We start from the raw sequence: 63,130 nt of genomic DNA, 5'->3' as shown, positions 1-63,130 counted from the left end.
AAAGAAACTTAAAGTTTCCCTACTTATCTCATGCTTTGCACATCTGTCAAATATAAGTCTTGTTCAATTTTAAATAATAAATAATTCCCAAACTGTCTGCCTTTGCTCTTGTGCTGTCTTTGCAGTTCCACCTGATAACACAGTGGCTATCATCTTTTAGCTCTTGCCACACCATTCTTCTTTAATTGAAGGAGCCATTTCTACCAACATTACTGGGTCTTTACACTTTCTTTCTCTTTTCTTTACATAAGTAACTACAGGAATTCAAATTTTAATACTTATTTTAATTTTCACAACCTTAGGTAACCTTTAGGGAACTACTAAACTAAGTCAATTACTCCTATCATATTTTTCATAGCACATGTTTAGAATTTGCCTTTCCTCTTATAAAATAACCCAAACTGTAATTTTAAAATTATTTCTGTGGTTGTTTGACATATATTTTTCTCCTGAATTTCTAAGTTCCATCAGGATAGACTGTGTTCATTATTGCTTATCATTCTATGACTTGACATATTGTAGACAAGCAATAATGCTACTTAAGAGCGTTATCAGAAAATAAATTATAAACATTCAATAACTTGAGTTTGAACAACTTGAGATCCTTTAGGGAAAAAACAAACTTAGCTCCCTATGCCTAAAAATTTACAAATGAATGAAATACTAAACATAAGTAATATATATATAAGGAAAGAAAACAGAAAATTTATTTGTAATCTTTGAGAAAGTTCAAGAAAAATATCAAATAAAGATAAACTTTAAAAATACCATATTTGGCCAGACAAAAAGAAAACAAGATATTTTTAATTTATATAATAGATGATATATAGTCACATATATTATGAGCACATACAGACCAATGAATAAAAGACAGCCATCCTTGGAAAATGGGCAAAAAGTGTGAATAGACATTTAACACACACAAATCCCTAAAACTGATTAAAATATGATAAAAATGCTAAATTCTCACTGGTAACTAGTGAATGCAATTTAAATAATAAACTGAAAATCACTAATTTTTACTATCATATTGACAAAATTAATGAGCTAATGTATCAGAAAAGAGACACATTAAGATTGGCAAATGTGTGTTTTAAGGGTTATGTAGAAAGGTTTGAGTATACAAATCTGCAAATTTTCTCTGTACATAAATTTCTCATACTAAATAATGAAGTAATGGCTCTGGGGAGTCAAAAAAAGTCCATAATAAGATTTTCAGATATCAATGACTGATGTCTTTCAAAAGAGAAATGTTTAAATATACATTGCATACCAGAGAATATTATAGTCATTAAAAACAATAATAAATAATGTCTATGCAATGGCATTGAAATTCATATATATATATATATATATATAAAGAAAAAGCCAATTATTAGCTCATTCTGTGTTAGTGAGATACACATGGTATGTTTATGGGGAAAATACCCTTTATTAATTAAAATATGAAAAAAACCTACATAATGTGTGTTTTAATACATAACATATATTATGATAATAATATCAACAATTTCTTCCTAGAATTGTTAATTAAGAGTCTTTCCCACTGTAGAGTTTTAAACAATATGTTTGCTATTATTTATTTCCAGGTGCCTCAGAAATGGAGCAGAAAAGATATGAAATACTACTCTGAAAAATAATGGGGACTAGCCATTGCAAAAGAGATGAGGGGTAGGGGGCAGAAGAGGGAGGAGGGTTGACTGCAAGAGAGGAGGAACCACGCCAGCTGGGGCCTTTGATTGGGAGTGTGGGAGCAGTGATGCAACAGCCCTCCCCTCTTCCACTCCTCTTCTTCATCTGATCAGTGGGGACTGAGCAGGGAGGAACCCAGGGCTGAGGTGTATCCCCTGAAGATCAAATCTGAAGCCACTGTGTTGCTGTAGGTTGAAAAGATGGAGAAATAATTGCTTCCGTTGAAGAGATGAGTATTATTTCCACTAAACCTAGAATTGTCTCCCATACAAATCGTCCTGATCAAGCAGTACACAAATGTCCTAAAGAAGTCATTAATTGATTTTCAGGTTTTTAGATGATCTGTAACTTAGTCTACAGGGAAATTCTATCTATATTAGGTCTTACACGTCTAGTTGACCTGCATTCTGACTGCGTATCTCAGTGTGATACCATGAACCCTGACAATTTCATTAACCTGACCTACCAGAAGTTGTATCCAGGTCATGTTACACAATCATAACAACTTGGATGCAAGCTAGGCTGTTCTTTCTCAGGACAGTACAAGGTATCTTTGTTGTGAATGAGACTTCTATTTTTCAGGTGATTTTGGAATTTTTTGTTTATGCAATCACACAATTTCTGTCAACTTGGATTTGTAGTCGCAGAATGTTCAACACAAGAAGAGAAGGAAATAGAATTAATGGAAGTAGGACCTGTGATAATTTGATCAACCCTTACAACCTGGGCTCTTGACTATCCTATATTTAATCCTCTGTCACATATCTAAACCCAATAGCCAAATCAGGAAGGCTGCAAGACTTCTCACATCTACATGCCCATCAGTTCACATAAATATTTCAGAATCACCAACAATTCACTAAATAACCCTCAGCCTTCTGCCAATTGCAAATACAACATCCAAAATATACCAACAGGAGCTCAAAAAAATTGAAATCAAACCAGAATTAGCACATAGAAACAATTCTTCAAAATTGCTTTCCTGTAGACCTCAAACCTCCAGAAGTTCCTCTTTGGTCAATAGCCAGACTTTAAATAGAAATCAGCACACTATCTACACCACTGCCAGCACCCCAAATATTGATATGGTGAGAAGTCCACTAATCAATCTAAGATCTATGGTTCAGCTAAAACCAACACAGGAGATGAACACATCATGTGGAATCAGCCCACCTTTTCCACACCCACAGACTCTGCAGCATCTGCTGTTGGCAGAAATATGTCTGGGCAAGTGAGCACAGATGCTAATTTTATTCTTTATCACCTTCTCACAAACTGAGCCATATGCACCATCTCTGTAATTTCTCCTCCAGTGCTGCTCATTCAACCCAAGACAAACTATGCTTTCAAAATTATAGTTTCTTCATTAAACCCCTTGCAGTTTCCCTAGGGATGGTGTTCCTACTTTTGAACTTACAAGTCTTGATCATTATGTATAAACAGTATTCATCACCTTATGGACCCTACTTTAGTAGACGTGGATGGAATAAGTGAAGTGTGGGAGTTGAGTATGGCATCTGCAGCTGCTGCTTACCCACAAGCTTTCTCAGAAGACCAGACTAGAACAACTTCAAACAGAACTTGAGATTCAAGAGACTTGGCTGAATAAACTAAGATCTAAGGCCAATGAAATGAAGAATAATACAACTTGAAGGCACCTGAAAAGATCAAATTCCATATCCCAAATACCTTCATTTGAAGAAATGTAGCAATTGAGAAGTTATAATAGGAAGCTCCAGACTGAGATGGGCTGCTTAAACACATTGATTGATGTTTTTCAAGTCTGAGGACCACAGAACTACCCATAACTTTTATGATAATATTGGATGTATAGATTTAGTGCCACCAAAATTCAGAGAGGTTCACAATTGAAACACCAAAAACTCAAGACATAAAGGATGAAGAGGGAGCCCAGTAGAATAGCACTACTAAATGCTTTTTGAGCCATCAGCTTTAATCCATTGGGAACAGTGTGAGGTTCCAAGGCATTTCTGAGCCAAAGGTCCCTATAACTTTTCTAAAACCAAAGCTAAAGTTCAAGAAAATATTCTGACATCAGGAGAAAAGTTTTACTAATACATAGGATCTTTTAGAAATTGAAAGTGTGACAATATGGTGTTTGTTGTGTTAATGTTAAATGTCAGCCCACAGAGCTTATATGTCAGTTTAATGTTATGGGCAGCTGAAAATCATAGCATGAAAGTTTAACTGTTGAAAGACTTGGTCATACATTGCCTACAGTATCCTGTTATGGATAATTCAGTAATCAGTGGTAATCCATTAATTCATGGATATTAATCTAATTTCTAATAAAAAGGTGATCAAATTTTTGACATAATCCACATCTACATAACCCCTAACCTTTCAGATTCCCCCTCACTTATGTACACATGGGTAAATTTTGTGTGCTGATAAGTATGAAAGCTTAGTCTTCTTTCTTTCTCCTTTCTAAAATACTTGTGAATATCTTTAAATCAATCTCATTTTCTCTGCTCAGGTCTTATTCGCTTTATTGCTCTAAAAAGTTTTGTATTTTATTCTCTCTTTAGTGTTTCTGTTGTCAAGAAATATGTTTACAGAAATAGCTAGATCTCAAACCTTTTCATTGTGCAATTCACACATGATTCAGACCATTATTTCAGCCAAATAGTACATAGCACCTCTGACCATGCTGACATTATAGGCTGAGCTACACATGCCCTGAAAGCCGCAGAGTCCACCACAGCCTTGGCAGTGCTGCTGTTTGCTGCACACACCCACTCGCACTCACAGTGGTTTTTCTATTCATTCTTCTCTTATATAGTTTTTGTATACATTCAATTTTATTGGTCATATTTCACTTATGTTTCCTGAGCATAGGAGTTATACCACCTCTTTTTTAATTGCTCATAGCTCCTGAGAGCCAACAAATATTTTATCTTTTTGTTGTTGTTGTTGTTACTTGACAGGCATATGAAAACATTAAGAAAGGCCTTGTGGGAGAGACAGTGCAGGTGCCAACAGAGGAAACCAAAAGAGAAGCAGGGCCTTGGCACCCAGCTCCCCAATCTTATTTACAGCTCAGGTCTCTCCAGTTCAGGAACAATCTCTGAACTTGGAGGCCCACCTGTTCCACCAAAAATGGCCCTGGTACCTCTAAGATCATTCCTCTCAAGGGGACAGATTTGTATTTTAAGCTGAGGTTAAGATTTCTGCGAAAATTTTAGCTCTTTTTATTATTTATTTAATTTTTTATGGTTGAAAGTATTACAGATGTCCTTTCTCCCCCCCATTGATTCCCTCCACCCAGCATCCACCCCCCACCCTCCCCCTCAAGTCTTCTCCACACTATTGTCTGTGTTCATAGGTCATGTATATATGCACCTAAGTTCTTTCATTAATCTCTTGCCATTTGTGAAATTCCAGAGTTTCAGTTTTTCTACGTATACTTTGTTTTTTTCCACAGAGTTTTTCAGGATATGTATAAAGATATGCATACTTAAAAATAATCATTGTCTTAATTTTTCTCTTGATATCAGTGTTATATATGAATAAAATAAATTATATAAAATAATATAAAATTAATCTGTACTTTTAAACCTGGATATGTATGAATATTTCTTCTTAGAAATACGTTTCTTAAAACAGAAAGTATATATCTACACCCCATCATCTTTTTGTGGAGGTGATTTGTGATTAAACTGAGAGAAGGGGTTGTTTTTTTTTTATTAAGTAAGTTAGTGAATTATAGCCATCTATGGAACAACTAAAACTTCTCTGCTAAACTATAAAAACTCAAAGAACAGAACATATATCAGCTATAATTTTATGGAAAAATTTTCTCTGAAAACTACAAACTTATTTCTTTAAACTTCAGGGCCACATTCTTATTTCCTACCTTTATTTTCCAAGTTGTGCATGATCTAGACCATTCGATTTTGGACAACTTCTACTTTGTTGGTCCAATTTTTCTGGTCTTTTGTTGGAGAAGTAGTAGTACTTAAAACATTTTATGAAGGGCTCACCCAGCATAAATTACATGATAAAATATCCAGATATAAGGAATATCATGAAAACAAACACGAAGAGAAGAAACTAGATACGGTTTGATGACCAGAAGCGCTCAGGTGTGTCATTTGATGTGATATATATAAATGAAATCCAGGAAGTGGAGATGTGTTGAGGTCGGAAGTAATTTAACATTGTATGTTTTCAGAAAAATCTTACATGATGATGAAGAGTAACTTCAGTAAATATTTATGTAAGAAAATTAATAGTGAAAGAGACTAAAACAAAGAATGCTCCTAGGAAAAAGCTTGTAGCTAGGCATTCTATTACGTAGCTAACAAAATTATCTATAAAAATAGGTTAGTGAAAATGAGAAAAAGGAGAACTGTTACATTTCTTTATACGTTAGTTTTGCTTCTTAACTTGCGAATTTTTGGTTTGTATCCAAATTTTATGTGTTTTAGGATATTTAAATCAGTTTGGAGTGTTGTGCCAGTTTTCTTGTTTCATGGTTGGTTTTTATGGGGGAATCTGCATCAGCTTAAATGTTTTGATTATACTTTTCCGGGTGCTTCCTATGATATTTTCAATTAGGTGAAAAAATCTTTTTGTGGACTAGGAACGGAGTTGGGTACTTTGTTAGATTCCTAGTCAAGAGTGTCCTCTTCTGTCAGGATATTGCAATGCAGCCTCTGAAATGGACTTGCGAGAGAGGCAGGGGGGTGTTTCGATGTCACTTGCCCGCCGCGCTGTGGCCCTCCCTGCCCCACGTGCACACACCGGCTTCCTTTTCCCTTCACCGCACAGGCCCAGGTGTGCCTCTTCCTTCTTTCTATTCTTTTCTCCCCACACTGTTGCCTTGCCCAGGCTGACTTTTAGAGCAAGAGTCCAAAATGCATTTTTTAATCTTTCTCTTGTACCCAACCCCTGATCTATTGCGACTCTTTTAAGGGTTTTTCCCAATGAAAAAGAGAAAATCTTTCTCTTTCTGTGGAAGTCCCCAGTTTCTCTAAAACCCCTAGAGCTTCCTAAAAGGTTAGTTAGGAACAACGACCCTAGGAATTGGTTGTTATTTTTCTATTTAAAGGTAATTTGCAATTTCAATATTTTCTGGCTCTTAGTCGTGCTAAATTTGTGTGAATTTTGTACTTATTTTTTCATGTCGTAGGTACCGTTTTTTAAGCTATTTTAGGAAAATTGGATTTAAATAACTGCCATTACCTCTCTCCCTACCGATATTCTTTAGATGGGCTCTCTACCCACTTTTGAAATTATGAAGAAAAACAGGAACTACCCCTGCCTTTTTTTCTTTATTCATGGCCTTCATGTCATGAAGTAACAGCAACAGCAAAAAGGTAGGACATTAGCAATGTTTTGCTTTTCAAAAACTTGGTTAACTTCAGTAAGTTATTTTAATTTCTTATACAGAAATTAGAGCCCTATTTTATTAATATTAATAAAGAATAATTATAGTTAAGAGGGCACTTAACAACAGAAAAGATGAAGAATTACAGTTATCTAAGAGAATGTGAAATTTTAGATCATTTAATGGATTATCAGAATGAAAACAGAATTTTACATGGATTAGCCAAGGCGTTCCCTGACTGCTTTATTTAAACACACAGCCTCTCCTTTGACATTGCAAATTACCCTTTATTTTTCTCATTAGCATTTATGATCATTCATTACATATATAGTTTACTCATGCACTCTCTCTCTTTTTTCCACTATAATACCACTCCATGTGGATAGTGACTGTCCCTAGTTTCATCCATTTATATATTTTCAGATCCTAGAAGAGCACCTGGCATAAAGGAGAGACTCAATAAGTATTTGTTGAAAAAAAGAAATTTTTAAAAATATGTTCTTGGAACAATATAATTATATCTTAAATTTATTTCAAGAATATGTACCATATATAGCTCAGATGAAAATATGGTGAGAAAAAAGATATAAAAAAGTATATTTGGTACAATCTGTTAGGATATCTCCAATTCTGAATTGTGTCTTTATAATATCTCCAATATTATACAGCTGCTATTAACATCTCATTAAAATGTCTGTAGAAAATAAATTATTAATATGACAAGCAACCTGATGCTGCTACTCTCCCATTTGCCCAGCGTTCAGTTTCTAGATCAAGAATGTATCTGCCTCACCCAAGATCATTACCCTTCCTGTGGGCCACCTGCGTGCATGCCCAGGTGATACAAGAGGTATAAGGATGCAGCCCACACCCCAATTTGAGATTATTCTGAAGGACTTTCCTAGCTCCAGAGATCCTTATGAAATTGGTTAAAGCTCATTAGTGAACTCATCACAGCTTATTCTGTCTAACACTGTTCTTCTCTCCCACAAAATGCTGATCCCAAGGGGACTTTTAATAAAAACAGCCTCTGTAACAAATAATATTTCCCTAGGAACCTGACTTGCCACATATTCAAAAAACAGTTTGAGACTTCTGGTATCAAGGTATATTTCTAGGTATAAAATCAACTAGAATGCCTGTCCTAACTCACCCTTAATACTGAGTTGTGTCCCTTCTATGTACTCCCCAGAGAATATGTTCTTTAATTATCACTGCAATTTTGTAAACTGCAGAAGCCTCGATCGTCTTCTGAATTCCTCATTATTTTGTATTGAGTATGGAATCATTAAATTTCTTTATTCATCATTTTCTATGGCTTCCTGTATAATGTTACCTGCCATTAAGTGGCATATTATACTTATGCTAGATGCTTCTTTGAATAGGAGTATGAGAAGATATACATGGTAGTGTGGTTCAGGGCAAGATATCTAGCTCTGCTACTGACAAGTTCTGTGATCTTGGAAAAGTTAACTTAATCCCTTCTCTTTTCTATAAAATATTGCACTATACCTTACAGTATTATCCTGAGAATCAAATTGATTAATACATGTAAATCACTTGTAACAGCACTTGACACTGAATTTTAAATATATGCTCACTACTATTTACTTTTTCTTAGCATTTCTAGGCTTCCTTGAGGAATATATTTGATTTTTGGCACCTTTTGTTTGTACAGAAAAAAATATAGTGCAATTTTAAGGGATATTTACTATATTATTGTCCACCAGCACACACCCTTTCTCCTGAGACCTTCTCACCCTCCGGTACATATGGCTATGGCTGAGGTGGCATAGTTTTTAGGGCTGATCTCTCTCTTAACATGGTATTATTTTTTTTCAAGGGAAATTAAGGGAGAAGAATCTCTCTCATTGATAAAAGCTATAAAATAGGAGGCCTGAGAGTGTTGTCCATGTTTTCTATTAAATGAAAGAAATCCCATGCTGAAAGGAAAAGGCAGAGAAAAGCAACAGAGAGTGCTGGTAGAGTTCAAGTTCTTAGCTCCAGTTTCCTCTATGGCTAAGCTGCATCATTACCTTTCATGGGGCTTGTTTATTCAAAGCTTCTTTCAATTATATGTAATAACCAAGTATATTTCCAAAAGTTTTCCCATTATGCCCAAGCTAGATTGAACCTTGTTTTGTCATTTGTAAGCAATAAATTCTACCTGACATATAGAATAGATAAAAGAAATGAAGAGAATAAAGAAAGAAAAGAGTATAGATAATTGAATGAAAAAATAAGAGAATAAGTAAGAGTGAAAGACATAAAAAGGGAGGTAGGTTAAAGATGTAAAGAAGGTAATGTGATATGCATAAATAGCATGTATTTCAATCACTGAAATTTCTACATTGTACCCTCATCATATATACTAAGAATAATTTTAAGTCATATAGTTTTTATAGTTTACAAGGAGCTTAAAATTTTCCTTCTCATCTAAAGCAATCACAAATACCTATTGAACACTTACTCTGCTCTACTCATTCTACCAAAAGCTTCAAACATCTGCTCCTTATTAATCTGCAAACAACTACGAGTTACAGCTATTATCATCCCAATCTTATGAATTTGGAAACTGAGACTGATGGATGTAGAATAACTTTCAGAATGTCAAATATATAGGAAGTATCATAAAAGATTTTTGAGCCCAGGCTTGGTCTCTTATCTCGTGCACCAGAAAAGTCTCTCTGCTGAGCCTGTGTCAATACACGAAATATCATCCTAAATGAAATTAATGCTCCCTAATGAAACATTCAAGCTGAAAAACACTAGGAAACAATTAGAAAAAATTCGATAAAGAAGACAGACTACAGGATGAGAATGGTAAAAGAAAGCCAAGAAAGACAAACTGTTGAAAGCAAAATAATACTGCATCCAAAGACGACAATGAAAATGATGATGATAATAATAATGTAAAACACTGAAGACAGTAAAATGCTGCTGATAGACTAAATGACACAAGCATTAACGTAAATTGAATACATAAATTAAAATTCTTGTCTAAAACAGAAACAGATGACTAATGAATGAATGAATGACAAATAGATCATTAGTGTCATAAACAAAAGCAGTCTCAGTAAAGGGAAAAAAGATGAGCTGAGTGACAATGTTCCGAGTAATGATGGAAAGAAACCAATGTCGATTCTTTGCTCAAGCACGTTTACCTTGAAGAGACACTGGTGAAAGGGGTGATTAGAGAGCACACGAGTTTAACGGGATGGGGAGAGGCGTATGGGCATGTTCATGACTCGAAGGCAAGGCGTTGGAAATGGAAGTGACTGGATGCACGCGAGGGGGCAGTCAGTGCACTGAAAACCAGGGCCCAAGCGGGGGCAAGGGGACTGAATCAGAGTCTATTCGAAAGTGGCCTCTGACAGGAAATATCTTTTCCACTAAGATGAAAAGCAAGGAATTAACGATGCAAGTGAAACTGACATATTTAAAATCTGCTAGGAAGACTCCTGCAAGCAACTTAAAAAATAAATTACTTCAAGAATTTGTTTTAATTAAGTTTGCATTTTGATTTTTTTGCTTTATGTTACCATTGATTTTTCTGTTTTATGTTTGCCATTCTTTGTCAGTGTTAAATTATTTATCAGTTATATTTCTCATTGCATTTGTTCTGAAGGTTTGTTTCCATGAAGTCACAATTCTAAATGAATAAATAAATTTTGAAATATAAAAAGGCCCCAAAATTATTCAGGACAAATGACATGTTTATTAAATTGTTATACAATTTTCACAAAATCAAAGAGGCTCTGACATTTTTGTTTTCTGGGCTACCACGATATTTTTGCTGCAACTGTATACCCTGTGTCCTTCTATCATAAACTCATTTAACTCTTTCTGCCATGAAAATAAAAGACTTATGAGTAACACGAAATAACAATAGACTAACGGCAGGAAAATCTTGAATCTGGAATGTTATTGAGATGCAAACCTCATAGCTTTCCTTTTACATTCTTCTGACTTATTCCGTGGACAGCCCTCTCACACATGCATGAAGAGGACCTGGTGCAGTTATCGGTACCAATGGTATTTGCATTTGCGTACACACATTTCCCCTGGAAATCCGGGCTTGGGTCTGGTAAACCCCTGAGAAATTTAGAAAATACGAGTCACTGGCCATGCTCACTGTATTCAAATTAAATAGCATTACTTAGGGACATACTATGTGGAATTTATTATACCAGCTGCTGTGGAGAACTCAAGGAAGTAAAGGCATTCACTCTGTTCAAAGAACTCATACATTTATAGGAGAGTCGAGATAGGAGTGTGAGTAATAGATAAACTTCACAAAGTATGATAATTGTTTATAAATAGGAAAATATACACCTGTATAAAGAGAAAGAGAATGTTCTGCCTGGAAAATTATGGCAATAGCGTGAAAAACAGAACATATGACCTGGTTATAAATGATGTTTAAGTACAAATGGGCACAACAGAAACCGCCCAACAATGCATGCACAGACACAGTTGAAGAAGAGATGTTTTACTTGTAAATACATTAGATTAGATGAAAAAGTCAGCCAAAATGATTACTCATAAAGTTTAGAATATTATATATAATATATGTGTTTATAACATATATATGTATATACACATATTTGGGAAAAAAAAGCCTCACTAAACATCAGAAAGATAACCTAAGAGAACAAAATTAAAATAATCAGTTATCAAAATTATCAAAACTTTGAAATATTAAATAAGATTGTCACAGGGCGATGAAACAGCTTGCTATATATATATATATATAAATTATATATATAGTCACTCCATATACTATATACATATATTCATAGTTGTCTACTGCAGTATTTCTGAATAACAATTTAGCACTATGTACTTGAAACCATAAGAAGGCCCCAGTTCTTTGAAGAATGGCAATTCTGTACTTCTGCCCAATAAAATACTAGAGATGTCCCAAAATTCATATGTAATAAGGTTCTTCCCTATGTTATATTCATTATCTAAAATAGTAATCAGTCGGAACGTCTAATATTTGAAGTATATTTATACAAATTATGAAACATCTGAATGACTTTATATTATATAAAATTGCTGGCGGTATAATATGAAATAACGAAAGCAAGGAATGAAAAGGTCGAAACCCTGTCCCCAACCCTCAGCCCCATCTTCTCCAGCTCTCCGAGCGAAAGCCCTCGTCAACAGCATAGGGAAGTGGTTTGCGTACTTACAGGCCGGGAGAAGCGGAGGAGCCATCCTCCCACCTCCAGCTATTGCCTGCTTTCTGGTAAGAGAGGCCAAGCCAAGTCTGATTCACTTCAAGTAACTTCATGATATTCTGCATTGACCCAAAATACACAAAAGTATTAACAGTAAAAGTGCATTAGAGATGAAATTATGGAACTTGTGTCAAGTGAGAATTAAACCATCATAAAAATAAAAAACAATGCAGTCTATGTATACCCCCTGATAAATGAAACACCAAAAAATATTTCAGTACTGCACTGTCTGTACGTTTCTCAAACTGGGAAGGAAATAAGAACAAGAAACAAAGTAACTGATGGAAAATATTATACTTCAGAGGACACTACACCAAACAATGAATTACTTTTCTTAACTCATTTTATCATTTATTCAACCCTGTGCCTATTCTTTGAGCTTGAGATATGTCATTGAATAAAAATGAGAAAAATCCCTGCTTTGGGGGAGGGCATGGGCCAGATAAAAATAAAGGAACATATGAACGATATGGTATGTATAAAGGTGACAAGTGCTGTAAAAAAATTATAGAGAGTATAAGAAAAGTACAGAGGAGAACATCTGGGGCAGGGGGGGACATGATTCACAGGCTACAATTTTAAATAGCACTGTAAGGTTAGGTCTCATTAAGAAAGTGAAGACTGAATAAATACTTGAAGGAGGTGAAGTAGTTAGCCATGGTTATATCTGAAAGAACAGTGCATGCAGAGGGAATGCAAATGCACACCAGGAAAGATTAGTAAAAAATTAAACAAGAAAGTGTCCTTTTCCCTGGTTTTTAGATCTGCAGCTGCGCCCTTCCTTTAGTGCCTGCTGTTTGTTCCTATTCTGGAAATAAAGAATGAAATATAATCTCACCATCAATCTGTTCCTTTCTGTGTTTAAAAACGTAGCATTCAAAAAGACACAAAGATCAGTACAGTTTAACCAAGAAACCATTTCCACGCTTTGGTGGTAGCAGTGGTCTCTGTGCTGCACCCAGCCAAGCGCAAGAGGTCCACACCGGCCCCCTAGGAAAGAAAATATCTGTCACTCAGGGCCCACAGAGGCTCACAAACAAGGCTTTACTGCTGCACAGCTTTTCCCTCTTAAACGGATGGGGCAGTTGTTAGGAATGCTCATCAGTGCTAAATTATGTCACTTCCACATTACCTTGTTTTGCATTTAGTTCTTCTAAGGCCTCAATGAGATCCTCACTCTGCATTTGGAGCCGCTCTAGGGTCTCTATGCAGGACAACAAGACTTGACATTAGATGAGACCACACATTACATCTGATTTTTTTTTTTACTATATCAAGAGTCACAATAATGATCATGATCAAGTGGCAAAATATGCAGATAATTTTAGTCTAGTTCCCTTCCCTACTGAATGAGTTTCACCTCTGGCTGAAATAATTGATTGCTTAGAAGCCAGCTTTTTAAAATGCATAACATAGTGCTTACAGGCAACAATACTGTACTATAAACCGAAAGTTGCTTAGAGATTAGATTTTAATAGTTCTCAACACAAAAAGAAAATGATAATTATGTAACAAGCTAAAGGTGTTAGCTAACCCTGCTGTAGGACTCATACTGCAGTATATAAATGTATCAAACACGTTATACTCTGCAAACTTACATATTATAAATCAATCTTATCTCAGTTAAAACGAGAAGAAACCAGCTCTTTCAACATGATCAGTCACTAAAGAACTCTCAAGTGGTTGATTCAATTGTTCAATATAGGTTTGATACATCACAAGAAAAAAAATAACATTTTAATGCAAGGCCTTTGCAAAATATTTATCATAAACATAGACTTATTTTATATTATAATTTAATTAACATAAAAGAAGCTTTCTGATTACTCCAATATTTTAAACTTCTTTCCTTAGGAGGCATTCAGAAACTATGAGAACATGATCGCTTTTCAGATACTTAACTTCTTCCATTTCCATGCTCCCTGAAATCTTGCACAAACCTCTACTATACACCTTGACAGTTTATTTTTGGTTTATATGTTTCCTCTAAGCCTCTGAAGGGCAAGGTTCATATTGTATTTATTTATTTATCCTCACGGGAGGATATTTTTCCATTGTTTTTAGACAGACTGGAAGGGAGGGAGGAAGAAAGAGATAGGAGAGAGAGAGAGAAATATTGATGTGAGAGAGACATATCAATTGGTTGCCTCTCAGATGAACCCCACCCAGGGAAATGAATCTGCATCCCAGGTACGTGCCCTTAATGGGTAATCGAACCCACAACCCTTTGATGTGTGGGCTGACGCTCTAACCGCTTAGCCACATCTGTCAGGGCTGTATTTCTTTTTGATCACCAGCCTAGTGGTAAGCATCTAGTGTGCACTGAAAAAATGTAATAAATAAATGAGTTAATGAGCTAATTAATAAATATAGGAAGCTATTTTTGGTAAATGTGAAATAGTTTCAGAAGATAGAATGAAGAATTAAAGAGACAAGGAGCCATTAAAACTACCATGTTGCTACCTTAGAGTCCCCTACTGCATAATGCAACGAACCATTTTAGGGCTGCAACAAGAAAAACAATCTAGCATTCTGTAAAGAGAGTTTGTTTTAGTTCTGATATTACCTTTATTTTGGTCAAGAACTTTTTGAACTTGAAGAAAGTTTTCTGATTTGTTTTGGAAAGACTCAATCCATTGGTTAAGGTTCTTCATCTTTCTTTCTGATGTCTGAACACTTTGAAAGTCTAAGAACAAGAATTCCAAATATGTATAAAGCATATACTCAGTTATGAAACAGTACTGTATTAGACCATGAAGTTTTACTTTTACAGTTTTCTCCTTAATAAATTCCTCCATGAATGTCTTAAAAAACTATAAAAGATATTTACCTAAGTAAATTTTAGTTTATCCACTATTATTTCTAAAGCCTACTCAATCTAAAACATCATCTTAATTTCTTATGTTTCAATATGTTTCTAATCAATAGAAAAATGGTTCAACTCCATTAAAAGAGATAAAAAACCAAAAAAATCTTATATCTTTTGGCATCATGTCTGGTTGATTTAATATGTAGAATTTTGCTTCCTAAGCAAAAATATAGAATTTTGAGTTTCAAACTAATGTTATCCAAAAGAAATTATTATTTTTAAATAACAGATGGCAAATGAGTTTAATAATAAAAACGTTCTATTGATCTAAGGTAGGCTGCTGGTGGCATGGACAGTTTGAACAACTTGTCAAAGGTTTCTGTTTTCAGAGTAACAATTGCAAATTCATTGATCTAAATTTTCTTAGTACGTTGTAATTTTCAAAATAACCCTAATAACTAATCATTACTATAAACGTCTCGCATAGTATTACAATAATATATCCTCTCTAGGAAAAAATGTGCATTTGAGAGCTCACAAGTTTAAATTCACTCATATAGAAAAAGTTGTGATAATTTCATGTCATTTTTCCTGTTCTCTGTTCAGCATGGCAATAATACATTTACCAAAAACGAGTATCTGAAAATAGTTTAAAGAAATAAAATTATCTGACAAATAGGCTGTCATTTCCTTTTCCCAGATTAACCAAACTTACGCTGATAACTGAAGAATCCACATAACATCAAGAGCAGCAGGCTGAAGATCCCCAGGATCACTGGAACTATTCCATATAGAGAAAAGGGAAAGGCAGAAGCTAAGAAACAGGGTGAGGGATAATCAGAGATAATATCAGCTTCTGTTATTTGAAAGATAAGCGTCATTATATTTCATTGTTTTAAAAATATCCTAAATTTTCTAAAGGATAAGGTCTAATGTGTGAATTACTATGAACTATCAGGCTGAATGAGAGAAAAAACACAAAAAACTATTTAAGAGGATCTGCAGAAAAGAATTAACATAGTGAACCTGACTCCGTCCCTCCACGGCCTGTTACTAGATGGCCTTGGCTGGCATCTGGAAACCAATTTCAGGAGCATTCCCACCACGATGAACGGGTAAGAGTGGCTCACTGTGCTTACACTGTTTCTGCAAACAATGCACTTTGTGCTGAACATCTGCTTCATTCTGGAAGTCTGGAACTTTGTTACATGCCAACCACAGGCTGTCTGTATAATCAGCCCCCAATCAAGGCCCTAAGCTCTGATTCCTTAGTGAGTTTCCCTGGTGGGCAACAGTTCACATGAATTGTCATACTTGTTGCTGGAGGGATTTACGTGGCCTGTAAATCTACTGGGAGAGGGTCCTTGGTAGCTTGAGCCTGGTCTTTCTCACACTTCGCTTCATGCACCTTTTCCCTTTGGTGGTTTTGCTTTTACCCTTTCACTGTCATAAATCTAAGCTGCAAGCACAACTGTATACCAAGTTCTATGAGTTCTTTTGGAGAATCATCAAACCCGAATGTGGTCTTGAGGACTCCCAGCAACAAACATTTTACATACAAGTATTATTAAATATCCTTAAACACCAGGCGTAAAATGTCAGTTCAGAGAACATTATTCTCATTAATATAATCAGATGGGGAAAATGCTTAATTATTTAAATCTATGTTATTGTTAAGATGGAATTCTTTATTAGAATTTTATGACTAGTAGTATATCCCCCTCAAAAAGAATTACTGTAAATCTTAGGTAATGTCTTCACTGAATGATATTTGGCTGTAGACCTAACAACATCTATAATTTATTCAGTTTCATAAAAATAAAATGCTACATCCCCACATCGTAGAAACTAAACTTTCAGATATCATTGTTAACAGTCTTTTTTTTTTTTGGTATATTTCCCTCTGAAATAAACATAAACTCCAGTGTAAAAAGGTATTTCCTTATATTTCTGAAGAATTGTACTTCTGAAATGAGGTGAAAAGCTGCCACCAAAGATGGTAGTTATATCCATAATTAATGTCTAAATCATTTTTTTAACTTTCTGAATAATATAACAGTGGTTATCAAAATGTCTGGAGACATTCTTGGTGTCATAATTAATGGGCAAGTGCTACTGACACCTAGTGGGTAGAAGCCTGCAATGGTACTAAACATCCTATAATCGCTGGAAAGTCCCCCACAGCAAAGAACTACCTAGCCCAAAACATTAGTAGTGCTAAATTGAGAAACTTTGTTCTACTAAATGATAAGTTTGATTATGATCAAAAGGAGGCGATTGTGTAGTAGAGTTCTACATTTTTTTGTCTTTTTACAATTTTGCTGAAATTTAAGCCTTAATCACATTTGTTTCTCAGTTTCACATGAGGAAACAAGTCTAAATTTGGACTAATATTTTCTTTTATCTTTAAATATGCTTCTTAAAATATGAAAATTTCAAAAATTTCTGTGAGAAAATGTTCTTGTTTTACTTCTACAAATGTTTTGAAAAAAATTTAAGCTCTATATTTTCTCTAAATTTTAAAATACTTAAATAGTAACAACTTAGAGAAAAGTAAAATCAGGGGAAGAGGTGCCTTAAGATGACACAGAGAGAACATAAATTAATCAAATCTAGTACATGTACTTTACCATTCCTGTTGCTGTGCTCAGGAATTGGGTTCCATTCATCCTCTGGGGGAGGAGGAGGGAGGGGAAGGGCAAGAGATGGTTCCAAGTCCACAATAGGGATTATCTCTGTCTGTTCTGTGATTTCTTTAACAAATAAAATATATTATTAATTTATAACCTTGTAAAGCAAATGAAATTAGACTAAGTGGATAAAAAAGCTGTGGTACATTTACACAGTGGAATACTATGCAGCTGTAAAAAGAAAAGATCTCTTACCCTTTGTGACAGCATAGATGGACCTGCAGAGTATTTTGCTAAGTGAAATAAGCCAGTCAGAGAGAGACAAGTATCACATGATCTCACCTATATGTAGAATCTAATTAACAAAATAAACTGACAAACACAATAGTTTCTAGAGGCATGGTTGCATGGAACACACTGACAGATCTCAGAGGGGAGAGGGTAGGGAGATGTAAAGAGATTAACCAAAGGGCATATAAGCATATATGTATAGCCCATGGACACAAACAGTAGTGTGAGGAAGGCCTGGGGTGGGGGTGGGGGAAGGGGTGAAGGAGGGCAAAGGTGGGGGTGATGGGGAACATCTGTAACACTGTCAACAACTTTTAAAAAGTGGGAAAAAAGTAAGTAAAATAAAATAAAATAGGACTCCTCTTGTGCTTGTAAAAAAATTAAGAGGTTATTACTATTTTTAAATTTCTGTAGAAGTATAAATATAGTAGTAATAAACTCAAAGACACTCAAATCACATTTCCACCCAAAAGCTTATCCAGCTTTCCTAAACTCCTTAAATTAATTGATTACACTTTGGATCTAGCCAAGAAATACATAATTATTTCTGTTAATTATATGTAAAAGTGTTCATTCAGGCATATCTGGGAAATACTAAAGAAAATACATGACATTTATGCCCCTGCTATCATCATAACCAGCAGTGACAATAGACAAAAGTAACTAAAATTTTATTTTAGTTATTTAAATAAATATTTTGTTAGTAAAATGACATGGGACATTTAGATTTAAAAAATACCTGGAGGTTGTTCAGAGTCTGAAGCATTTGACATTATGGAGCCGCTGGACGATTTCTTTGTCTGAATGGTGAAGGAGAGCCCGCAGAGTGTTGGTAGGTGAATGAAGAGGTATTTCTGCCACTAACTCCCTAGACTTGATGAGGCGTTCAGACCTGGCGTAAGGTGGGGCAGCTATGTATAGTTGTATGATACTAACTTACTTTGGTAAAAACCACAGAGGACATGTGAATCAACAACTTAATATATTTCCAATAGGTTTGCAAAAATAAAAGTTGTCCCTACCTAAATAGTGTACAACAAGTCTTCTTCTTGTTGTTGTTGTTAATCTTCACCTGAGGATATTTTTTTCCATTGACTTTTAGAGAAAGTGGAAGGGGGGGGGGGAGAAAGAGGCAGAGAGACAGAGATCCATTCGTTGCCTCCTGCGCTCTCCCTGACTGGGATCGGGGATCAAAGTTGCAACCCAGGTATGTGCCCTTGATGGGGATCAAACCCTCGACCCTTTGGTGTGTGTGGGGGGACTGATGCTCTAGCCATTGAGCAACACTAGTCCTGGCACGCCAAGACTTTTTAAAAATATATATATATGTTTATTGATTTCAGAGAGAGGAAGGGAGAGGGAGAGAGAGACAGAAATATCAATGATGAGAGAGTGATTGATCGGCTGCCTCCTGCACGCCCCCCTGCCTGGATGGAGCCTGCAACCGGGCACGTGCCCTGACCGGGAATCGAACCTCGATCTCCTGGATCCTAGGTCGATGCTCAACCGCTGAGCCACACCTGCCCGGCACATAACAAGCCTTTAAAATAGTGTCTGGTTTTCACAAGAAATACTCCGTCACTGAAAATAAATTTGGAAAAGCCACTGTCATTTTAAAAAATGATAAGTCAGTAGTCCAGAGTGAAAATTCTCATGAGAATTGAGAATGTAGTGAAGGAAGACATCGAGTATATGGACATTAAGAGCCTAGATAACCAGATGAATAAGAAGAGGAATAATGCCGGAATTAGCAGGCATCTGTTAATCAAAGGTGGATTTAAATGACATTCTATAAGAAATGACATTACAGGATAAAAATCCTGTAATAATATTTATATTTCCAGCTATCGACAGTTTGGCTTATGGTTTTTTGATAACACTACCCACCCATCCCTGACTATTTTCAGTAGAAAAACAAGTTCTATTCACAGAAATGAGAGTGGGAAGCCACCAACAACCTACCTTTTGTTATTTTTTGAGCTCACATTTAAAAAGTTGATTAACTGAGTGGGTAGAAATAGACATTGTACATAGACAAAAATAGATATAGGGCTCTTTCTCATTTGGGTCATAACCTCATATGAGAGGTCTGGTTGAAACCACACAAGATACCACAGATATAGACAGTCGTCATAAGTTTTCCATTCTCTTATGTCCAGTCCAGTTCAAATGTTTTCACAAGTAATTATAAAAATGTCCCACATTTTATCTTTTAATATATGGAATACAGGTTGGTTGCCTAAAAGGAATATCGTAACACTACTGTTCACTCAAAGATCTCAGTAAAGTTGGGAATAAATAAAGGAGGGGTTGAATCAAAAGTATATTACCCACTGATTTTTCTGCCTGTATTGTAAATAATTTTTACTTTGTTGATTTTCTAATTCCATAGTTAAAAATCTGATTACATTGAATTGGGTCAGGATTCATATAAGTGGGGGAAAGGAAACAGTATTAATCATTAAATTTTGAACATCTCTTATAATAAGCAGATATGAAAAAATATTATATGAAAGTATACAGTGTCCCATTCATGCCTGTATCCATTCTATTAGAATGAAATAATCCTACTCTACTGTGTAGCCTTGCGATATGATTAACCACCTCTCCACTTGGGTAGTTATATATCTATGCATTTTAAAGAAAAAAGCCTTTAAAGAATGAGCTAGAAGGAAGGTTCTATCTGTTTTGTTAATTAGAGAAAAAATGCATAGTAGTGGACCCTTATAACAACATATAGAAAAGAAAAATGAGAAGGAACAAGACCAAGAGAAAGAGAAGAGAGAAAACAACAAGAAAAAAATATGTGCAAATGTGTTTACTTAATTCATATGAGCATAGAAAATTATTCACACTGGCGATCATAGGCAAACAGGACTGCAGGGGAGAGGAAAAGTTTATTCATATTTGCTTCACCATTAGGCCTCATGTTATATACATCTATGTCTTACACTTATCAGTGTTTAAAGAAATTCTAATAGAAATAGGGAAGTAAAAGCAAAGAGAGTGATTCAGCATAATACATGTTGTGGGAAAATTTTACCATAGGGAATGCTAATACCAGTATTATATCAGAGTACCAGGTTATTAGAAATGATGTGTGTCCATAAATGAGGAAATGAGGGGTTGGTTAATCCCCATTAATATAATGAAATACCATACAGCCACTATAATCACCACACTGATATTTACTTTGTGACATAAACATGTGTTCATGGAGACAAATTGAAGAAAAAGCCTGCATCCCAATAAAAAGCTGCACAACAAAGGAAACCATCAACAAAATGAAAAACCAACCTATGAAATAAGAAAAAATACTTAAAGTTATATACCTGATGGAGGATTAATATCCAAAATATATTTTTAAAAAGTCATATAACTCAATAGCAAAAAAATGTCGGAAGAGCTGAATAGACATTTTTCCATAGAAGATGTACAAATGCCAGCAGGTACATGAAAAGGTCCTTAAAACTTAGTATCAGTTATCATCAAGGACACACAAATCAAAACCACAATAAGATATCACCTCACCCCTGGTAGAATGACTATTAATAAAAAGAAAAAAGATAACAAATGTTGGTGAGGATTTGCCGAGAAAGGAACCCTTTTGCATTGTTGTTGGGAATGTAAACTGGTGCAGCCACTATGGAAAATAGTATAGAGATTCCTCAAAACTAGAACTACCACATAATTCAACAATTCCACTTTGGGGTATATATCCAAAGGAAATGTTAGCAGGTTCTCCGATAGATATCTACAACTCTCATGTTCATTGCAGCATTATTCACACAAGCCAAAAAATGCAAACAACCTAAGTATTATTTATATATATATATCTATATATAATTTATATATATAGATATATATATAATGCAATATTATTCAGCCATTCGAAAGAAGAAAATCTTGCCATTTATGACAACACAGATGGATCGTGAGGGCAATAATGTTAAGTGTGAAATAAGCCAAAGAAAGACAAATTCTTCATGGTACCACTTAGGCAAAATCTTTTTTTAAGGAAGTGAAACTCATAGAAACAGAGAGTGGTAAGTTGATTACCATGAGTTGGGTCATGGGAGAAATACGGAGAGGTTGGTAAAAAGATACAAACTTTCAGCTATAAGTCTGAGGCTCTATTATATGCTTAACAGGGTGACTATAGTTGATAACATTGTGTTGTATAATGGGAATTTGCTAAGAGAGTAGAATTTAAATGTCCTCATTATCCCCCTTCCAAATATATGTGGTATGATAGAGGTGTTGACTGGTAGATGGGAAGTATCCTTTTACAATATCAAATCTTCACAATGTATACTTTAAATATCCTACAATTTTATTTGTCAAAGATACTTCAATAAAGCTGAAAAATAGAAATGTTTAACTTAAAGTCATACCAGGATAGAAAGGTAATGGAAGTGTATACTTTGAAATGTTGCCAGTAGATGCCACTGTGCAATGTATCATGGCTACGGCTTATTTTCCTTGTATTCTAATGTTTTTTTGAAATTTCTATAAGGAGTATGGTTTACAGTTGTAAGAATATAAAACAACAAATCTTATAATTGTTAAAATAGAGAACTAGAATATCATTTCTTCATCATCTTTCATTTTCATATCAGTATAGGCACTATTTGGCAATTCTCCTTCTGTTAATACATTTCCCCTTTTCATTTATAAATCATAGCTACATAACAAGTTTGTTCTTTTTCCCCATTTAACTTTTTAAAATTTAATATTTGGTACTTATAGTCATTTAAGAAGGTCAACTCTATGAACCCATTTGTTCAAATTATATACAGCCCTAAGTTCTACAGTAGAAATTCCTTCACTTCTGATTGAAAATCTAAGGCTTTCTTGACTGAACTAAATTGAAGAATACACAGCATAATTTTTAAAAGCACTGTATAGTTTCAAAAAACCTGTGTTGGAGTTCAGCACAACTGAAGTCAATAAACTTGGATTATCATCCAAGCTTTATAGTTTTGAAGATCTATTTTTGTACGTCAAATGCCATTTGCAAGTACTAAGTATGTGTTTTTATATTAAAAAAGGAGAAATTCTGATTTTGCTCTATGAGGAGCAATAGATATGTTAGATGAACATAATACAAATGACACTGTCTCTGAGGATGTTTCCCACATTTTTTTAAAACATTTTAACACTAATTTCAAACAATAAGATGTATACTTATTTAATTTTTGTTGGTTTCACTAGAACTTAAAAAGTATGGTTTATTAAACAAATTCTGCAAACAAATGTGCATCATTACTGTTATTCATAACACACTGGAGCTGTTTTTATCATGAGTTCCTTTCTCCCCCCCCCCACACAAACACACACACACACGTGCACACTCTCACACACACATAAACACATACACATGTGCCTAGAAATTTTGTCTGAAACAAATAATAGACTAAATTATCTCACTATTGTTTCCCCCTCATATTATATTCTTAGGGGATTTATATATATTTCTAAAATTATATAATTTATTAAATGGGATCCAGGTATTGTGAAATTCTGACTTTAAAAAAACCAAAACTGGGCCTGGCTGGGCGTGGCTCAGTGGTTGAGCATCAACCTAGGATCCAGGCGATCGGGGTTTGATTCCCTGTCAGGGCACATGCCTGGTTTGCGGACTAGGCAGCCGATCAATGACTCTCTCATCATTGATGTTTCTATCTCTCTCTCTCCCCCTCCTTTCCTCTCTCTGAAATTAATAAAGATATGTAAAAAAAAAAAAACAAAAACAAAACAAAACTGGGAGATTAAAGATGGTGACAGACTGAGTGGAAGCTACACTGACACTCTCCTGGGACCAAACTGGAATTACAACTAAAATATAGAAAAACCACCCCGAATAATTAACTGAAACTGAAGATGAGCTGGAGAGCACCCTCATAACCAAGGAGGAAAAGGAGAGACGACATAGAAACTTGTAGGAAGTGCAGAGGCGTGAGAGGGATGGCTGGGTTCCCACAGGCAGCAGCTAAAAATATGGAGGGATATCTCAGCTGTGGAGGGTTTACACTGAGGACTCTGGGACCTGAACCCCAAGCTGGGCTTCCCAGCCAAGAGCTTCAGAACTGAGAAAGGTGCCCATATAACATCTGACCATAAAAAGCAGCTGGGCTTCTGTCTGCCAGGGAGACATGGCTGGAAATGCATGCACCCTCTTAAAGAGCCAATGCACAAAGTTTGTGTGCAGCCATTCACCTTGGGCTCCAGCAGAACGAGGGCAGAGTGGACTGGAGCTGTGAGAAGAGAACCTAGGGTTGTGAGCTCTGGATATTGAGATCAGAAGGCACCCGTCTGGATTCCTGTGCAAAGTTACTCCCCCATACTGAAGAGGTCATCTTTCTTAGGCAGACAATTTGCTGCTTTTGCCTAGAGCAGGGGTGGGGGTGGGAGCAATTGCCCCATTCTGCTGGAAAACATCTCACCCTATCCAGAGGAGTTTCTACAGCCTGAAGCTTATTAAGAGATTGACAACTACTAGCTGCCCCACCCTGTGGAGTTTCTACGTCCTGAGGCTTATTAAAAGAATCAGATTAATCAGCATTCAGGCAGAGGCAGACCTCAGAGTGCTTTGAGTCTTTGCCTGTTTTGCTTCGGACCCAGGCCTTGGAAAAGCAGACTTTGGTGTGCATCTTGGTCCTGTCCAACCACACCTAGTACCAGCAGAGGAGACCTCAAGTTGCGGGTTGTTGATAGCTCCAAACAGGGTACTCAGGGCCAGTCACAAACTGCGTTGGACATTGGCCTGCACCAAAGACCCTCCAAAAAGACTGAGTGTCTCAGGAGATCTACCTAATACATAGAAACAAACCCAAACAGGCAGCCCAAACCCAAATGGGGAGACAAGAAAACAAACCCCAAATGACGACCAGGAGAAGTCTCCAGAAAAAGAGCTAAATGAAATGGAAATAAGCAATCTATCAAATATAGAGTTCAGAATACTGATTGTAAGGATGCTCAACAGCATGAAAAAAGATATGAAAACTATGAAAAATAACCAGTCAGAAATGAAGAATGACATAGCAGAAAATAAATATATTGGAAGGAATAAATAGCAGACTAGAGGAAGCTGAGGATTGGATCAGTGAATTAGAAGACAGGATAAAAAAAATCAATCAGAGATCCAAGAAGAAAAAAAACAATTAAAAAATAGGAATACAGTTTAAGTGAGCTGTGGGACAACATGAAACATAACAGTATTCACATTATAAGAGTGCCAGAAGAGGCTGAAAGTAAGCAAGGGTTAGAGAACCTGTTTGAAGAAATAATGGCTGAAAACTTCCCTAACCTCATGAAGGGAAAAGTCAGACAAGTTCAGGAGGGACAGAGAGTCCCAAGCAAGAAGAATCCAAAGAGGCCCACACCCAGACACATCATATTGAAAATGCCAAGAATTTAAGACAAAGAGAGAATCGTAAAGGCATCTAGAAAAAAGCAATCTGCTACCTACAAAGGAGCTCCCATAAGGCTGTCAGCTGACTTTTCATCAGAAGCTCTACAGATCAGTGAGGAATGGCGTGAAGTATTCAAGGTAATGCAAAACAAGGACCTGAAACCAAGACTACTCTATCCATCAAGGCTACCATTCAAGATAGACGGAGCAATAAAGAGCTTCCCAGAAAAAAAAAGGCTAAAAGGAGTTTATCACCACCAAACCAGCATTGCAAGAAATGTTAAAGGGACTGCTGTAGTTAGAAGTAGAAATAGAGAGAAAGAGAAACATAGGCGTAAAGAATTACAATGGCAATAGATAAGTAACTATCAATAATAACCTTAAATGTAAATGGATTAAATACTCTAATAAAAAGACAGGGTGGCTGAATGGATAGGAAAACATGACCTAAATATTTGCTGTCTACAAGAGACCCACCTCAAAACAAATGACTCACACAGGATGAGAGTGAAGGGATGGAAAAAAATTTTCCATGCAAATGGAAATGAAAAAAAAACAACTGGGGTAGCAATACTCATATAGGACAAAATAGACTTCAAAATGAAGACCATAATGAAGGACAAGAGAGGTCATTACATAATGCTAAAGGGATCAATCCAACAAGAGGGTATAGCCGTGATAAACATATATGCAACTAATATAGGAGTACCTAAATTTATAAAAAACTTCTAGAGGACTTTGAGAGATCGACAGCAAGACAGTCATACTAGGGAACTTTAATAACCCACTGACTTCACTGGATAGGTCTTCCAGACAAAAAATCAACAAGGAAACAATGACCCTAAATGACACACTAGATCAGATGGATTTAATTGACATTTACAGAACATTCTACCCCAAAGCTACAGAATGTACATTCTTCTCAAGTGCACATCAGTAGATGAGGGAATAAAAAAGCTGTGGGACATTTACACCATGGAATACTATGCAGCTGTAAAAAAAGAAGGATCATTTATCTTTTGGGACCACATGGAGGGAATTGGAGAGTATTATGCTGAGTGAAATAAGCCAGTCAGAGAATGACAAGTACCACATGATCTCACTCATATGTGGAATATAATAAACAAAATAAACTGATGAACAAAATAGATCCAGAGACATAGAAACATGGAACAGAATGAGGGATCTCAGAGGGAAGATGGGGGTGCAGGAGTGGGTCGGGAGAGATTAATCAAAGAACTTTATGTCTATAAGCATAACCCATAGACACAGACTTGTTATGGTGAAGGCCTGGGAGTGGGGTGGATGCAGGGTGGAGGGGATCAATTGGCAGTAAAAGGGGATGGACATTTGTAATACTTTCTACAATAAAGATAAATTTAAAAAAATAGTGGGAAGTTGCTCAAGAGATTAAATAAAAAAGTAGCCATATATATAAAAATTTTGAAAGCAGAGACTCAAAAAGATATTTGTACATCAATATCCAGAGCAACATTATTTTCAATAGCCAAATAATGGAAACAATTTAAGTATCCATCAACATTTCCACATTTTGTTTTTATGAATGAATAAACAAAATATAGTGTATACATATAGTAGAATATTATTCAGCCATAAAAAGAATGAAGTTTTGATACATGGTATGACATGGATAAATCTTGAAAATATGCTAAGTAAAATAAGCAAAAAAAAATTTGTTATACCATTCCAGTTATATAAGGTACCTGGAAATCAATAGAGACAGATAATATAGGCACATTCCTAGCAACAGAAAATAGTGGTTACCAGGGACTGGGAGGAAGGTGCCTGGGAATCATTATTTAATGAGTCAGAGTGTCTCTCTGGGATGATAAAAATGTTCTGTAAATGGTCAGTGGTGAGTTGTACAACATTGTTCACATACTTGAAGCCACTAAATTATACACTTAAAAATGGTTAAGTTGTTGAGGTTTATGTTATATAGTTTTCCGAAGTAAAATTTTTTTATAGAAACGGGCTCTTGATTCACACAACATGGATAAATCTTACATGCATTTTATGAAATGAAAGAACACATATTGCAAGATTTCATTCTTATGACACCCTGCAAAAAGCAAACCTATAGAGTCAGAGAACAAATATCGAATACCAATAGTTGTAATTTATTAGCTCAAATTATTAAAATATTAAATGGAGCAGAAAGTAAAATAAACTTGTATTTTCTAGTGTTTAGTGTATAAAGGAAGTTAGAAAATACAAATTGTTAATTTTTATAGACATAGAAATAGAATATAAAGAATATTTTGAAAAATATAATACAACCAATATTGTTTTTACAAACAAGTATACTTCATAGATGATAAATACTGTGTTCCCAATGCTAACATTTCCTTCACATTCTCCTCTATTCCATAAGTTGAATTCTGGGCCCTTTAAGATTGTTTTTTGCTGTTGGTGCTAACTTAAAGCTAACTGAGGGTTACATGAAATAACAGACTCTTCAATGTACTATAAGTTTTTGATGTTTTTGTGTTTATCTGCATGTGTTTATTTTTGAAATGAAGACAGGAAAAAAAGCCAACAAAAAGTTAGCAGTGCCTATTAAGTTGCATTATCACGTAATAATAAAAAATGTGATATTAATTTTTTATAAATTTCAAATTATTAGTGAAATATTTAGAATAATGAGGCAGCTATGTTTTATGATGAAAATAATTACTACAGTCTGACTGTAGTTTAAAAAGATGAATTGCTTTACAAAGGTACAACAGTGAAAAACTGATCAAGAAGTGGGTCAGAGGTTTGACTTCTTGATTAAGTGGAGAAAGTAGTAGTAAGAAGAAAGAAAAACATTTGATGGGCTTGCAAATGTGAGAAGTTAAGGTATAAGCAAATAATATCAAGGTCTAACATTCTTATCACAATGGTGGTGAGTGTTAAGCTTGCCAGGTGGCTGTTTTGGATGAAATCTACAGCAGCTGGAGAGAGCAGAACAAAACTGAGACATGCCTATTACACAGCCAAAAAGAACAAACAGCCAGAATCTAAACACATTCCTCTTTCACTGTCTACCTATGGTGACCCTTTGACTATACTCACTTTGTTAGATAATTTCTTTCTTCATTCTAGAACTCATGAAAAATCTTTGCAAATGTGCCACTCCCAAATGTTTTTTTTGAATAAATTAAGCCCACAATTGAAATGCAGTTTTTCATTGTGTTTTTATTATGACTGAATGGTGAAAACAGGTAAAACTATTTCAATCTTTTGCTTCTGAGCTAAGACCCATCTATTTCAACTGCATTGTCATTGTTCACCCATTAGGTCATGGGCAATGCTACATCAGGTGACTACAGAGGAAGCTAGCATGTTTCTGTTTTTTTGTAATTAGGGTAAAGACTAGAGGGGAACGGAACCAAAAATCATCAAATCCTGAAATTTTGCCTAAGGAGACCCTATTTATCCTGGAATAAATTTAAAAACACATTGTAAAAGATTATGTTATGGAAAAATGTTTCAAAGAATAAAGCAATTGAATATAGATGTATTTTAAAAGAACCAGGGATTGAAGGGCTCTCACTGCAATAAAAGTTAAGACCTTAAAACGTTATTATTCAAACTCTCCTTCAGATAAATGTGGGGAGACTATCAGTGTTCATGGATTTTTCACTTAGCTAATATTATAATAGTTTACAAGATGACTGTAAATTTCTCATTAAGTACAATTTCCAGTTAGAGCCCAAAACATTAGTGTCTGTTACAGAGATTATATTTAGAATCTCGCTATTTGGTGGTGGTCATCATAGTGGTGATAGTGGTCTTTTGTTTTTTTTTAAACGTGCTCTTTGTATTCTGCACAAAATAAACGTGGCTCTTTATTTTCCCCACTCATCTTTGTTAAAACACCACCTTTTTCCATGATAAAGGATACAGATACTGAAGCTTAAATATGAGCTGTATTCTCACATCTTCGTGTGTAGCTGACCACGACTGAAGGCTCTTGGGTCACAAAGGCAGATAACAGAGAGCCCAGAAGAATGGCCTTGGCTTCCAGCTCATGCACAGCTAGCGCAGGAGTTTACCTCTCCTATTTGGACCAGATTCCACTGCCAGCACTGACACAGGTATCACCAACTATATCTATAGCTGTGGCTCTCAGCACATCTGCTTATTAGTGTCACTTGGTTGCATATACAGAGCACAAGAAACAGATTGTTCTTTTTAAAATCTAGTACATTCAATCTTGCAGTCAAACGAGCTGACCATTTCAAGTTTAAAATGTACTTTGCAAGTGAATTACCTCCTATAAAGTCTTCTTGGTTTAACATAAAATATAACTGATGTTATGTTAGCAAATATATCAATATATCTATTAGATTAACTAAATGAATTAATAGAGCAAATGGTCAGTCATATCAGTGAGGCCAGGATATAAGAAATTAAGTAATTATTTAATGAATTATTAATTTTTCTTAGCTATATAGTAATATGTTTCTCTATTTCACATCTACCCATAGATTTTGCTTATTATGTCATATGTCCACATTCTAGTATATTCCAGACTTGGTAAAGGATTATTTAAAGGCATTATAAATGTATTTCTGTAGAATCATGTTTTCTTATGAAAATTTATTTTGTGGAAAATAATTAAATGTCATAAGTGAATATTATGGACAAACAGAGGCCTATATATTTTTAATCATATTATAAAAGATAACAGTGGAGCAAAATGCTGAGGAAATGTAAATATGCAAAGAGTGTTTAAGTTGATGGTACACTGGGAAACTAATGAGCATAAGTATTTTCAAATTTTTTTCTGTTATTAGAATTATATGCCATATAAATTTCTTTGTTTCATTATTTCAAATATTATGAATATAACACAAGTCACCCCATAGAAATACAACTTAACCAACTTGAGTCCTAATTGTATGGCATTCATTTTTAACACCATGTTGGAAGAGATAGAAACAATATTTAAGAGATTATGCAAAGCAAATTGTCTTTGAATCATTAAAAAAATGAAGAAAAATACAAAATATAAGGATAGAACATGAGGGAGAAATTTTATAATAACCCATATGTAACATGTCTTTACATAACAGAAACCTCAAAATTTTTCTGGGTATTTTTCTGTATAGGGACAACGTTTAAGTGTAGTGTAAATATTTTATAGATCATAACATTGTTCACATTTAAAAATTATATTAAATACCACATTTGGAGAAGTCCAGATATGGTAGGTAAAATGACAAGACCCAAGTATTTAAAGAGAGATGGTAACTGATCATTGTAAGAGTGGGAAAGAAATAATCCAAGGCAAAAATCTTCCATGGAAAAAAGTTGCAGAAGTAAAATCATTCTGCTGTGGTTAAATTGTATTAAATTCTGGTTTTAATTAAATACAAAGAACCTAGAAAAGATAGAATCTGAAACTTAGTTTTGGATTTTTTAAAAGAAAAAAAAACCTGTCAATTTGTGTCTTTTAGAATTGTATCTCAAATACCTTCAGAGATGAGTGAAAAAAATACAACATCTTTAAATTTGAAACAGCTTCCTTCTAAGAAGCAGATGTGAAAAGAAAGTGAATATTTTTTACCAATCCCTGTTGGATTTTGATATTATTTTCTGTTCCTTGTTATATAATTTCTCTAACGGTTTTCATTATAATTTAGCACATGACAGATTATGTCTAACTCATTTTCAATATTTTCTCATTTGAATGGTTTACTTGATGGATTTTACCCAGTAAGAAGAAAACAATTACATTGATCTTTTTTATTTGGAAAAAAATCCTTATTCTGTTAGCTCTCTTCACACATATAGTCTACATGCTTTGTGAGAATTAGTGTGGATATGAAGCAGTAACCACAGCTCTGCTTTGATCTACAGAGATTAAAGAGCAGGTAATTTACTCAGAAGTGGAAATATCTACTTCAAATCCCAATCAGACAAAGAGAACAAGAACTACATCATCTAAAGGAAAAGGTAAAGTTTATGTAGAAGGACCTAGTTTACGTGCACTCCAATGGCTTAGCTGATGTGTACTTAAGGCAAAAACCACTGCTCCTAATAACTGAGTCAGTGAGCCCAGTTTCATGAGGTTTTTAAAACCATGTTTTATAATCTGACCTCTTTCAGAAAAAGCAGTGTTCAAAATTAAATATCCATGTTTAATATATTCCAGAGAATTGATGTAGTTTGGGTGCTGTATACACACGCCCATAAATGAACAAGTCAAGCAGGAAAACTATTTCTTTTCCACTCGTTTGGGAGTAACTGTGAATCCCCTGATGTCACTCTCACTCCACAAAATTCCAGGACACAGTATCTGATGAACATGAATTGATTCATGTTTGTGACCATAATTTCTCCGGTGCAGTAGCTGTGGTTCATCCTAATGTTGAACAGTAGTAAGGAGGGCTCCAAGGAGAAGATTGTTATCCGTGTGCAAGCATATGGTATTTCCCAAGTAATAAAGATCTTCTGATTATGGATCAATAAATTAACTTATACAGATATATTTTAGAAGTTTATTTACATTTTTAATACCAAGGACATTTATCTAATATAGCAATTTGTATTAATAAGTCATTGAGATGAGTCAGGGGATTATTTTTGTAAAGTTAGAATAAGAAACTTCCCCAAGAGAAACACAGAAACAGAGTAGGGAGCAGAACCCAGGCATCTAAATCTCAGTCCATTGTTGTTTCAAATTGGACAGTAACCCTTTAAATTTATAATTTCAAGTTTGAAGACATTCAAGAGTTAGTTGAAGACATTCATGTTTGAATTTATGGAAAGTCTTCCTCTAAACTCTGCTCTTTAATTCAGTCTTTTCTTTGCTGAGCTACTCAATCTCTTTTTCTCTCTGGGCAGCGTCTTCAGTTCCATTTACCTGGCGTCTCACTGTGGTGATTCTTGGAATCTTGTGTTTCTTTCTCCTTTTTGCAACGAGAATTGTGGGACTCATGGGTAAGTTAAACAAACCCTGGGGCCTGAACCAAATATCTCCTCCCTTAGGAGTTACCGGTTTTACTTGTATGTCTTCCCCACTTGTTCCACAGCTATGATCTCCATGTCTACCCAGGAAACCCTTCCACCTCCACCACTAGGGAATCACTTGGCCATTTCTAAGTTCATTAAAAGCTTCTGAGCTCTCCTTTATTTTAAAGCCTAGATCGTATTCCGGATGTTGCCAGGAGCTATATGGAGTTTCTGTTGATGGTTGATCGTGCTGTGTGCACATTAATGTTCTCTCTCCTCTCTGACACCCTCTTTGAATAATCTGTCAAGTCCCTTAGTCCTACCTTCAGATCTTCATTCTGCAGCTCAAGTTACTTCAATTGTTTATTCTTATAAACATCTAATACAACCCAACAAGATTTTTCTCCTCTACTATTAAAATTGCCTCCTAATTTACCTGAATATCAACAGGCTTCAAATTCCTATTGAAACTGACAAATAATCTTCTCCAAATATATCTCTGATCATGTCATCAAAATGCCGAGAAATCATTAAGTTTTTCATTCGTAGCTGAATTATATTAAAACTCTGCTACTTACATTTGCTTTCATAATCTTAATCTTATTTCAACTAAATAATTTTATGTTTTATTCTTTATGTGCAAATGAGCTTCAAATAACTGTAGATCATTGGCTGTTTCCCACCTGATCTCTAAGTTTCTCTGTCCCAGCACATTTGTTTATGCTGTTCCCTTCATAGGGAAAGCCTTCCCCCTGTAGCCTATCTCTGCCTATGGAAATCAGACCCATTCCTCAAGACCCATTCTATGAAATATGAATGACTTTTCTAAATCTTCCACGATGTATTTTCTAATTCCCTAACCAGATGTTAGTTCTCTCTTCCTAAAACCCATTAGTCACCTTTTATTATTGTCACCTTGCAATTCCCACGTCCCCCAGATTAGGGGATCTAAACCTCAGCAGTATTGACCTTTTGGTGGGGTAATTCCTTGTTAGGGCTGCTGTTTTGTGCATTCTAAGATAGTTAACAGCATCCCTGTCCTCTACTCAACTAGGTGAAAGTAGTTACATCCAAAATGTCTCCAGATAGTGCCAATGCCCCCTGGAGGGTAAAATCAAGCCCATTTGCAAACCACAGCTCTAGGTCATTTCCTTTCATGTTACACAGGGTGGGTGATTCAAAGTAAGCAACTGATAAGTCTTGCACTAAAGGAAGCTACAGTTGGTTGCTGTCAGTTGAGGGTATGCAGTTGTTTGTGTATATTGTTAAAGAGCACCCTCCTGTTTAATGACCTTGGCTCTAAGCTTCCTCGTTTGCAAAACAAACCCTTTGAAGTATGTGTGTGTGTGTGTGTGTGTGTGTGTGTGTGTGTGTGTGTGTACACCCTTAAAAGAAGTTTCAAAGATTTTAAATGTGGTGTGTTTTTTTTTTCATAATGGTTGTTTTTATAATGGCTGTTTTGCTGAGATGATCATGCTACAAATCTGGAAGGGACACTACTCTATGGGTATTTTTAATATATGCTTTAGAAGTTAATACCTATTTTTTTCATGATATATTTTTTGTTTGTCTTTCCAGTCTTATCTCCCTAACATCCGTTATATGCAACCTATCTTCTGGTTGTACTGATTAACTTTGAATTACCATATTAGTCATGTTTTCTCCATGTCTTTTTTTTCCTTAAATTTATCTTTATTGTTGAAAATAGTACAGATGCCCCCTTTTTTTCCAGTTGACCCCTTCCACCCTGCACCCACTCCATGTACCAGGCTTTCACCACACTATTGTCTGTGTCCGCAGGTCATGCAAATATGCATGTAAATTCTTTGATTAATCTCTTCCTACCCACATCCCCACCTTCCCTCTGAGATTCGTGAGTTTGTTCCATGCTTCTGTGTCACCAATCTACTTTGTTCATCAATTTATTATGTTCTTTAGATTCCACATATAAGTGAGATCATGTGATATTTGTTTTTCTCTGCCTGGCTTATTTTGCTTAACATAATATTCTCCAGGTCCTTCCATACTGTCTCAAAGGGCACAAGATCCTTCTTCTTTACAGCTGTGTAGTATTCCAAGGTGTGAATGTCCCACAGCTTTTTTATCCACTCATCTACTGATGGGCACTTGGGCTGTTTCCAGATCTTAGCTATTGTAAATTGTGCTGCTTTGAACATAGGGGTGCATATATTCTTTCTGATTAGTGTTTCAGGATTCTTAGGATATATTCCTAGAAGTGGGATCACTGGGTCAAAAGGCAGTTCCATTTATAATTAATTAATTAATTAATTTCTCCATTGCTTTTGGGGGGAGAGAGAGAGAGAGAGAGAGAGAGAGAGAGGAACACTGATGTGTGAGAGACACATCAATTAGTTGCTTCTTGACCAGGGCCAGGGATCGAGCCTGCAACTGATGTATGTGCCATTGGCCAAAATGGAACCCGGGATCCTTCAGTTTGCAGGCCACTGCTCTAGCCACTGAGCCATATAGGCTAGGGCCCATTTTCAATGTTTTGAGGAATCTCCATACTGTTCTCCATAGTGGCTGCTCCAGTCTGCATCCCCACCAGCAGTGTACTAGGGTTCCCTTTTCTCCACACCCTCGCCAGCACGTCACTTGTTGATTTGTTGATGGAGCCATTCTGACAGGTGTGAAGTGATACTTCACTGTGGTTTCAATTTGCATCTCTCTGATGATTAGCGAAGTGGAGCATTTTTTCATATGCCTTTTGGCCATCTGTATATCTTTTTTGGAGTAGTGCCTTTTCAAGTCCTTTGCCCATTTTTTAATTGAATCCTTTATTTCTTTGGTGTTGACTTGTGTAAGTTCTTTAGAAATTTTGCATATTAACCCCTCATCAGATGTATCATTGGCAAATATGTCCTCCCATACCATGGGGTTCCTTTGTACTTTGAGGATGAATTCCTTTGCTGTGCAGAAGCTTTTTAATTTGATGTAGTCCCAGTTCCATCCCTGCCAAACCGTTGCTGGTCTCCATTTCTTTACTTTGGAAAACTGGTTGCAGCAACCTTGAATATATGGTTGATCTTTTTCACTTTCCTACCTCTTTTTCTTCCATTGACAAAATACCTTCTTAAGATGGGCACTAATATGTGAAGTCTTGCTGATGTGTCACACTATTCTAGAGCTTAGATTTAGTCAGCCAAGTTCTTCCCATGTTATGATCTCTTCGATCTAATGATGTCAAATAAAGTTTTTGCAGGATTATCGGGAAGGCCAACCACAGAAACTGCCATTGGACAGCCTCACACAGGAAGACAACTCAATGCTTAAAAGCATAACTTCCAAAGAGGAACACTTTAACACAGGTATGCAGATAAAAGGATTGAAGACTGAGATCAAGTCTCTTCTCTGTTTCTCTCAATCACCTGATATTCTGCTCAAATTAGATTTTCTTATAAATTAAACAAATTGTGGATACCAAATTTCATTTTTGTTCAATTGAACAGAAAAGATATTGTATCTTTTAAGTTGGTAACCAGTTCTTAGAATGATCATTTTAACACAGAAAACAAACAAATAAACAAAAAACCTAGGTATCCTTTATCAGATTCTCTAGTCATTGTTATACCCCTGAACATGGGTATGTAGATCAGGTACCAAAAAGGTTGAAAGTCACTGCTCTAGACTGAGTAAAATCTACAGGTACAGAGACAATATTCAGATTGTCTCTGTACCTGTAGATTTTACTCAGTCTAGAGCAGTGACTTTCAACCTTTTTCATCTCATGACACAAATGAACTAATCACTAAAATTCTGCGACACACCAAAAATTATATTTTTTGCTGACCTGCCCCAAAAATAGGTATAATTTTGATTCACTCACAACTAACAGGTATTGATTATTGTGTTGGCTGTTGTCATTTTTTTATTTGAGAAACTAAGGGAAAAGAGGTGAGTGCCTCTGACTAAATAGTCAGGTATTGCATGTTTTAAAAATTCCTGTGGCACATGGATTGAAAATTGCTAATCTGGAGAATACAAGGAAGCTGCTTCCCATTGTTAACTCTTTTCTGTTTATGTTATAAGGGAAAATGTCAATCTCATTAGAAGTTTTTCTTAGGTTATTTTAATAATATTATGAACAGAGTTGGAGAACTATATGTACTATAACACTCTTCCCAGTCCAGGGATTTTTTTTAGAAAGCTGAAATGAAGACCATCAGTCTCATCAAATAAATGCTTTTAGAAGGACTAGGCAGGATTTCTCAATATCTCATCCCTAGACGTTCCTTTCAGGATGCTCACTGAGTGGTCTGGGGAATATCTTTTGTTTTCAAGGAAGTAAAAGCAGCACATGTGAAGGTAAATGGTCCTGTTGTGAAGAGAAATGTTATTACTTTTTGAGTGATTTGAAGACCTTTGAAGATAGTAAGAAATTCTGCAAGGAAATGTCCTCCACACTTCTGAAGATAGATGATAAAAAAGAACTGGTGATGTATATTTTCTGTTTTCCATATCATACCATACAGATTTATTTAGCCATTAGTTATTCCCTAAATCTTAATGCTTAACAATATTTGAGTGTCTTAGCACTTACAGTTGTAAAGTAACTCAGATCCAGACAGTGCTCATGCTAATGTCACAAATACAAGTGGAAATTAAATTAGAATTTTCTTTAATTTATTTAGTTCATCTAAATTAGAATTTCTACAAGATAGCCAGTGTACAAACATGAAGAAAATCATATAAATTTATTCTTAAAATATTTTATCAAGGATAATTGTATATCTTATAGTGATAATTTTATGGAAATATAGTTTCAGCCTCTTGAAAAAAAATCATTATACTTCTAACAAAATTTAAAAATTCTGCAGTACCACTGAGCTTGTGGTTAGAAAAACTCTATATGAATTTGAAATTGAGGGTCTATATCTAAATCATATTACATCTTTTTTTTTTTTTTAGTTTTTTAAATTTTATCTTTATTGTTGAAAATATTACAGAGGTCCACCTTTTCCCCCCATTGATCCCCTCCCCCTGCATCTGCCCCACCCCCAAGCCATCCCCATGAGTTATGCATTTATGCATGTAAGTTCTTTGATTAATCTCTCCCCATCCACTCCCCACCTTTCACCTCCCCTCTGAGGTCCCTCAGTCTGTTCCATGCTTCTATGTCTCTGGATCTATTTTGTTCATCAGTGTATTTTGCTCATTATATTCCCCATATGAGCGAGATGATGTGATACTTGTCATATTAAATCTTAACTCATGCTAGCTTCCAAAGAAAACTGAAGTGAACAGGCAAATTGTCAAGACAGAAAGCTGACTAGTGGTTGCCTAGGGCTGGAGGTTGGGAGAGCTAGGGAGTGACACCTAAGAGATATCCAGTTTCTTATCAGAGTGAAGAAAATGTTCTAAAATTGATTGTGGTGATGGTTTCACAACTCTGTGAATATATTCAAAGCCACTAAATTGTACACTTTAAATGGTTGAATTGTATGATATGTGAATTATATCACAAGGAAGCTGTTTTGGGGGGAGAAAAGTCACTATATATATATATTTCACTTATTTTGGGGGGGTTGTTTTTTTTCTTACTATTGAGTTATAAGATTTCTTTACATATCCTGCCCGGCCGGGCGTGGCTCAGCGGTTGAGCTTCGACCAAGGATCCAGGCGATTGGGGTTCGATTCCTGGTCAGGGCACATGCCCGGGTTGCGGGCTCGATCAATGGCTCTCTCATCATTGATGTTTCTGTCTCTCTCTCTCCCTCTCCTTTCCTCTCTCTGAAATCAATAGAGATATATTTAAAAAAAAAAAAAAAAGATTTCTTTACATATCCTGAATGCTAGTATGTTATCAGACATGTGATTTGTAAATATTGTCTTCCAATCTTTCATTTTTATCTTTCATTCTCTTTATATTGTCTTTAGAAGTTTAGAAGAACAGAAGTTATTAACTGGATGAAGTGTAATCAATATTTTTCATTCATAATTTACATTTTTTGTGTCCTAAGAAATTTTAAATTAAATAGAGGTTGAAATTTTTATCCTATGCTTTCTTCTAGAACTTCAATTTCACATTGAATTCTCTACTCCATTTTATGTTAAGTTTTGTATATGGTGCCAAGTATGGCTTGAATTCTTTTTAAAAAAAATTTGCATATAGATGACTAAACATTTCAGCACCACTTTTTCAAAATGCTATTCTTCTATTGAAACACCATGGCCCTTTTGTCAGAAATCAATTGACCATTTATGTGTGGATCTATTTCAAATCTCTATCCTATTTCATTGATCTGAGTGTCTATCTACTTTGACCAATATCTTGATTATTGTGACTTTATAGTAAGACTCTTTTTAATTTTTCTATTTTTTTCAATTACAGTTTACATTCAATATCATTTTGTATGTTTCAGGTTTACAGCATAGTTTATAGTAAGTATTGAAGTAATGTGAGTTCTTCTTTGCCTTTTTTCAAAATAGTTCTGACTTTTTTTGCAAAAAGAAAATTTCCACTTAATGACCATATATTAATTATAATTCCATTTCCCAGTAAAAGGAACCAGGGCTGCTGGAGAAAATGGCTGATTCAAGATGAGCCTGGAGCATTTTGTAGTGCTGGAAAGTAGGAAAGGTCTTAAAATGATGGGGGTATTTCTTTTTTTTTTTTTTTTAAATATATCTTTATTGATTTCAGAGAGAGGAAAGGAGAGAGAGAGAGAAACATCAGTGATGAGAGAGTCATTGATTGAGCCTGCAACCCGGGCATGTGCCCTGACCGGGAATCGAACCCTGATCGCCTGGATCCCAGGTCGACGCTCAAACCGCTGAGCCACGCCCGGCCGGGCGATGGGGGTATTTCAAAGGGATACAGGAGCCAGGTAAAAGAATTCCCAGTGGCCAAAGCTGAAACAATTTGAGCAGCAAAATAAAGTATTATGGATTATAACTCAAAATATAAAATAAATATCTATGAATCCATAGTAGTATAGAATGATTGAATAAATAAATGGTGGAGGTGAGACAAATCTCTTGTGCAGATAAATTCTAAATCATGCAGATAGGCCTGCCTGAAGGAAGTGGGGCAGAACGCCTCACTCCTTAAAAATTTACTGCTACATTTCTTTTCTTTTTTTATTTCCAATTTCAGTATTTACTGCTCTTAAGTTTGCTATTTCCTCACTTTGCTTGAATTAGGTTGTTGTTTTTTCTTATTCCAGTTCCTCAAGGCAGAAGATGATTATTGATTTGTTCAAGTCTTCAATATTCTCACTGATTTGCTAACTATGTATTCTATTGATTACTAAAGGAATGTTTAAGCCCAGCTATTGTGGATTTCTCTATTTCTTTTTTACATCTATCAAGGTTATATTTTATTATATTTTAAATATTTGTAAAGTATGAAGAGCATTATAACAGACACAGGTACTAACTTTTTACTGATATTTTCTCTCTTTGTGTAAGACTCAGATCCTGTAGCACAGGTCATTGTACTCCTTCCCAAGCCCATTCACTTATCTTGAAGTTTATGTACTTCATTGTTCATGATTTTACACTTGAATACACATGGACAACTTTTATATTTTATGTGACTACATATGTACTACTATGTACTTATTTACATATGAGATAATTGTTATGAACAATATACAAAGTGGAAGTATACATAAATGGCATTTTCACTATGCATAATCTACAGTTAACTTTAGTCAGCACTATGTCTTTCAGCTTCTACACATACTGATGCATGTTAATTTATAATGTCATTTTAACCTCAGTTCAGAATTCCATTATATAAAATATATAATAGTTTATTCATCTATTTTCTGCCATAAGAACTCTCAAGTATTTCTCGCTTTTCTCTACCTGAGGAAGCTTAGACATTAGACTTAATAGACAAATATTTTAATACAACTGTCTTAACTATGCTCAAGAGACAGAGAAAACAGGGACAAAAAAAAAAAAAAACCCTAAAAGAAATCAGGAAAATTACATATAACAAAATGAAAATATCATTAAAGAGACTAAATTATAATATGAAACCAAACTATAATTCTGCAACTGGAATTCAAATACCTGAAATGAACTAGAAAGGTCGAACAACACAGATGAACAGCCAAAAGAAAGACTTGGTGAACTTGAAAATAGATTATTGAAATTTAGAATCTAGAAGCAGAAAGAAAAAATAGTGAAGAAAAGGAACAGAACATATGGAAATTTGGGGGCACCATCAAATGGAATGAATATGCATTATGGGAGTCCTAAAAAAGAAGAAAGAGAAAAACAAAAGAAAACAAAAAGGCAGAAAGATTATTTGAAGACATAATGGCTGAAAACTTTTCAAATCTGATTAAAATGTCAATCTACAAATTCAAGTTGAATAATCTCTAGGTAGGATAAGTAGGATAAAGAAAGCCACAGGAATACCCATTGAGATGAAAGTTGAAAGCCAGGGACAAATGGAAAATCTTGAAAACAGCAAGAGAGAAATTATACATCATGCACAAGGGATTCTCAATAATGTTATAGCCAATTTATCATCATAAACCTGATGACTAGAAAGTATTGGAATGATATATTTAAAGGGCTGAAAGAAAACTATTAACCTAAAATTATTTATCTGGCTTTATAATCCTTCAAAAAAGAGGAAGAAAGTTACCCATTCCCAGATAAACAAAAGCTGAGGGGGTTTGTCAACTTAAGCCCTTAAGCCCTTATCTAATAGAAATGCTGAAGAAATGGGAGAAAGCATTTGCAAATCATGTATCTGAGAAGAGTTTAGTATCCAGAATATATAAAGTACTCCTCACCTCAACAACAAATAGCAACCCAATTCAAAAATATGAAAATGAATTAAATATACTCATCTAAAAGATTTACAAATGCCACATGATCATTAGTCATTAGTCAACATCGTTAGTCATTAGGGAAGTGTAAGTCAAAACCATAATGAGATACCAACAAACACCCATTGGGATGGTTATTATTAAAATAAAATTTAAATAAAGTTGGCAAAATGTGGTAAAATTGTCATTTTTTCCCATTGCTGGTAGGAATGTGAAATGGTGCAGCCACTATAAAATGCAGTGGGAAATTGCTCAAAAGATTAAAAAGTCCCAGCCATTTTGAATCAGTGGTTAGAGCATCAGCCCATAGACTCATTTCTCAGGTTTGATCGCTGTCAAGGGCATTCGCCTCTGTTGCAGGCTCCATCCCAGGCACAGGTCCGGAAATGGGGAGGCAACCAATTGACGTGTCTCCCTCACATTGATGTTTCTCTCTCTCCCTTCCACTATCTCTGAAAAAGCAATGGAAAAAATATCCTCAGGTGAGGATTAAAAAAAAGATTAAACATAAAAATAGTCATATATATCAAAAATTTGAAAGCAGGAATCAAACAGATATTTTATGCGTAGCAATATTATTTTCAATAGCCAAAAGATGGAAACAATTTAAGTATCCATCAACAGTTCAACATTTTGCTTTTATGAATGAATAAACAAAATGTAGTGTATACATAGAGTAGAATATTATTCAACCATAAAAAGGAATGAAGTTCTGATGCATGCGACAACATCGATAAATCTTGAAAACATGCTAAGTAAAATAAACCAGAAAAAATAGAAAATTGTTATACCATTCCAATTATATAACGTACCTGGAACTCAATATAGAGTGAAAATAAAGGTAAATTCATAGCAACAGAAACAGAGTAGTGGTTTCCAGGCACTTGGAAGAGGGGGCATGGGGGTTATTGTTTAATGAATCAGAGTGTCTCTCTGGGATAAGAAAAATGTTCCGTAAATGGTCAGTGGTGACAGTTGTACAACATTGTTAATGTACTTGAAGCCACTAAATTATACACTTAAAAATGGTTAAGCTGTTAAGTTTTATGTTATGCAGTTTTCCAAAATGAAAAAAAATTAATATGTTTTTATTGATTTCAGAGAGAGGAAGCGTGAGGGAGAATCATTGATTTGCTGTCTCCTGTACGCCCCCTACTTGGGATCGAGCCCACAACCCCCAGTATGTGCCCTGACCAGGAATCCAACCTTGACCTCCTGGTCCATAGGTGGACACTCAAGCAGTGACCCAACACCAGCCAGGCCAAAATAAAAAATTTTTCCATAGAAATGGGCTCTTGATTCACACAACATGGATAAATCTTATGTGCATTTTATGAAATGAAAGAATACATATTGCAAGATTCCATTCATATGACATCCTGCAAAAAGCAAACCTATAGAGTCAGAAAACAAATCAGATGCACCAGGTGTAAGTGGAGAGAGAAGTGATTAAATAGAAAGTGGGTGCACAAGGGAACGTTTACGGTGAAGGATCTATTCAGTATTCTACTGGGGTAGTAGATACATGACTCTATACATTTGTCATAGTCCACAGAACTGTATGCTGCAAGCAATGAAGTTTCATGCAGACTAAAACAAACAAAAAACATCAGTCAGGGGATCACATCAAGCTGACTGTGACAAAAACAATCCCATAGTATTACAAAGGTACAACACAACTCTACTGAAAGGGTGAAAAAAATAAAAACTGACCTAAGTAGCTTAAATCAAGTGCTACTAGATTACAGTAAGAGACATCTGTATGAACTCACTTGATGTATACACAATGGATTGATACATAAACAATTATACCTATGTGTGTATACGTGGGTTAGTATATCACCCAGCTCTGTTTGCTTTAAGAACCTAGAATCAGTGAAGTCCCAGAAGGATTAAACGTACCCAGCACCCAGATCTAGGTTTCTAAATACTGTTCCCCAGTAAAAGGAATTAGAGCTCCGTAGAGAAACATATGATGCTGAGGACAGGACAGAGAGACAGCAAAGAATGAGCTCAGAGCATCTTGCAATGCCAGGGAGTAAGGAAGTACTTGAAAAATAAAAAGACTGGGGCATGTCAAAAGCATAAGGGAGCTAACCTGAAGGGCCTCCCAATGGCCCAAATTAGAACAATTTAAGCAACAGAAATTAATGAAGTAGCATTGGATTTATAACCTACATATAAAATTAATATTTGTGAGCCCATACTATTACACATATTTGATTGAATAATTTTTAAATGAGAGATAAAAGATTAATATTTACAGAAGATTTTCAACTACTCCCTCTTCAGGAGGCACAGTGTAAAGCCACCCAGGGTGGGCTGACCTTCATGGCTCCTTCCAAAGAACAGAGTGTGGAAAGCAGAAAATGGTGACGTCACAGTGGGAAGCCTGGCATACACCAACCACATGCCAAGGCCAATATCACCACTGATGCCAAGGTCAATATCACCACTGATGCCACGTGGATAACATGTACCCCTGATAAGACTTGATGAGTAGGGTACTTCACCTTTGTAGCAATTTTTCTAGAAACCCATATATAACGTCAGTCTCAGCAAGAGAAAAACAAGAATGAATAATTGAGAGGCATTGTACATAACACCTGACCTCAAGAAAACACTAAAGGTGTCACAGAACATAGGAGACGTGATAACTAAATGTCATGTTGTTTCCTGAACTGAATCTTAAAAAAGAAAAAGCACCTTAATGGAAAAAGTGATAAAATCCTAATAAAATCTCTAGTTTTAGTACTAGCAATGTATCTGTGTTCAGTAATTTGGGTTTTAACTATGATAGTGTAAGATGATTACAATAGGGGAGACTAGGTGAGGAATATAAGGATATGCTGTGCAATCTGTACAACTTTTCTGTAAATCTAAAATTATTCTAAAATAAAGCATTTATTTTAAAAAATTACATTTAAGAACTATTCCTTGTGTGACAACATATAACATCTAGCCCTGTTATTCATCAAAAAAAGAGAGAAGAAGATATGAAATCTATCAATAGTTTTGCAAAAGGTCAAACAACTTTTCCGTTTGGGTAAAATTTGAACATATTATTGAGTGATTATTGTCATGTTAAATTTTTGTTTTAACACTGTGTACATAGTAAAAAAAATATGTCTCATCACAAAGCAAAATACAGAATACTAATAGGTGTAACCTATTAGCTTAAATTATTAAACACTAAATGAAACTGAAAGCAAAGTGAATTTGTATTTTTTACTATTTACTATATAAGGGAAGATAGAAAATACAAATTGATTCTTAATTTTTATATTCAGAGAAATAGAGTATAAAGTTTATTTTGAAAAATATACCACCAAAATTATTTTTAAAAAGAAGTGTATTTCATAAACGATAAATATTGTGTTCTCAATGGTAACATTTTCTTAACATTCTGCTCTTTTCCATATTTTGAATTCTGAGTCCTTTAAGATTGTTATTTTGCTCTTGGTGCTAACTGAAGGCTAACTGAGGCTTACATGAAAAAACAGACTCTGCAATGTACTGAAAGTTTTGGATGTTTTGTGTTTATCTGATTGTGGGTATTCTTGAACTTATGGCAGAACAAAAGCCAACAAAAAGTTAACAATGACTATACTTAGAAGAAAAAAAAGTGATATGAATTTTTATAAATTTCAAATTATTTCAGTAATAATTGAGATAATACCTACAAATACTTAGTACAATACTGACATCTTGCAAAGTGTTCAGTAATCCGGGTGAATTAATCTTTAAAAATTGGAGAAGGTAATTTGTACAGAGACCTAATTCTAATTATACTGAAGTCTGTTGAATGTGAAAGGTTAAATATTAGTGAATATTTAGAATAATGGGGGAGATGTGTTTTATGATGAAAAAATTATTGTAGCATATGATTGGGTTAAAAACATAAATTGCTGTACAAAGGTATAATAGTGAAAAATGCTCAAGAAATGGATCAGAGACATGACTTTTTGATTAAGTGGAGAAAGTAATACTAAGAAAGAAAAACATTTGATGGGCTTGCACATGTGAACAGCTAAGATCTAAGTGAATAATTTCAAGGTCTAACATTCCAATCCCAATGGCGGTGAGCGTTGAGCTCTCCAGGTGGCTCTTGTGGATGAAATCTACAGCAGCTGGAGAGAGCAGAACAAAAACGAGAAATGCCTGTTACACAGCCAAAAAGAACATACGGCCAGAATCTAAACACGTTCCTCCTTCACGGCCTACCTATGGGGACCCTTTGATTACACTCATTCTGTTTGATAATTTCTGTAGACTTGTTTTTATGAAAAAATTGGTTTCCTGGTACTCATCATATCTCCATACTAGAAATCAATGAAAAATTTTTGCAAATATGCCACTCCCCAATATTTTTTTGAAACAAATTAAATCCACAATTGAAATGCATTCCTTACTGTGTTTTTGTTATGATTTGAATGGTGAAAACAGTAAACCTATTTCAATATTTTCTACTGAGCTAAAACCCATATACTTCAACTGCATTGTCATTGTTAATCCATTAGGTCCTGGATTCAGACACTAAGGAGGAAGTTAACATGTGTATGGTTTTTAATCAGAGTACAGACTAGAGGGAAGGGAACAAAAATCATCAAGCCTGAAGTTTGATCTAAGTATACTCTATTTATGATGGAATAAACTGAAAAACAGACTGTAAAAGGACGATGTTATGAAAAAAATATTTCAAAAAATAAAGCAATTAAATTTAGATGTATTTTAAAAGAACCAGGGATTGAGAGGTTCTCACTCCAATAAGATTTAAGACCTTAAAACTTTATTATTCAAACGCTCCTTCAGATAAATGTGGGGACACTATAAGTGTTCATGAATTTTCACTTAGCTAACATTACAGTAGTTTACAAAAGGAATGTAAATTTCTCATTAAGTACAATTTCCACTTAGAGCCCAAAACATTAGTGTCTTCTATAGAGGTTATATTTAGAATCTTACTATTTGGTGGTTGTCATTATAATGCTGATAGTGGGTTTTTTGGGGTTTTTTTTAAAGTGTACTTTGTGTTCTGCACAAAATAAGCATGACCCTTTAAATTACTTTCCCCACTCATCTTCTGTGTAAAACACCATCTTTCTCAGGGATAAAGGATGCAGATGGTGAAACCTGAAGCTTAAATATGAACTGTTTTCTCATTTTCATGTGTAGCTGACCACTACTGAAGGCTATTGGGTAACAAGGGCAGAAAACAGAGAGCCCAGAAGAATCGCCTCGTGTTCCAGCTCATGCACATCGAGTGCATCCGCCTGCAGGGCCTTCCCTCTCCTATTTGGACCAGACTCCACTGCCAGCAAAAACTCTACCGCACCGACACAGGTATCATCCCCTGTATCTTTGCAGTTGCTCTCAGCCCATCTGATGGTTATTACTGCTACCTGGTTTCGTATACAGAGCAGAAAGAATAGGTTATTTTTTAAAAATAAAATCTAGTACATTCAATCTTGCAGGCAAGCAAGCTGACCAAGAGGGGTTTAAAAATTATTTTGCTAGTGAATTACTTCCTGTAAAAATTTCTTGGTTTAATATTGAATATAACTGATAGTTTTTAAGCAAACATTTCAACATATCTGTTAGATTAACAAAATGAATTGACAGAGCAAGTGGTCATATCATTGAGAAGAGTATATGACTAGGTAATTATTTAATTATTAATATTTCTTGTCTATATAGTAATATGTTTCTCTATTTCACATCTACCCATAGACTTTGCTTAATTATGTGATATAGGTCCAGATTTCTGGTATATTCCGGACTTGGTAAAGGATTTTTAAAGGCATTATAAATGTATTTCTTTCAATCATATTTTCTTATGAGAAGTTATCTTGCTGGGAAATAATTAAATGTCATAAGTGAATATCATGAACACACAGAAGCTTAAATATTTTTAATCATAGTATAAAAGGTAACAAGCAAAATGCAGAGAAAATTAAAATATGCAAAAATTGTTTATGTTGATGGTACACTGGGAAACTAGTGAGCATAAAAATTTTTAATTTATTTCTGTTATCAGAATTCTAGTCCATATACATTTCTTTGTTTGATTATTTGAATAATATTTAAAATACTTGAAAAAAGTTAATTAAATTTTTAATATTTTTCAAATAAGATTAATATTTCAAAGTGAATTAGTCATTTTACCCTATGCCTATGGGCATAACACAACTCAGCCCATAGGAGTATAGTTTAAACAACTTGTGTACCTAACTGTAAGCATTCATTTTTAATACTATGTTGGAAGAGATGAGAATAATCTTTTAGGAGGTTATGGGAAACAAATTGTCTTTGAGTCATTTAAAAAAAGTGAAGATAATTAGAGAAAATATCAGGAGAGATCATGAAGGAGAAATTTTATGTAACAGTGTTTATCTTTACAATAAAAATGACTCAAAATTTTTCTTGGTAATTTTGCAGATAGAAACAATTGTTTAGTGTAGTATAAACATTTCATAGATCTTTTCACTGTTAACATTTTAAAATTAAATACTACATTTGGAGAAGTCCAGGCTTAGTAGGTCAAATGACAATTCCCAAGTATCTTGAGAGAAATGGTAACTCATAATTGTAAGAAAGGGAAAGAAAATAATCTAAGGCAAAAATCTTTCTTGGAAAAAAATTGCAAAAGTAAAATCATTCATCAGTAGTCAAATGGCATGAAATACTGATTTTAATTATATACAGAGAACCTAAAAAGGATAGAAACTGAAAATTAGATTTATTTTTTAAAAAGGAATGTCAATTTGTGTCTTTTACAATTGTATCTCAAAGTTTTTCAGAGATGAATGAAAGAAATTCAACATATGTAGAACTGAAATGGCTTCCTTCCAAGAAGTTGATGAAAAAAGAAAGTGAGTATTTTGTCCTAATCCCTATGAAATCTGATATTATTTTCTGTTTCTTGTTAAAATAATTGCCTTAAAGGTTTTCATTGTAATTTAGGACATGACACATTTTATCTAACTTATTTTCAAGATTTTGTCATTTAAAAGATTTATCTGATAGACTTTAGATAGTAATTAGAAAACAATTACATAAATCTCTTTTATTTGGGAAAAAATCTTATTCTGTCAACTCTCTTCACACATATTAAACGCCTTCATGCTTTTTGAGAAATGGTATAAATACAAAGTGGTAACCACATCTCTGTTTCATCTCCAGAGATAAAAGAGCAGGTAGTTTACTCAGAAGTGAAAACATCTACTTCACACCCCAATCAGACAAAGAGAACAAGAACTACATCATCCGAAGGAAAAGGTAAAGTATATGTGGAGGACCTAGTTTACGAGCACTCTAATTGCTTAGCCTTTGGGTATGTAATTCAAGTAAGGTAAGGCAGAAACCACTGCCCCGAATGACCTAGTCAGTGAGCCCAGTTTCATGAGGTTTCTTTAAACCATGTTTCATAATCTGACCTTCTTCAGAAAAAAGCAGTTTTGAAAATTAAATATCCATGTTTAGTATATTCCAGAGAATAAATGTAGTTTGGGTGCTGTATACACACGTGCATAAATGAGCAAGTCAAGCAGGAAAACTATTTCTTTTCAGCTTGTTTGGAAATAACTGTGAATCCCCTGATGTCACTATCACTCACTCCACAAAGTTCCAGGACACAGTATCTGATGAACATGAATTGATTCATGTTTGTGACCATAATTTCTCCGGTGCAGTAGCTGTGGTTCATCCTAATGTTGAACAGTAGTAAGGAGGGCTCCAAGGAGAAGATTGTCATCTGTGTGCAAGCATATGGTATTTCCAAAGTAATAAAGATCTTCTGATTGTGGATATATAGTGATTTATACTGATATATTTTAGAAGTATATTTACATTTTTAAAACCAGTCCATATATCTAATTTTCCAGTTTATATTCATAAATCACTGACATAAAACAGGGGATTATTTGTGTAAACTTAGAATAAGTGACTTCTCCAAGAGACACAGAAACAGAGTAGGGAGCAGAACCAAGGCATCTAACTCTCAGTTCATTGTCATTTCAAATTGGACAGAATACTTTTTAAATTGTAATTTCAAGGTTGAAGACATTCAAGAGTTAGGGTTTTGAATTTATGGAAATTCTCCCTCTAAACACTGCTCTTTAATTCAGTCTTTTCTTTGCTGAGCTACTCAATCTCTCTTTTTCTCTCTGGGCAGCATCTTCAGTTCCATTTACCTGGCGTCTCACTGTGGTGATTCTTGGAATCTTGTGTTTCTTTCTCCTTTTAGCAACGGGAATTGTGGGACTCATGGGTAAGTTAAACAATCCCTGGGGCCTGAACCAAATATCTCCTCCCTTGGGAGTTACTATTTTTACTTGTATTTCTTTCCTACTATTTCCATAGCTATGATCTCCATTTCTACCCAGGAAACACTTTCACTGCCACCACTAATGAAATCACCTGGTCTCCTTCGCTTATAAAGCCTGGATTATATTCAGAATGTTGCCAGGAGCTATATGGGGGTTCCGCTGATGGTCAATTATGCTCTTTGCACAGGAATTTTCCCTCTCCTCTCTGACACCTTCTTTGAATAACCTGTCAAGTCTTCTTCTTCTTTCCACCTTCAAGTCTTCATCCTGCAGCTCAAATTTACTTTTTTAATGGTTTAATCTTGTACATGCCTAATACAACCCAACAGTGTTTTTCTCCTCTACAGTTGAAATTGCTTCCTAATTTATCCTAAAGGCAACAGGTTTCAAATTCTATTGAAATTGCCAAATGAACTTCTCGAAAGATATCTCTAATCATGTCATTAAAAATGCCAAGAAATCATTAGTGTTATTTTATTCTCTACTGAATTATGTTAAAGCAATTATTTCCTTTCATAACCATAATCTTATTTCAAGCAAATAATTATGAGTTTTACTCTTTATGTCCAAATTAACTTCAAATAATTTTAGATCATTTGCTGTTTCCCACATGTTCTCTAAGTTTCTCTGTCCCAGTACATTTGTCCCCTTCATCCAGAAAGCTTTCCTAGTGTAGCCTACCTTAACCTATGGAAATCATACTTATTCCTCAAGACCCACTTTATAAAATTCAGATGACTTTTCTAAATCTTCCATTGTGTATTTTCTCATTACCTAATGAGATGTTACTTCTCTCTTCCTAAAATCCATTTTATCAGTTTTTATTGTTTTCATCTTGCAATTTCCACCCCTAGATTAGGGGATCTAAACCTCAGCATTATTGACATTTTGGTGGGATAATTCTTTGTTAGGGAAGCTGTTTTGTACATTATAGTATATTTAGCAGCATCCCTGTCCTCCACTCAACTAGATGATGGTAGTTACATCCAAAATGTCTCAAGATAGTGCCAATGCCCCAGAGGGTAAAATCACACCCAGTTGAAAACCGTATCTCTAGATCATGTTCTTTTCATCTTAGACACTGAGCTTGATTCAAAAATAAGTAACTTCCAAGTCTTGCTTAAAGGAAATTATAGTCAGTTGCAATCTGTGGGGAGTTTATAGTTCTTTGTGTATATAAAAGAACACCATCCTGTTTAATGACCTTGGCTCTAAGTTTCCTGGTTTGCAAACCAAGCTCTTTGAAGTGTGTGTGTGTGTGTGTGTGTGTGTGTGTGTGTGTAACCTATCTTGACAAACAGTACAATTCTCCTACTGTTGAATTCACCCATTTACAGTGTAAAATTCAATGGCTTCTAATATATTCAGAGCTGTACAACCAAACTATAATCAACATTAGAACATTTTCATCACCCCCAAAAGAAACACTATACCCATTAGTGGTTCCTTCTCCTTTCCTTTCAGATTAGCTAGCCTGAAACAATTAGTAATGTAACTTCTGTCTTCATAGATTTTCCTATTCTGCACATTTGATAAAAGTGGAATCATATAACAGATTGTCTTTTGAGACTGGCTTCTTTCACATAACATAAGGTTTCCATGGTTCACTCAAAATTGAGTGAATCAGTACAGCATTCCTTTAAATTGCCAAAATATATTCTATTGTGGATATATTTAATCTGTATATTAATATGGATTCAGATATGTGATTTGCAAATATTTTCTCCCATCTTTTTAGTTTCCCTTTCACTCTCTTGATAGTTATCTTTGGTGCACAAAAGTTTGTAATTTTGATGTTCAATTTATCTATTTTTGCTTTGGTTGCTTGTACTTTGGGTGTCATATCTAAGAAACCACTGCTTAATTCATGATCAGAAGAAGTTACACCTATCCTATCTTCTAAGAATTTTATAGATTTAGCTCTGACACTTGTGTGTTTGATCCATTTGGAGTTTATTTTTGTAAGTGTTGTAAGGTAAATATAAGATATCTACCCATCTATTTGCGTTTTTAATTTTTCAGCAATGTTTTAGATTTTAGAGTATATTTGACACTGCTTTTGTTAAATTTATTCCTGATTATTTTTCCTTTGATGTAATTATAACTAGAATTTTTTAAATTTTATTTTCACACTGTTCATTGTTCATGTAGAGATATACAGTTGATTTTGCTTTTTTTACCATGTCACACTTTAGTGCATTAATTCAAAGAGGTTTTCAGTGGATTGCTTCAAATTTTCCACATAAAATATCTGTATAGTTTTATGTCATACCTTGGATAATTTAACTAACTAGCACCACAAGTAGTGTTGTATAGAAGTGGTGAAAGTGCACATGAACATCTTCTTCCTGATTTTAGGGCAAAAACATTCAGCCTTTTACAAGAAGATGAAACTCTGGGCATGTGCATAATCACCCAGACATGACAATGATTTTAGCAGAATTTTTTTCTCTCTGTCTTTTCCTGATCTCCCTTAAGATGCTAAAAAATCACTTTCCTACCTCTTTTTCATCCATAGGCAAAAAACAATTTTAGATGGACACTAACATGTGATGTCTTACTGTTGTGTCACACTGTTCTAGAACTTACATTTAGTCAGCCAGGTCTCTCCTGAGTTCTTGCAGCAACTCTCAGTTACCTCTGTGTCACCCATCCTATAGTACTCTAAATACATAGTTCTCTGATTGCAGTGAGTGAGTCCCTTGAGGACAGGACCTTTGCATTTTTCATTTTGTTGTATCATCAAGGTCCACTAAGATGTGTTATCTTAACTAATGTATTTTCAACAAATGGATATGAGTGTGCAAATTACACCCAGAGAAGAAATGCCTACGGTGGGCAGAAATACAGAGTCCTTACTCTTGAACATTAACTAACATATTAAAATTGAAATTGTGCTTTTTTGTTTCAGTCCCATGTTCTGTTCTCCTTTGGCTAATGATGTCAAATAAAGTTTTACAGGAACATCAGGAAGGCCAACCACATATACTGCCATTGGACAGCCTAACACAGGAAGACAATTCCGTGTTTAAGAACATAACTTCTGAAGCGGAACCACCTAACACAGGTATGCACATAAATGGATTGAAGACTGAGAACAACAGGTTTTCCTCACGCACCTACTCAAATTGGATTAAACAAATTATGGAGTCCAAATTTCATTTTTATTTAATTGAACAAAAAATTCAACCATTCCCCAGAGGTTAGATTTTTCTGTATGCATGATATTATATTTTTAAGTTAGTTACCAGATCTCAAAATAATAGTTTTTCTTCGGAAAAAACAACCAAACAAGTAAACAAGAAAATTAGGTCTCCTTTCTCAGATTCTCTAATCATTATTATATCCCTTAATATAGATATATAGATCAGGCACTAAGTTCAGATTGTCTCTGTAGCTATAGATTTTACTCAGTCTAGACAAGCGACTTTCAACTCATTTCATCTCATGGCACAAGTGAATTAATTACTAAAATTCTGCCACAAACCACAAAAAATATTACTTTGTTTTTGCCATTCTGACAAAAATCAGTATAATTTTTATCCATTCCCACTGGTCAGCTATTGTATGGTTGGGGGCCATTTTTTTAATTCGATGATCTAATGGAAAAGAAGTCAGTGCCCCTGACTAAATAGTCAAGTATTGCATGTTTTAAAATTGCCCTGGCCAGTGTGGCTCACTTGGGTGAGAGATGTCCCATGCACCAAGAGGTCACTGGTTCCATTCCTGGCCAGGGACATGCCCAGGCTTCAGGCTGGATCCCCAGCAGTGGGCATGCAAGAGGCAGCCTTTCAATGTTGCTCTATCACGGATGTCTCTCTCTCTCTTTCTCAGTTTTCCTCACTTTCCTCTCTCTCACAAATATCAATAAAATTAGACAAGAGTGTGGAGAAGGCCTGGGGAGCAGGAGAGGGGGAGAAGCAGGAGTGGATGCAGGGTGCAGGGGATCAATGGGGAGGGAAAGAGGGACATCTGTAATCCTTTCGAATTTAAAGATAAATTAAATTATATATATATTTTTAAAAAATTCTTGTGGCACACTGGTTGAAAATTGCTGCTCTAGAGAATACAAAGAAACTACTTCCCACTGTTAAGTTCTTTCAGTTTAAGCTCTGAGGGAAAATATCAATCTTCTTAGAAATTTTTCCTAGAATATTTTATTAATTTTATGTATAGACTTGGAGAAATATAAGTAACATAATTCTCTTCCCAGGCCAGGGCATTTTTTTTTTAAGTTGAAATGAAGCCCACCATTCTCATCAAATAATGTTTGTAGAAGGACTAGGCAGGATTTCTCAGTGTCTCATCCCCAGACACTCCTTCCAGGATACACACTGAGTGGTCTGGGGAATATCTTTTGTTTTCAAGGAAGCAAATGCAGCACATTTGAAGGTAAATGGTCATGTTGTGGAGAGCAATGTTATTATTTTTCAAATGAATCGAAGACCTTTGAAGATAGTAAGAAATCCTGCAAGGAAATGGTCTCCACACTTCTGAAGATAGACGATAAAAAAGAACAGGTGATGTGTATTTTCTGTTTTCCATCTCACACTGTACATATTTATCTAGCCATTAGTTATTCCCTAAGTCTTAATGCTTAACAATATTTCAGTGTCTTAGCACTTACAATTTTAAAGTGAGTCAGACCCAGACAGTGCTCATGCTAATGTCACAAATACAAATGGGAATTAAATTAGAATTTTCTTTAATTCATCTAATTCATCCACAATCAGAATTTTCACAAGCTAGCAAATGTAAAGTCAAACATGAAGAAATTAGGAAAAAAGATATCCTTAAAGTTATTTATCAAATAATAATTGTATATCTTATATTGATAATTTTATAGAAAGTTAACTTCAAACTCTGAGAAAAATCGTTATAAATCTAACAAAATCAAGAAATACAGCATTACCACTGAGCTTGAGGTACAAAGAAAAACTCTATATGAATTTGAAGTTGAAGGTCAATTATTTCTAAGTCATATTAAATTTTAACCCATACTGGCTCCCAAGAAAACTGAACTGAACATTTCAGTCTGTATTATTATTTTTACTTTGAATGCAGAAATAATTTACCATTATTTTTTCAAAAAAATTAATATATCCTAACATTCCAAGTTAAGGATAATCCTTTACTATTCTCTCAAAGATAGATTAATAGACACTAAGAATCGCTACGTTTTCTGGGCTAGTCTAATTATCCATATGCTTGGCTTTCAACAACTCAAAAGTCACTATAGAAAAGTATGAACTTGAAAACCATCAAGAAAACAAAGCAAAGTTTGAATCCAGAAAGAAAGCTTCTGCAAAGTCTGAATTAACCCCACTTTTACTCCAAAGGAAACTGCAGGTATGGTAATGCAGTTTGACTACACTTAATGTGGTGATCCTGGCACATATATACAAACAGCAAATCATTATGTTGTACACCTGAAGCTAATATAATCTCATATGTCATTTATAACTCAATTTTTAAAAAAAGAAAACTGTAATTGTTGATAGAATACATTTTTAAAAGTCTGCTTTGTTTACAGACAAGGTAAAGAATTTATATGACAATATAATATACCTAAAAGTGACCAGGTAAGGGAGTGAATGTGATATTTTTTCTATTTTAAAATGTATCTTTATTGTTGACAGTATTACAGATGTTCCATTTTTCCCCCCATTGGCCCACTCCACCCTATTCCCACCTCCTCCCCAGGACTTCACTGCACTATTGTCTGTTCACAGGTTATGCAAATATGCATATAAGTTCTTTGGTTAATTTCTTCCTGCATCCCCCCTCCCTTTCCCTCTGAGAATCATCTGTCTGTTTTATGCTTCCATGTCTCTGGATCTATTCAGTTTGTCAGTTTATTTTGTACATTAGATTCCACATAAAAGTGAGATCATGTGATACTTGTCTTTCTCTGGCTGTCTTTTTTCACTTAGCATAATACTCTCCAGGTCCCTCCATGCATTGTGTCTAAAACGATAAGAGATTCTTCTTTTTTACAGCTGCATAGTTTTCCATTGTGTTATGCACCACAGGTTTTTTTATCCACTCATCTACTGACAGGCACTTGGGCTGTTTCCAGATCTTAGCTGTTGTAAATAATGCTGCCGTGAACATGGATTTTCAAAAATATTCATATAATTATACTCAGACCTACCTGAATATTTACAGAAAGAGTAGGAGAGGAGTAAAAAGTGTTAACCCATGGAACTTTGGCTTTTCCTATGAGCGTCTATACCCTAACTTAGTTTGTTTACCCTCAGTCTCTTTATAGACTTAAAGAATTTCAGAAGAACATTATAAAAGATGCTATATTCTAGAATCCTCTTACTGATCAATCCACTATTAACGCATGTTTGACATGAGAAATCTTAACTTGGGGTCCATGAATATACAGAGGGTTCAAGAATGAGCTTCAGTGTCCAGAAGTCCTAATTTGCCTGCAGGGTACCTTAAATGAAAAATAGACACCTGTGTAAACCCTGAAATTGAATGCTAAATTTTATGTCTAAACACATATATGTATGTTTATGTCTGGACAGAGGGACTAAGCTTTTATCGTCTTCTCAAAGGTGTGGAAAACAAAAACAAAACTAGATATATTTTCTATCCAGGTACGGTAAGATAATATATGGGCTAATGCTCTGTAAAAATTAAAGTGCAAGATGAATATCGATTACTTTGAGAGTTTTCAAATAACTTAGAGCCAGCTATATTAACACCTCATCTGATGGGGTAAGGACTACTTCCTCAAGATGCCCATTTTGCAAGAAATAGCCACAGTACTTGTGGAGGAAGACAAGAAAACAACATTAGTAGAAATCTCATAGCTTTCACACCTGGAGCCCAAAGTAGAAATTAGACTTTGCTCAGAACTCACCTTTGAGATGCAGGGAAGCATAAGATTGAAAGAAAATTAAGAAATTTCAGTCCTAAGTCTACAAAAACTTAACGTAACTAAATGAGTGTGTGTGTGTGTGGGGGGGGTGTCTTAATTATGACTCTATATTTAATGAAATACCAAAAATGGAGATTCCATTATTTTACAATTTGAAGGAATCAGGACAAAATTGATCTCTTTAATTGTTATTCACAATGATGAAAAATTTAACAAAATTATTGCTATCTTTCAAAAACATAAAAAGATTTTTACTCAAAGAAATTATTTCTTTTATGACAGAATTTCATTCAAAGCCACATGGCCTATTTCTCTTGGATTGGATTGTCCCGTAAAGAATCCAGCAGTTCCTGGACATGGGAAGATGGCTCACAGCCCTTTTTCAACATGTAAGTCTCTACCTAGAAACAAACTAGGAAGCTCTATAATCATAGATTCTGGCTTACATGACTGAAAGTATACAGAAAAATGCGCACATTCATGTATAACCATATATACGTATATATAGTACATGCACATGTATACACATTTGAAAGGACTTGAGTTCAGTAAATGAGTAATTGAGAGAGCGAGGCTTCTCTACGTTTTTCCACTTCATGCCTATATTCCTCATTAGGTCCTTTACGAAGAACCTAGGGCAGCAAGGGAGAGTTTCTATAAAGTAAGAAAACCTACTACCTTAACTTTGGGCCAACATCTCTTATTGTGTATGCAACACTGAATGAATATCTTACATCATCTATATGCTTTTATTCTAGATTAAGAAATAGGCAACAGTCGAAGAATGAAAACTGTGCAAAGTTGACAGCAAAGAAAGTGGTTCCTTCTGACTGTTCCAAAGTCTTGAACTACGTTTGCAAGAAGTTAATTGCTAGTCTTCCTACGTAATAGTGAGAACACAACAACTACAGAAGACAAGTACAATAGTTGTTGTTTTTTTATAAAAACTCAGACTCCTGTAAATTCTAGAGTCTGTGTCTCATTTCGGAATATCCTTGCCTTTTTCTGAGCTGTACCAGGATTCTAGTACATGGCTGGAACATTGGGTGCCTCACGATGAGGTACAACTGACCCTCCACTTCTGCCCCTCTCACGTGAAGACTGCCAAATTCCAATGGTTATGAGCACAGGCTGGTGTACTAATGGAGTATTCGTGCTTCCGATGGGGATTAGGAAGCAGAGTTCTGGCTACTCTATTCCTGAAACTTGCTCAGACTGAGCAAACAATCCTGCAAACTACAGTCACTGTCAAGCACACTGGGGCTGGGAATTAATGCCAACAGTCATTAAACTCATTATTCTGTGTGAATTGTGTATGTACCTCTCTTTCAGTCCTTATTTTTAAGAGACAGTAGACTGTCCTGGAAAGAGAAGAGTGTCTTGAATTGGATATGACTTTAAGATCTGCACCAGCACTAATATGTGTGACTTTTTCCTTCACCAGGTTAGGGAAGTTTTCTGCCATTATTTCTTCAAACAGGTTCTCTAACCCTTGCTTACTTTCAACTTCCTCTGGTTTTCTAGCAGGGTGGGGCTATTGCTTTTCCCTCAGCAAAAGCTGCTTAGACAGTAAATATCTGCCTCTGCAGTATGGGGGAATGACTGAGAACAGGAACCCAGAAGGGTGCCTTCTGAGCTCCATCTCCAGAGCCCACAATCCTAGATTCTCCTCACACAGCTCCAGTCCACTCTGCCCTCCCTCTGCTGGAGCCTGAGGTGAGTGGCTGCACTCAAACTTTGTGCGTTGGCTCTTTAAGAGTGTGTCTGCATTTTCAGCCATGTCTCCCTGGCGGACAGAAATCCTGCTGCTTTTCACAGCCAGATGCTATGTGGGCACCTTTCACAGTTCTGGTGCTCTGGGCTGGGAAGCCCAGCCTAGGGTTTAGGCCCAGGAGTCCTCAGTGGGAACCCCCACAGGTGAGATCTCCCTCTGGACCCTCAGCTACTGCCTGTGGGAACCCAGCCAGACCTCTTGTGCCTCCACACTTCCTATCAGTCTCTATTTGTTCTCAGCTTTACATCCTTGGTTGTGAGGGTGCTCTCCAGCATGTCTTCAGCTTCGCTTGATTGTTCAGGATGGTTTTTCTATATTTTCATTGTAATTCCAGTTTGATCCTGGGAGAGAATGTCAGTGTAACTTCCACTCTGTCTGCTGCCATCTTTAATCTATATGTACAACTCTTATCTTGAAGTTTATGTGTGTCCTTTTCATGATTATATACTTGAATACATATTGACAACTTTCATGTTTTATATGACTGCATATGTACTACTATGTACTAATTTATATATGATGTAATTATGAATGAACAATATACAAATTGGAAGTGTACCTAAATGGCATTTTCACTATGCATAATCTGCAATTATTTTATTCAGCACTATTATCTTCCAGCTTCTGTCCATATTGATGCAAGTGCATTTATAACATCATTTTAACCTCAGTTCAGATTTCCATTGTATGAAATATATAACATCTCACTCCTCTATTTCTTTGCCCTGAGACATCTCAAGTATTTCTCACTTTTCTCTACCCATGAGGCCCAAACATTAAACTTAATACAAAAAAATTTTAATACAACTGTTTTAAATATGCTCAAGAGACAGAGATGACAGGGACAAAAACATATAAAAGAAATCAGGAAAATTGCATATAGCAAAATGAGAAAATCAATAAAAAGACTAAATTATAATATGAAAGCAAGCTATAATTCTGCAACTGGAATTCAAATACCTGAAATGAGAAATTCACTAGAAAGTTGAACAACACAGATGAACAGGCAGAAGAAAGAATTGGTGAACTTGAAAACAGAATTGTTGATATAGAATCTAGAAGAAGAAAGAAAAAGTTGTGGGGGAAAAAGAACAGAACATATGAAAGAATTAAGAGAGAAAACAAAACAAAAAGGCAGAAAGGTTATTTGAAGACAAAATGGCTGAAAACTTTTCAAATCTGATTAAATGTCAATCTACAAATTCAAGTTGAATAATCTGTAGGTAGGATAAGTAGGATAAAATCAAAGAGAGCCACAGGAACACCCATCGAATTAAATGTTTTAAAAGCAAGAGACAAATGGAGAATCTTGAAGCAGCAAAAGGGAAGTTTATACATCATGCACAAGAGATTCTCAATAAGGTTATAAACCAATTTATTATCATAAACCTGATGGCCAGAAAGTATTAGGATGATATATTTAAAGGGCTAAAAGGAAACTGTCAACCTAAAATTACATATCTGGCTTTATTATCCTTCAAAAAGAAGAAATTTACCCATTCCCAGATAAACAAAAGCTGAGGGAGTTTATCAACATAAGCCCTTATCTAAGAGAAATGCTAAAGAGAGTATTCAAATGGGAGAAAACATTTGCAAATCATATATCTGATAAGAGTTTAGTATCCAGAATATATAAAGTACTCCGACAACTCAACAACAAAAAGCAACCCAATTCAAAAATAAGCAATCAACTTGAATATACTCAACCTAAAGATCGACAAATTTCACATGATCATTAGTCATTACTCAACATCATTAGTCATTAGGGAAATGCAAATCAAAACCATAATGAGATACCACTGCACACCCATTAGGATGGTTATTATTAAAATAAAATATAATAAAAGTTGGCAAAAAGTTGTAAAATTGGTATTCTTTCCTTGTTGGCAGGAATGTGAAGTGGTGCAACCACTATAAAAAATAGTTGGACGTTGCTCAAAAGATTAAACATAAAAATTGCCATATATATATATATATAATTTTGAAAGCAAGAAGTCCAACAGATATTTCTATATCACTATGCATAGCAATATTACTTGCAGTAGCCAAAAAATGGAAACAATTTAAGTATCCATCAACAGCCCAACATTTTGTTTTTAAGAATGAATATACAAAATGTAGTGTATAAATAGAGTAGAATATTATTCAGCAATAAAGAGGAATGAAGTTCTGATACATAGTACAAGATGGGTAAATCTTGAAAACATGCTAACTAAAATAAGCCAGAAAAATAAAAATTTTTATACCATTCCAGTTATATAAGGTACCTGGAAATCAATAGAGACACAAAATATAGGCAAATTCACAGCAAAAGAAAATAGAATAGTGGTTTCCAGGGACTGTGAAGAAAGGGAATGGGAGTCATTGTTTAATGAGTCATTGACTGTTTGGGATGATAAAAATGTTCTGTAAATGGTCAGTGGTGATAGTTGTACAACATTATTAATGTAATTGAGGCCAACCTTAAATTTTCTGTTATGTGGTTTTCTAAAATAAAACATTTTTATAGAAATGGGCTCTTGATTCACACAACATGGATAAATCTTATGTGCATTTTACAAAATGAAAAAATACGTATTGCATGATTTCATCCATATGACACCCTATAAAAAGCAAATCTATAGTCTGAAAACCACAGAGAACAGGGGTTAGAGGAGGGGGTGATTAAGTACAAAGCAGGTGCACAGGGGAACATTTATGGCAAAGGAAGTATTCAGTGCCCTACTGGGGTAGTAGATACATGAACTCTATACATCTGTCATAGTACATAAAACTGTATGTCACAAGCCATGAACTTTTATGCAGACTAAAACAAACAAAAAATCATCCATCAAGATGTCAGAGGATAACATCAAGCAAACTTTGACCAAAAAAATCTAACTATATTTCAAATGTACAACACAACTCTACTGAAAGGGTGAAAAAAAAAAAAAACAACACCTGACCTAAGAAGCTTAAATCAAGTGCTACTAGATTAAAGTAAGAGACATCTGTATAACATGAACTCTTGTTTAGCTTACTGCATAAACAAAGGTTTTATACATGAACAAATACACATATGTGTGTATACATGGGTTAGTATATCACCCAGCTCTGTTCCCTTAAAGAACCTAGAATCAATGAAGTCCCAGAAACTGCAAACATGCCCAGCTCCCAGAACTTGGTTTCTAAGTACTATTCCCCAGTAAAAGGAACTAGGGCTCCCTAGAGAAATAAATGATCCTAAGGACAAGACAGAGAACACAGAATGTTCTCAGAGCATCTTGCAATGCCAGGGAGTAGGGAAGTACTCAAACAATAAGAAGACTGGGCATGTCAAAAGTATAAGGGAGCTAACCTGGAAGAGCCTTCCAATGGCCCAAACTAGAACAATTTAAGCAACAAAATTAATGAAGTAGCATTGGATTATAACCTACATATAAAATTAATATTTGTGAGTCCATACTATTATGCATATTTGATTGAATAATTTTAAAATGAGAGATAAAAGATAAATGTTAGGGAAGATTTTCAACTACTCCCTCTTCAGGAGGCACAGTGTAAAGCTACCCAGGGTGGGCTGACCTTCATGGCTCCTTCCAAAGAACAGAGTGTGGAAAGCAGAAAATGGTGACTTCACAGTGGGAAGCCTGGCATACACTAACCACATACCAAGGCCAATATCACCACTGATGCCATGTGGATAACATGTACCTCCAATAAGACTTGATGAGTAGGGTACTTCACCTATGTAGCAGATTTTATGGAAACTCGTATATAAGTCCAGTCTAAACATGAAAAAAACATCAGAATGAACAAAAATTGAGAGGCATTTTACAAAAAACCTGACCACAAGAAAAGAGTAAATGTGTCACAGAACAAAGGAGACATTATAACTAAATGTCATTTCCTGAATTGAGTCTTAAAAAAGAAAAAGGACACTAATGGAAAAAGTGATAAAAGTGTTATAAAATCTGTAGTTTTAATATTAGCAATCTATTTAAGTTCAGTAATTTGAGTTTTGACTATGATAGTGTAAGATGATTACAATAAGGGAAACTAATGAATACTATAAGGAAACTCTATTTACTCTCTGTACAACTTTTCTGTAAATCTAAAATCATTCTAAAACTAAGAATTATTTTTTAAAAAATAATATTGAAAGAATACTCCTTGTGCATCAACATATAACACCTAGCCCTATTACTCATTTAAAAAGAAAAGATATAAAATCTATCAACAATTTGTAAAAATCAAAGAAATCTTTCTCTTTCCCTAATGTTTAAACATTTTATTGAGTGATTATTGTCATGTTAAAATTTTGCTTTAATGCTGCTTACATAGTAAAAGATATTTCTTTTATAAAATAGCAAAATGCTGAATACTAATAGTTGTAACCTATTGGCTCAAATGATTAAAATATTAAATGGGACATAAAGTAAAATAAATTTGTATTTTTATTATTTAGTGTATAAGGGAAGTTAGAAAATAAAAATGGATTCTTAATTTTGATAGTCAGACAAATACAGTATAAAGAATATTTTGAAAAATATAATACCATGAAGATTATTTTTAAAAAGAAGTATACTTCATAGACGATAAATAGTGTGTTGCCAATGCTAACATTTCCTTTACTTTCTCCTTTTTTACATATTTTGAATTCTGGGTCCTTTAAGATTGTTTTTTTGCTCTTGGTACAAACTGAAGGCTAACTGAGGCTTACATGGAATAGACTCTCCAATGTACTGTATGTTTTGGATGCTTTTGTTTATCAACATGTGTGTATTAAGAAAGAAATTAAGAAAGAAAAAAGCCAACCAAAAGTTAACAATGATGATAAGTTTGTATTTTCATTTAATAATAAAATATGTGATTTGAATTGTTTATAAATTTCAAATTATTATAGGATTAAATAAGGTAATACCTACAAATACTTAGTAC

General features: G+C 34.8%; 1 protein-coding gene and 1 pseudogene across 1 annotated transcript; one reads left to right on the top strand and one right to left on the bottom strand.

The window, feature by feature from the left end:
- Nucleotides 1-2,440: 2,440 nt before the first annotated feature.
- On the top strand, nucleotides 2,441-3,687 carry LOC107544002 (TGF-beta-activated kinase 1 and MAP3K7-binding protein 2 pseudogene; annotated as a pseudogene).
- A 7,105-nt stretch (nucleotides 3,688-10,792) lies between these two features.
- On the bottom strand, nucleotides 10,793-18,794 carry LOC148093909 (oxidized low-density lipoprotein receptor 1-like). The gene is made up of 9 exons (XM_087813787.1): nucleotides 18,761-18,794; nucleotides 17,731-17,853; nucleotides 15,816-15,914; nucleotides 14,858-14,977; nucleotides 13,424-13,495; nucleotides 13,130-13,281; nucleotides 12,244-12,350; nucleotides 11,005-11,140; nucleotides 10,793-10,891 (listed from the first exon to the last, which is right to left on the bottom strand). The coding sequence occupies exons 1-9, from the start codon at nucleotides 18,792-18,794 to the stop codon at nucleotides 10,793-10,795; spliced, it is 942 nt and encodes a 313-aa protein (XP_087669913.1).
- Between the last annotated feature and the right edge of the window lie 44,336 nt (nucleotides 18,795-63,130).

This window comes from Miniopterus natalensis, chromosome 2 (assembly GCF_054644295.1).
Source record: "Miniopterus natalensis isolate mMinNat1 chromosome 2, mMinNat1.hap1, whole genome shotgun sequence".
Lineage (NCBI taxonomy): Eukaryota > Metazoa > Chordata > Mammalia > Chiroptera > Miniopteridae > Miniopterus > Miniopterus natalensis.
The sequence above is the reverse complement of the archived record's forward strand: the minus strand, read 5'-3'. Positions and strand labels throughout refer to the sequence as shown.

What these genes read in the sequence shown, in the direction of transcription:
- LOC148093909 (XM_087813787.1), bottom strand. Translation starts at nt 18,794, where the DNA reads ATGTCAAATGCTTCAGACTCTGAACAACCTCCAG. An exon ending in AGTTCTTGACCAAAATAAAG is followed by an intron (nt 13,496 to 14,857) that starts GTAATATCAGAA and finishes TGTCCTGCATAG; the next exon opens with AGACCCTAGAGCGGCTCCAA. An exon ending in TCCTCCGCTTCTCCCGGCCT is followed by an intron (nt 11,141 to 12,243) that starts GTAAGTACGCAA and finishes TAAATTTCTCAG; the next exon opens with GGGTTTACCAGACCCAAGCC.